Source organism: Schistocerca serialis, chromosome 3, assembly GCF_023864345.2.
Source record: "Schistocerca serialis cubense isolate TAMUIC-IGC-003099 chromosome 3, iqSchSeri2.2, whole genome shotgun sequence".
Taxonomy (NCBI): Eukaryota; Metazoa; Arthropoda; class Insecta; order Orthoptera; family Acrididae; genus Schistocerca; species Schistocerca serialis.
The window spans coordinates 170,808,456-170,880,544 of NC_064640.1; the positions used below are offsets into that span (position 1 = coordinate 170,808,456).

General features: G+C 38.8%; 1 protein-coding gene across 1 annotated transcript; it reads right to left on the bottom strand.

Moving 5' to 3' along the window:
• Positions 1–5,155: 5,155 nt before the first annotated feature.
• Positions 5,156–55,505, bottom strand: LOC126471562 (uncharacterized). Its single transcript, XM_050099791.1, has 4 exons — positions 55,410–55,505; positions 29,822–30,014; positions 5,713–5,855; positions 5,156–5,519 (listed from the first exon to the last, which is right to left on the bottom strand). Exons 1-4 carry the CDS (start codon positions 55,474–55,476, stop codon positions 5,413–5,415), a joined length of 510 nt encoding a protein of 169 aa, XP_049955748.1. The 5' UTR covers positions 55,477–55,505; the 3' UTR covers positions 5,156–5,412.
• Between the last annotated feature and the right edge of the window lie 16,584 nt (positions 55,506–72,089).

The window sequence follows — 72,089 nt, forward strand, 5'->3', positions numbered from 1 at the left end:
GTCTTGGTGATTCTTAACTACTTCCAAAAAGGCTTATAATCATCAAAAGTCTGTGAGAATGTGAAAAATTTTAGATCCTAACAGACCCTAAATCTATATTATCAAAATAATTCTAATATCTGCTACATATTGCAGATGCACTTTCACTGCAATATTTCACACTTCATCATAAAAATCCACAGTACAATTCATACAACTTGTACGGAATGGATTCATGATGAAGAAAATTATGTCTCACTGATGCCCTTTTGCAATTTAATATGCCAGATCACAGGAAACTGGCACCTAATTTTATATGGCAACTACAGATCAGCTCTATTTTTTACAGCAATTCACAAAGCACTACAGTTGCCTAAAAGCTCTCCAAGGTGATTACTTGGAATATAAAAACATACATCTTGAAGCATATAAAAATGTTTGCCTGTGGAATATATATATATATATATATATATATATATATATATATATATATATATATAAAAAGGCAAATCATATTATTATTATTATTATTATTATTACTCCACTGAATTATTTGAGCCACATGCCATGAAAAATCATTCCTTAAATAAATGAGTAAGAATATAATGTTAAGAAATAAAAATTGCACAAGTAGTGACCTCCCATACGGTACAGGATATGAGCAAAATGTGTAGTTCTGAGCTAGTTGTTAGAGAGAAGGTATTAGTATACAACAGTAAAGATTGCTTCAATTACTGGCAATGAATATGTACACTGACTAAGAAAGTCACTTGAGTATTACTGACATACAAAATTTAAAGTATGTTATCACAGTATAATTTTGTTTGTTTGTTTCAATTTACTGTAGCTGACAAAAAGGAAATTCATTAACATGATATTGGAAAATCCTAGTGGAATACAAACAATGGTATGAGCAAAGACATCTACTCATTTGATAGTGTAGCATTAGATATGCACATAACCAAAATCTGTCAAGATTTGGAACCACATAGCTCAAATCATAAACTTGGGTTTTTCTTCCAAGCACACACATGTACTACACAACTACACTATCCCAGCACTGTGCCAGCACCAGAAATGCAACTGTGTGCATATTTGTGTGACATGAAGACTGCAATTTCATCACCTGAGCTGCTACATTCCAGACCTTGGATGTACTGGTAATTAAAGCTCAATACGTTCATTATATCATGAGTAGTTATCTTTACTCATATTTTGTTTAAAAAGGAAATTCAGTTACGTAATTAATACTGCACTGGAAACACTTTCTTGAGCAATAGACGTGTAACAAAAATGATACAAAATTCATTCTCTGAAAAAGGCAAAGCGCTCTGTTTCTTATACTCTGCTTAATTTAACTAGCCCTGTCAACTAACTCACATCTCTACATAGAATACTGTTTACAAATGAGGAAATCGAATACAAATCTTAATACACAATACTGAATGAGGCAACATCCTAATGTTTATCCCCCCCCCCCCCCCACACACACACACACAGACTCAGAAACCATAGAATTAGCAATGAAAATTTTCATTATTAACATTTACTACGTGTTTATAAGAAATACAAGGCAGCAAAGTTTTTTTACACAAAACTAGTAGAGTTCCTGAAAAAAATCAAAAGAAGACTCATACAGAAACAAAAAGAGTAACATCCAACTGTCTTACAGCTTTAGGAAAATCTTACACAAAATTTATTTTACACCACTGATGTATGCAGAAAAGGAAGCATTGAGAAAAATAGGGAATGAGAAACTCTTTCATTTTGCATTGAAATGTCAGAATACACTGAAATTATAACACACACACACACACACACACACACACACACACACACACACACACACACAAGGCTGTTTCTCCTACAAGCTGCCAGGTGACTTCTTCCTGTTATATCAGAAGATATATCATATTCTGTTTTCTATATAGGTACCATCAGACCAAATAAATGTTGCATATTAAGTTTAAGATGAAAGGCCTAGTACTAACAAAAAATGTCAGTTCTCACAATAATGAATAAAAATAAATGTAATTTTTTGTGTCCAGCTAATAGAATGGCTTCAACTCATTTTGTGCAGCACTCAGTTAAACAAATTTATTGACAGTGACAGCAAAACATTGATACTTATTCATTTTTATTCATTATTGTGAGAACTGACATTTTTTGTTAGTACTTGGTCTTTCATCTTCAACTTAATATGCAACATTTATTTGGTCTGATGGTACCTATATAGAAAATAGAATATGAAATATCTTCTGATATAACAGAAAGAAGTCACCTGGCAGCTTGTAGGAGAAACAGCTAGTGGCAGCCGAGTGTGTTGCATGATAGTATTTTCACACTATACCCACACAGCAAATTTATTCATCGCTCAACATACTGCTTATTCTCTCATTTCTCCTCAGCGTCAACAAAATCCATTAACAGAAAATCTAAATGTACTAATCTGGGGATGCTCTGTCAATGAAGCATATAAAATTATGAGTAATGTTTTACGTGTAACAAAAATCGGAATGATAGTTTCCATTGAGGTAATGCACAGGCACATTGTGCTTTATTATTCTTTTTCCCCCACAGCAACTCCACCCACACAAAAGCAATGATATTGAAAATAATTTTAGAATCAGCAGGGAAAAAAAAACATCTGATGACATTTCAGATGGAAATACAGTACAGCAGTATGGAAATTGGGGGGGGGGGGGGGGGAGGAGCAGGTGAATTTCATTAACAGTACTCCATCAAATCATACCTACTTTCTCACTGTCCTGTTTTAACAATACACATAAACGTAAATAATTAAAAATTCTACTAAATCCTCTAATTATACAGGGATGAGGCTGCTTTCTCCCGTGTGTGTAGAGTTAATTCAAACAAATGCATCTAACTATAATGGAAATCAACCGGACCATAATATGGAAAAATTATTGAACTTAAGACACCTAAATAATAAGTGGATAGTACAACTATCTTTACAATAGTTGAACTTATCAGTATGATCTAAATAGATACATGTTAATAATTTCTTAAACTATTTGGCCAAGACAGTACTGCATGAGACATTTTGGCTGGATGGCAAATCACAACACACACAAAAAGCCCTCAAATTTAATTAACAACTGTCTTCCGGAATATCGTGTATGCAAACTTATGAGTTTGAGTTAATGTAAAATTATTTTTCTTTCTGCTATTTGGAGGCTGTATCACTGCATTGAATTAACAGGAATATCAAGCTGGTGTATACCTAGTATTTCTAAGCTCCTTCCGGATAAAAATTGAAACTGAAACTGTCAGATGCAAAGTTGTAAGCTATTCTTTTAATTTTTTTATGTTTTAGCTATTCGTCTGATATTTGTTACATCATCACACCCAATTATTGTGGTATTGTGACTAACCATGAACACTGCCTCGTCCTAACTTATCAAAGATATTCTGAGAGTCAATGAGTCTATTTTCATAGTAGAGAACTAGAATATTACTATGAAAAGATTTAACTTCAACATAATCCAACACAAGCTCCACTGTTCCTATCTGTAGATATTTATTCATGGTCCAGATATGGCCGAGGATGACGACGGGAGGGAGGGAGGAGAGTTGAAATTAATTACTTTCCTCTCAGCCAGTCTTCAATTAATCAATTGAACTGATAACAGTTTGTTTCCTTGCAAAATCTTTCTTTATGGATAGTTTGTTGCCACACATGAAAACCCTGAAATAATAAGTTCCAGATGTCTAGCTCTGTTCTGATATGGGAGTATCAAACACAAATGGAGATACACACATAAAGAAATAATAAATCAAAGTAGGTCAGTTGCTCTTGGAGAATTTACATCTATACTTCCATCAACGACAAAGATAACTGACGCTTGTGAAGATAAGAACTGTGATGCAACTACGTCCTTTTATCATTTTTTAAAATATAATATATGGCACAGAGGTCTTTCTTGTCAGTACTCATGCATTATTTTGTTCGGTCTACTTTCTGTCAACTTCACCAACAGAATTAATTATCATAAAGCTCCAAAATGGTAACCGTTATGTACAAGAGGAAGAAACAAAACATATAGCATGGCTAGAAGTAAGATTGTGGTGATGATGCTAAATTATTATTATTATTATACTATCTGTTGTTATAGCCCACAGCATAAAAGCTTGCAGCAAGAGAGAATATAGTTATTCCAGAAACTAACAATTTCTTCCATCAAACAAACTAATCCTGTGAATGTGCGTATCTGACCGAAAGTTTCCTAGAAAGCAAATTTTAACTAAATGTACAGAAGTGGTCTGTTATAATTGTGGACTGGACTTTTTATGGCTGAGCAGAGAAATTACAGTCTTAGCATTCTGATAAATTTGAAGACACTTCAGTTAAGAAGCTCTTAGTGATGGCATAAAATATAAGGCACTAGACACCAAAGGCTGTGTCAGAGCAGCCTTATCCAAAATACTACTTAGCAATATACATTCACTAAAAACAGTGCTAATTCCAGTATCTAGTACAACCACATGAGAACAACTGTCAAGTTAATTTCATACATTTAACAAACAACCAAGTGAAAATTTTCATACCACGTAGACTCACAATGAAGTTTCTAGACATACGTAGAAGCTAATTGCAATAGCTTATTTACAAAATGTAGTTTTGACTTTTCAGTACATCATCAGTTAAAGAAATTACACTACCCTAATTACTAATTCACAAGACTGAAAACATCTGTTTCTGTACAACATTTCCCATTCTCTTCACCCACTGCTTCTTTTCCAGTTTCATGTGGTTGCTGAAAATTTACACGCTTCCCTTACACAACAATGTGAAATTTTTCTGTTCAAGTTGAACAATAAGATCTATAGGACAGAGGTCAAAACTGCTACATTAACATAATTTTGCTGATAGAAGAAATGGCACACAATGAGCATGGTACACAAACCAAGAGCTACCAAACTTCAAACTGTCTGTGCGGTCCTACTATAAGCAATCAGTCTACCACTCACAGAAACAGAATTCACATATACATGTCACTGACATTTGTGGACATTATCCAGTGTGTGTTCAGCATGCCACACCCATCTAATGCTCAAGCATAATTATACCATTACAGTATTTCTTGTAAGGTGTCTAGAATAGAATTGCTTCCTAAAATTATACCACTTTAAAACACACAAAAATAATGCCACTGCTGCCAAAGTTGTACATAGTTATAAATTAGTTATAAATGCTATTATACAGACTATGCAGTGTTTTTTGATTTTTCTTTGGTTCAGAAGTGAATCTCTCTCATGCATTCAAATTACTATAATATCATTGTGGTCATTTGCAAGGGCCTGTAAGTATCTTACAGGCAACTTCTGTGCAACACCAAGACAAAAAAAGAATAAAAATAAAAAAATCTGCATATTACCAACTAGGAACTTTAAAACATTAATCACTGAGATCTAGACATTTTCAAATTGTTTGATGTTTACAGCATTTGGTGTATAGTGATGCTGATTGCTTTTTTCTTCTGGAGGCATTATTCCATTTGCTACATCATCATCTTTGGCTGCAAAGACAGAAGGAGAAAGGTTAATTATAGCAAGGAAACCAAATTGGAAATAACTGTGATTTTATAAACACCACAATATGTCACTCTGAATTAAAACTTAATACATAAGAAACAATACTGCCAAATCCCAAAAGGAATTAATCACAACATAAAGTAAATGTTAATTTTGAAGCAGTAACCAAAAACACACCATATGCTATACTGGTGCCATGTGTGTAGTTGATGCGACAGGCATTGTAGAGAGGGCACCGGCTCCAGAAGCAGCAGACAATAGTACCCACAGTCAGGAGTAGGCAGGAGGATATGACAGCAACACCAACAACCTTCACAAGCCTGTGGCACCAGCAACAGTTTAATCAGACAATTCAATTGACAATAAATACCAACTAACAATGAGTGTCGATGCAGAAAAGTACAGGGGGAGACGGAAAGAAAGTGGAAGAAGCAAAGTCAGTGGCAGAAGAAATAGGAAATGTGAGAGGTGTGTTACGAGAAAAAGTGGGACGGGGGGTAGGGGGGGGAGAGGGACGAGGAGACGGGGTGGGGGGTGGGGGGGGAGAGGGACGAGGAGACGAGGAGGGGGGGAGCGGGACGAGGAGAGGGGGGGGAGCGACGAGGAGAGGGGGGAGCGACGAGGAGAGGGGGGGAGCGACGAGGAGAGGGGGGGAGCGACGAGGAGAGGGTGGGAGCGACGAGGAGAGGGGGGGGAGCGACGAGGAGAGGGGGGGAGCGACGAGGAGAGGGGGGGGAGTGACGAGGAGAGGGGGGGGGAGTGACGAGGAGGGAGCAAGCTGTGAAAATTGTGACTTGGTGTGGGAGGCCTCAAGGCTGGTTGAGAGAGAGTCACAGGGAGAAATGGGAGGGAAGGGTATGGCGGCCTAACTAGAGAAGGGACCATTGTTGAATGGGTTTGGCAGTAAGGAAGTGTTGAAGTCACAAAACATGTATGGCAGTAAGGTGGGGCTGAAGCAGTGAGGGGTGTCCAGCAGTGTACCCCTACGGAACCTTGGAGTAGTTTCACAAGAGTGGAGGGTGAGACAGGTTTGTGCAAGTGGGCATTAGGTGTGAAGCAGGTTTTTGCGAGGGGAGGGTTGAGAGTGGGCTGGGGCAAGTGGTGGTGGTGGGGGGGGGGGGGGGACAGGCTAGTTCAAGTGGTCGGGGTGAAGAAGAAGGCTTGTGAGAGTAGTGGGGTGGGAGAGTTATGGTAGCGGGTGTGGGAGAGAGTTAGTAGGGTGGCGGGTGTGGGGGAGAGTTAGGGTGGTGGGAGTGAGGGAGAGTTAGGGTGGTGGGAGAGATGGATAGAAGTGGTTAGGGACAAATGGATTGGTTGAAGGTTGGATTGGTTGAAGGTGGCAGGGGCATATTGGTTGGAAATGGGATACACAGTTAGTTGGAAGTGTAAAGGTTTGACTACATGTGGCAAGTGCATGTTGGTTGAAAGTGGGGTTAGCTGGTTGGAGGTGGGAGTAGGTGGATATGAGGAGTGACACGAAAGTGGAGGGATAGCGCATTAGTGTGGAGGAAGGGTTAAAGAAAGCGGGTGACTGGAGTAAGTGGGGTACGGCAAGTAATGCTCTGGAGAAACGAGGAAAGACACATGGCTGTGGCAAGTTTGAAGAAACAGAAAGAAACTACAAGGTACATATGCAGACTGAAAAGACAATGGGAGGGGAATTGCCTTGAATAGACGGAGAGAAAAGGGGAGGCTGGGTGGGTGACTTGGGTACAGCAGGGAGTGTGTAGACAAATATGAAAGATATAATGTATGGTAATGTTAGCAAAGGTATCCCTGCTAGAAGGCAGTACTAAACCACTTGAAACATGAAAGCTAATTTCAATGTTTATCCAGGTGTCATTCAATTATGGCATGCACTAATTAAGAGTGTTAAAAATTGCCTTCAGGACCACACTATGGTTCAAGTGTAAAGAGGAGGCAAGAAAATATGGCGAATTTTACTCAAAGTAAATACTACAAGTTGTTGTGAGTAAGGAATAGATGAACACCAAGTTAGTTGCTCACTCTTGGCTCCATTTCGTGCCTCTCTTCCCCAGGTGACCTACACTCCAGTATAGGTACTTTCCTCTGTTCTGCAACAACTGGTGGAAACGATAATTTGTTTCGAAAGGCTAGGAGCAACATTGGCAGATACCTGGTGTTGTTATGAGATTGAGCATGCATATGTTTCTGTACTTAATAAGAAGCTGCTTTTTATATATTAAAAAGTAATATTTATTCATGTCTGTCTTATGTCAAAGGCAAAATTTACATAAAATTGACATTACATGGCAAATCTCCGAAACATCAGGTGCCTTTCTGCTGGTGGTTTTAACTATACTTCAAATTTTGTCTTTGTGGTGAGTGTGTGGAATCACCCCAAGTAAAAATTTCTCTTGAGGTAGTCACATGGTGTTTGGTGTGATATGAAATAACCCTTTGATTTTCATTGCTAACAAAATGTTATTTAATATGTAAATAAGTGTCCAACTAATAGAGCAGCCTCTTACTGAACTAATGGGATATTCAATTTAAGAATATTTATTGACACTGTTGGAAATACTGACATTCTTCGTGTTTTGCTGTTACTGTGAATAAATATCTTTTACATGACCACCACATCAGACCAGTTGGACAAAAATTACACTTAAGCATCATTTTGTTTTTCATGAGAACTGAAATAGGTTTCACTGACACTTGGTGCTCCACGAAATATTCCTTGGGTAACCTGTTTTTACGCTGGCTCTAACTAAACACTACTACAAAAATTAACTGAAGATATCTTCCAAAATATTTGAAAAATACCTACTGCATAAGCAATTTTAGTGTAATTTCTTTGAAAGTCGGTGTGTTTTAGCGGACAAAAGTTTATTAGTATTAACAAACAATTTAAATGGCAAGAAAGAAGTGAACTCAGGAAGTGTCCAAAGGAGCCATCATAAGCCTTAGTGTTGCAGTTTGTATCTTACTGATGGGTGAGAAAATAATTAAGACTGGAATAAAGCAATACAGGCATGCAGAACACAAAAACAAACTTCGCAGGACATATGAACAGAAGGTAAGGATCCCAGTGATATATAGATTAGTCATTTCCAGTAAACACACACACAGTTTCTCATGTAAATATTACACAAAGTTTAGCTGATGTAGTTAATAAACATATTTAGCTTACTGTGTTTAACATAAATACATTAATACAATATAAAAACACTGAAATAAGTGAAGCAGTTGAATGTTCCCAAGAATGAGAGAGAGACAGAGAGAGAGAGAGAGAGAGAGAGAGAGAGAGAGAGAGCTTACAATTACACTCAACTGTGGCTTCTAATTGCTGACAAGTTTTACCTATTAACTTCTTGAAGGTTTTTTCACATCACTAATTGAATGCCATTTTTCTTATGCAAATTAATTTACCCCTGGGAATCAGATACATAAATACCAAAAGTGGAACTATTATATTGTTGATTACATTATACACCAATAATCTTTTAAAATGTTGTCTGGATTGTATGCTCTTGGATTTGCAGGGCCAAGAAGCATTATTCAAGTCAGATTTCCACATCTGGCCTTTGTAATTTTAATATGTATGTTGCTATGGCAGTGTCCCATGATATCAGTGTGTCTTAGATTCTTGAGCAAAATAAATCATTAACACACAGTTGTTAGTTCATTCCTTCAGATGTTAATCAGTAACAGTTGCTTTTGTACCATCAGCAGTGTCACAAATGCTTTTGCCAGTAACAATAATAGTGTGAACATATCCAGTATCTTTGATGATATACAGGTCATGATTCGATTTAGCTCTACTGATTTCGGTGTACTAACTGTGTGGCTTCCCCAGACACAGAGCTAATAAAACCAAGATTTCATTTAATACTCCAAAAATAAGTTATTAACTTTGGTTCACTGTTGAAATGATAGCAGCCTGACTTCCAGTACCAGTGAAAATACAAGGGAATGAAAAAAATGAGAATTTTCCTTTGAGAACAATTAAATTACGTATTTCATATTTCACATAAACTTTACAGAACTGCACCACCACCATCAAAACAGCATCCAGTGAACCTAAAGCACTTGTCTGAACATTTCACCCAATGAGAGAGGAAGTTTCTGTAGTTATGCAAAGATATGCCACTGCCCAATGTCATTTTCATTTCATCTCTTTTTTTCAATATTCTCAAAATAATTCATTTTTAAGCCTCTTTTCAGTCTGGGAATCAGGATAACATCTAAGGGTGTTGTGTTTTTAATGAAGTAGTTATGTTTTGTGATGGGAGTAAATTACAATTTACAGCAATGCATTGCAGCGTCATCTGTTAAAATGTTGGATAGACTGAAAAAGTAGGAACTGTGGGCTTTGTTGGATAACCTATAAACTATTTTAATATTTCTGTGATTTTGTGCCTTTGTGTATGTGAAATAACAGTATCAAAAATGGTAGACGGATGTGTTAATTTGTTGAACAGGGCAAAAGTAGTCAAGAAATTAGAGCAGATAATGGGCATGCAGTACATGAAATAGGTAACAATAATGAAACCTCAAATTCAATTACAATGGAGAACATAAATCCAAATTCCAGTGTTCTGACTCCAGATGCTATAATGAATACTTCTATAAACATTTATAGTAATTATCTAATTCTTTAGTACTTATAACAAGTGAACAATAAATTAGGTAACACCACCAGCGGATTGAACAGTAACCTAGAAGCAAACACCTGTTAATTAAAGGAAATGGAGAATGCATTATGGAGTGGAGGCAACAGTCTGCTAGTTTAAAAGTGAGTTTCAAGAACCAGTGGATGTAAAGCATTCTCACTTTACCCTAGAGATTAAGGAACAATGTACGCAGATAAAATCTGCATTAATTGAGGTTCAATCCTAACTAAACTTGCAGCAACAAGAAGTTTATTAAACACAGAGCAACAAGGGGTTATCAGATTCCTGAAATAAATTAAAAATTACGGGATACCTTTCATAACAGACAAAAGTCATGTAAAGAAAATGAAAATGCAGTTGCTAAATTAGTTTCTGATTTATGACAACATTGTTCTGATCTGGAAAGTAGACAACATTGTTCTGATCTGGAAAGTACAGTTAAAGTGCTGGATCTAATCGTAAGGGCCAGACAAAATTGTAAAACTGATACTGACTGAAGCCTGATAGGTGAAGAGGTGTGAGGGAGCTATACCAGAAATCACTATTCAAATATCATAATCGACAATGTTACCAGCAATCGGCAACTTAAAGAGTTTGATCTGAATGAGCATCTTCATTCAGTCTCATTTTGTTAATCAATTTAAAGCTGCTTATTCGTGTCTTCCCACTGAGGCAGATAAGATTGATATTTGTCTGTGACATGTGTGCTTGTGCCCACACATGGTGAAAACTGTGTTGCTGAAAGATACTACTTTTTGTCGACTTTGAAACAGCATTGGTCTAGGGGAAAACAATGGAGTATTAAGGAGAAATTATTTGTGCTCAGCAATGACAATTTAAGTGAAGGTTCCATGGAACATTTTCTTTAGAAATATTGGGAGAATAATATGTACTTGGATGACCCTATAAATGTTGTGGATTTAACTGTAATCTTAAAGCGTCTTCCTTGGAATGTCTGGGAAAGTCTAGCATCAAGGATATTTAACACCTTTGATGAATTATTACAAGCTATTACCCATTTGGAAGCATTAGACAGTGAGAGAAGAGGTTGTGGTACTTTACACAATGTATATGCTAATCGGAACCCTCATTATCCACATCCAGAGGCCACAAGACCAAGTAATACCAACCAGCTAAAGTGGCATAATAAAATTAACTGCCACTGACATGAAGACATAATGTTTATACAAGAGATTATTGGCAAATGCATGCTGATAGGAGGGAAACTGAAGTGCCATTTGGTAGCCATTCAAATGAAGATCACAGCATCTTGGACAGACTTGCATTAAACAAAATAGGTTTTGGAACAGGCCCATTCAAAAACAGGGAACAAAGTAACAGGTCATTTTATGCTATTCAAACAATGAAATATGAACATAGAGATGACATTAGAGAAGATATGCTGTGTCAAAATACAGCAGTCAGTGATGAAATACTTCTACCAAATGTTGAAGTTAATGTCTGTGGCAAGAAGGTTTCAATTTTAATGACATTGGGAATAAAACAACAGCTACATTGAGAACTCTTTTCAGACAACTTAGAGACATAACCAAAATACCAGTTTTCCTTGTGAACAGTGTACTTATTGTAACTACTAGTGGGAATTGAAAACCACTATACTGGAACAAACACACTGCCAATTCCAAATGCCTGCTGAATTTTTTGAGGTGAGTGCTTAAAACTTTGGAGATCGCCCACTTAGAAGAATGTCAGGCCTAAAAAACTGGCAATTTATGCCATTATTTAAAGTGTTACTGGCACATATGTAATTATGTATAAAGATAGTTAATCCATACCTGGAACGAGAATTTCAAATTTTTGCCAGTTATCACTATCAATGCCGGCAAGATACCAAATGTGACATAAATGGCCTTTTATTTTGATTGCACTGAGGTAGAAGCTTAAATGTTTTACACCAGCAAGTGATCACACATTAGTAAAGGACATAAATTTCAAGTTGATACATCGACCTGTTCCTACGAAAAAGGGATCTTAACGGTCAGACAGACAAACAACAAAGTGATCATACGAGGATTTTGTTTTCACTGACTGAGGTATGAAACCCTAAAGAGACCAAGCTACAAGATTTAGTTTTCATATTTACTTTAGTTCTTTAATAGATTACAAATTTCAAAATAATGATGACAGAAAGTACAGTTATCCTTCAAAAAAGCATAGTGTGAGGTGAGTTATTGAGCAATTTCTTCCTCTCGAGTTTACAAAATTCCTATATCACTCTACAAAAGTGACATATTTGTAACAGAATTATGGCAAACTGTGAAACCTAATGAACACATGCACCAATTACACCAACTTGATCACATATTGACTCAACTCAGCCATTCATCACAGCAGTTATGTTCGCTACGATTTCTTTCAAAATAATTCTAGAAAATTGAAAACAGAAAGCAGCAGCTGCCAAGGAACATGTTGCAATATGTCCATTCATTGTTCCCATATGAAGAGAGTCCAGTCTTCAAGTGACAGGTTGTTTGCACACCGAGAAAATTGTGACCTGAGCAATATACTCGGGCACCATCTTTTTAATACAGTACTGTGGCCAGAGCTATGCTTGGGCTTGGTCTCCAATGTGTTGCTTATATATTATTTGAATGTAGATTATTATGAGCAATCAATGGTTGAGAAACTGTGTAAAATAGATTTTGGAGTTTAATAGCACCTAGTATAGCACATTGGTGCATTAGTTGTGTTAGATGTATTAGTATGTGGTGCTATAGAAGAATACTGAAGATTACATGGGTAGATCGCATAACTAATAGGGAGGTATTGAATAGAATTGGGGAGAAGAGGAGTTTGTGGCACAACTTGACTAGAAGAAGGGATCGGTTGGTAGGACATGTTCTGAGGCATCAAGGGATCACCAGTTTAGTATTGGAGGGCGGTGTGGAGGGTAAAAATCGTAGAGGGAGAGCAAGAAATGAATACACTAAGCACATTCAGAAGGTTGTAGGTTGCAGTAGGTACTGAGAGATGAAGAAGCTTGCACAGGACAGAGTAGCATGGGGAGCTGCATCAAACCAGTCTTAGGACTGAAGACGACGACGACGACGACGACAACAACAACAACAGATTTATTAGTAACTAGCAAGCCTGGGAATGCTTCGCAACTGCTAAATACGGGGTGAGTAAAGACGGACTTTTACAACTTTGTAATGATATAGAAATTTATTGAGATAACTTACAGAATTGGTAGATGTGTCATTTTGTAGCAAATAACCTCAAGTTTCACATAAAAGTGTTAAGTTGGTTTAATGTGAATACCATTTGTGATGTGGCAAACATCCCACCAGTAATCAATTTCTTTGCTCAGTCATTGCAGAAAATCAGGCATAACTTGTGCAATGGTAGAATTGATTTGATTTTTCAGGACAGCTAAACTGTTTAGTAGGGGAGGAACATACACATGGTCTTTAATGAAACCCCTGAGAAAGAATTCCATTGTTGTCATGTCTAGGAAGTGAGGTGGCCAAGCGATTGGCCCTTCACAATCAATCCACCAACCTGGGAAGCAATTATCAAGGAAACCTTGAACTTCTGTGAGGAAATGAGGCGGTGCACCAACTTGCTGGTAGTAAACCATCCCATCTCTGTTATCATCATTGTTCCGTGAAATAAAAAGAATTTCAAGCATATACAGATACACAATACCAATGACAGTTTTCACCATGAAGAAATGAGGGCCGTACACTTTCAGTTTGCTAACGGCACAAAACACATTAACTTTGGGGCTGTGCCGGCCGCGGTGGTCTCGCGGTTCTAGGCGCGCAGTCCGGAACCGCGCGACTGCTACGGTTGCAGGTTCGAATCCTGCCTCGGGCATGGATGTGTGTGATGTCCTTAGGTTAGTTAGGTTTAAGTAGTTCTAAGTTCTAGGGGACTGATGACCACAGCTGTTAAGTCCCATAGTGCTCAGAGCCATTTGAACCATTTTGAACTTTGGGGCTGTCATGATTGTGTTCCAGGGTTGCACGTGGGTTTTCATTGCCCCACATTCTGCAGCTATGGGTGTTCACCATGCCCTTATCGACCTCTATCCAATGAAACATTTCCGCACAGAATTCCCCATGAGCAAACTGATCTGCATCACTAATGTGTTGTGCCATTGTGAATCTGTATGGTTACAAGTGTAAACATCTACGAGTACTCACCAAACAGTCTTTTGTGGAATGCAAGTCTCGTGAGATGCACATCGCATTGATTTTTGTGGACTGAAGGTGATTTATCATGTGGCAATGAACAACCCATCTCAACAAAGTTCTTGTACCAAGAGGAAATTGTAGGCCTGCTTGGATGTTCTTTAGCATATTGAGTGCAAAATTTATGCCAAACAGTTGTTGCAGAGTTCATTTCATGAAACCAAAACAAAAAGTGAGCATGCTCTGCACCAGTGAAAGTAGCGATTTTAACTGTGCACTTCGCTGGCACTCCTGGTGGTGGAATGGGGTACTGATGCAGTACGTGAATCAAACTTGAGGGTGTTTGCAACAAAATGACATCTACTGATTCTGTAAGTTATCTCAATAAATTTGTATTATCATCCCAAAGTTTAAAAGTCCTTTTTGACTCATCCTATATATGGAGGAATTGGATATACATTCCAAACTCCCCCCCCCCCCCCTTCTACTCCATCTCCTCCTCCCCCTCCAACCTGTGCTCATATTCTCCTTCCCCCTTCTGTCTGCCCATCTCCTGATCCTAATAGGAGCTAGTGGTACTTACCCTTACAGTATTTCTTTCCAGATCGTAACTAATATGTGTACCAAATTTCGTTGAAATCATTCCAGGGTTTAGGATGACGTTTTCACATCCATGGCTTTGTCTGAATGCGCACATGCCAAATATATTTCACATATATTTAACATATTTCACACTCATTTATACACATATCTCTAGCAAATTTTGCCCAGCAGTTTCATTTTGATGCAGCTCAACGTTTATGACAATGTATCTACTGAACTGTGTGTTGCACAAAGATATAATTTTGCTGGCACATCCAGTGCTATACATGAATACTGTCCGAAAAATGTATAACAAATACAGTTAGCAGTAAAGAAGTAATAAATTAATATTTCATGCTTCACGCCCAAGTAAATTGGTCGAAACTTTTGAGATCTTTGGTAACAACATTAAACAACTACTTGGCTTTATATAGTAGTAGTAGTAGTAGGAGGAGGAGGAGGAGGAGGAGGAGTAGGAGTAGTTGGGTCTTCAGTCCAAAGATTTGTCTGATGCAGCTCTCCATGCTGCTCTAGCCTGTGCAAGTGGCTTCATTTCTGAATAACTAGTGCAATCTACAGCCTTCTCTATCTGCTTACAGTCGTCATCTCTTGGCCTCATCTATGATTTTTACCTCCCACACTTCCCTTCAATACTAGATTAGTGATCCCTTGATGTCTCAGAATGCGTCTTACCAGCCAACCCCTCCTTTTAGTCAAGTTATCCGACAAATTTCTTGTCTCCCCAATTCTATTCAGTACCATATCATTAGATACGTGATATACCCATCTAATCTTCAGCATTCTTCTCTAGTGCCACATTTCAAAAGCTCTTCTTGTCTGAACTGTTTATCATCCATGTTTCACTTCTGCACATGGGTACACTCCATAAAAATACTTTCAGAAATGACTTCCTAACACTCAAATCTGTATTTGATGTAAACAAATTTCTATTCTTCAGAAATGTTTTTCTTTCCATTGCCAGTTTACATTTTATATCCTCTCTACTTTGGGCATCATCAGTTACTTTGCTGCCTGAACAGCATAACTCATCTACTCCTTTAAGTGTCTTATTTCATAATCAAATTGCCTCAGCGTCACCTGATTTAATTCGACTACATTCCATTATCCTTGTCTTGATTTTGTAGGTGTTCATCTTACACCTTCCTTTCAAGTCGCTACCCATTCTGTTCAACTGCTCTTCCAAGTCTTTTGCTGTCTCTGACACAACTACGTCATCAGCAAACCTCAAGATTTTTATCTCTTCTCCCTGAACTTTAATTCCAACTCCAAATATTTCTTTGGTTTCCTTTACAGCTTGCTCAGTGTACAGACTGAATAATGTAGGGGATTGGCTACAACCCCGTTTCACTTCCTCTCAACCACTGTTTCCCTTTAATGCTCCTCAACATAACTGCTGTCTGGTTTCTACACAAGTTGTCAATAGCCCTTTGCTCCCTGTATTTTACCCCTGCCACCTCCTGAATTTCAAAGAGAGTATTCCAGTCAACATTGTCAAAAGCTTTCTCTCAGTCTACAAATGCTATAAATGCAGGTTTGCCTTTCCTTGATCTATGTTGTAAGATAAGTCGTAGGGTCAGTACTGCCTCGCACGTTCCTACATCTCTCAGAAATCAAAACTGCTTTTCCCCGAGGTCAGCTTCCACCAGTTTTTCCACTCTTCTGTAAAGAATTCATGTTAGTATTTTGTAACAATGACTTATTAAACTGATAGTTCTGCAATTTTCACACCTGTCAGCAACAGGTTTCTTTGAAATTGCAATTATTAGATGTTTCTTGAAGTCTGAGGATATTTGGTCTGTCTCATACATCTTGCAAACCATATGGAAAGACCTTAACTTTTCCCGGCGAATTGAATGTTCAAATAACTTACGGGTTTGCTGCCGGGTGATGTCGTCGACCACCGCTGATATTTAGACAGGAGCACACCCTGCCATTCTCAAGGCACAACTGCAAGGAGGAAGCAATGTGCAAGGGAATTTAATACCTCCATTCACAGAGGAGAAACAAGGAAGATACCAAACACAGAACAAGTACCCGCAGAGTCAACACACAATCAAATATAACCAACATCAGAAATATCGATAGTGACTATTAATCAACAGGTGAGGTAGCACTAATTCTGTCCCTCTGTTTTTTGATGAGAGACAGATCCGGATTCCAAGCAGCATTTAAACAAAATCCACCAACTCTGTTTATAAGGTTGCTTGATAGTTTGATTTCGACAGCTTCCTTAATAACACTATCCCAATAGTTGGGCGTGCAAGCCAGAATCCCCGTGTTGTATTCCACAGGATGACCGGTGTCAAGGCAATGTTCTGCAATAGCGGATTTGCTCGGCTGTTGTAAGCGTGTGTGACGCTTATGTTCAATACACTGGTCTTCCACAGTCCTGATTGTCTGACCAATATACGACATGCCACAACTGCAAGGGAATACGATAGACACCAGCCTTACGCAAACCAAGATCATCTTTTACGAACGCCAACAGGGCCATAATCTTAGAAGGTGGTCAAACAACATATTTCACATCATATTTTGGCAAAATACAGCCAATCCTATTGGAAATGCTTCCTGCGTAAGGCAAAAGGGCTATAGACTTAGGTGCCATGTCGTTGCTATTGTCACTCACCTGTTGCACAGAAGGCTGATAGCGCATCACACGTTTGATCTGGCTCTCAATATAACCATTCTGACGAAAGGTGTCTTCGAGATGTGAACTCTACAGGTTTCTTACGTTGATTGGAGGGATTGCGTTTGAATGACTCTGATATTTTAGTCAGTTTTGATGTGGTTTCTCTTTTCACTCGCATTCCTCTCTGATTTGTTGCAACTAATTGAGGTTAAGTTTGGTGTCGAGTTAACAAATTCATTTTAACATGTGTTGACTTCCACTTACTTTTTATCCAATGGTCAGTACTATGAACAGACTGATGGAGTTGCAATGGGAAACCCGTTGTCACCTAGTGTGGCCAATTTGTTTATGGATGACTTTGAGGAACGTGCATTGGAGTCAGCGACCTTGAAACCTGCATGTTTTTTCAGATATGTAGACGATACTTTTGTTGTTTGGCCTCATGGTAGTGAGAATTTAAACCGGGTTTTGGAACACCTGAATTCAATCCACCCGAATATTCAGGTCACTATGAGGATGGAAAACAATGGATGCCTTCCCTCCCTCGATGTGTTGGTCAGATAGAAGACATGGTACACTGGGACATTCTGTTAATAGGAAGCCTACTCACACTGACTTGTATCTGTGAGCTGATAGTTGTCACCATCCAGCTCAGTGTGAAGGAGTACTTCGTACCTTGGTTCACAGGGCCCACATTATTCAGACCCTGAAAGTTTGGCAGCTGAGCTATCACATCTCAAAGTCACCTTTCATCAGAATGGTTATAGTGAGAGGCAGATCAATCGTGCATTGCGCTATCAGCCTTCTGTGCAACATGTGAGTGATGATAGCAACGAAGTGGCACCCAAGTCTACAGCCCTTTTGCCTTACGCAGGAAGTATTTCCAATAGGAATGGCCATATTGTGGTTTTCAACCACCTTTTAAGATTATGGCCCTGTTGGCGTCCATAAAAGATGATCTTGGTTTGCGTAAGGCTGGTGTCTATCTTATTCCTTGCCGTTGTGGCATGTTATTTATTGGTCAGACAATCAGGACTGTGGAAGACCAGTGTATTGAACATAAGCGTCACACATGCTTACAACAGCCGAGCAAATCCGCTACTGCAGAACATTGCCTTGACACCGGTCAACCTATGGAATACAACACGGGGATTCTGGCTTGCACGCCCAGCTATTGGGATAGTGTTATTAAGGAAGCTGTTGAAATCAAACTATCAAGCAACCTTATAAACAGAGATGGTGGATTTTGTTTAAATGCTGCTTGGAATCCGGATCTGTCTCTCATCAAAAAACAGAGGGACAGAATTAGTGCTACCTCACCTGTTGATTAATAGTCACTATCGATATTTCTGATGTTGGTTATCTTTGGCTGTGTGTTGACTTTGTGGTTACTTGTTCTGTGTTTAGTATCTTCCTTGTGTCTCCTCTGTGAATGGAGGTATTAAATTCCCTTGCACATTGCTTCCTCCTAGCAGTTGTGCCTTGAGAATGGCAGGGTGTGCTCCTGTCTAAATACCGGCGGTGGTCGATGACGTCACCCAGCAGCAAACCCGTAAGTTATCTGAACATATGGAAAGTTTTGTCATAACTGGCGCTCCCAAGACAGAATGTCATCTATTCCTGGGAGCTTGTTTTGACTTGGGTCTTTCAGTGTTGTGTCAAATTCTTCTCGCAGTATCATATCTCCCATCCCATTTTCATCTGTGTCTTCCATTTCTATAATATTCCCTTCAAGTTCATCTCCCTTGTATAGACTGTCTATATACTCCTTTCACCTTTCAGCTTTCCCTGCTTTTCTTAGTACTGGTTTTCCATCTCAGCTCTTGATATTCATACTGCTGCTTCTCTTTTCTCCAAAAACTCTAATTTTTCTGTACACAGTATCTATCTTTCCTCTGGTGAAGTATGCTTCTAAATCATTACATGTGTCCTCTGGCCATACCTGTTTAGCCATTTTGCATTTCCTGTCAATCTCATTTTTTAGATGTTTGTATTCCCTTTCGCCAACTTCACTTGCTGCATTTTTGTGTTTGCTTCTTTTCTCAATTAAATTCAATATGCCCTGTGTTATCCAAGGATTTCTGCTTGGTCTTGTCTTTTTTTATCTATTCGATTCTCTGCTGTTTTCACTATTTTATCTCTAAAAGTTACCTATCCATCTTTTACTGTATTCCTTTCCCCTGTTCTAGTCAACCCTTGCCCAATGCTCCCTCAAGCTCTCAACAAGCTCTGGTCCTTTCAAATTATCCAGGTCCCATCTCATTAATTTCCTATCTTTTTGCAATTTCTTCAGCTTTAATCTACAGTTCATAAGCAATAAATTGTGGTCAGACTCTACATCTACCCCTGGAAAAGTCTTAAAATTTAATATCTGGTTCTGAAATCGCTGTCTTACCATTATATAACCAGTATGAAATCTGGTTCTCCAGGTCTCTTCCACATACATATCACAATTCTTAAAGTGTCAGCGATGATTAAATTATGCCCTGTGCAAAATTCTACTAATTGGTTTCCTCTTTCATTCCTTTCCCCCAGTCAATATTCACCTACTATTTTTGTTTCTTTTTGTTTTCCTACTATTGAATTCCAGTCTCTTATCACAAATTTTTGTCTCCCTTAACTATCTGCATAATTTTTTTTCTCTCTTCATCCATTTCTTCAATCTCTTCATCATCCATGGAGCTAGCTGGCATATAAACTAGTACTACAGTGGTAGGTGTGGGCTTAGTGTATCTTGGCTGTGATGAGTTCACTATGCAGTTCATAGTAGCTTACCCACATTCCCATTTTCTTATTCACTATTAAACATACTTCTGAATTACCTCTATTTGACTTTATAATCCTGTATTCGCCTCACCAGATGTCCTGTTCCTCTTGCATCTGAACTTCACTAATTCCCACTGTAACTTGAACCTATCCATTTCCCTTCTTAAATTTTCTGACCTGCCTGCCTGATTAAGGGATCTTAAATTCCATGCTCCAATCCACAGAATGCCAGTTTTGCTTCTCCTGATATCATCTTCCCGAGTAGTCCCCCCTGGAGGTTCGAGTGAGGGGACTATTTTACCTGCGGAATATTTTACCCAGGAAGATGCCATCATCAGTTAACCATATAGTACAGCTGCATGCCCTCAGGAAAAATTATGGAGTAGTTTTCCCCTTCCTTTCAGCCGTTCTCAGTACCAGCATGGTAATGTCATTTTGGATGGTGTTACAATGCCAGATCAGTCAATCATCCGGACTGTTGCCCCTGCAACTATTGAAAAGGCTGCTGCCCCTCTTCAGGAACCATATATTTGTCTGGCCCCTCAATAGATACTCCTCTGTCGTGGTTGCACGTATGGTGTGGCTATCTTTATCACTGAGACATGAAAGCCACCCCACCGATGGCAAGGTCCATGCTTTTGGGGGAGAGAGTACAGTCAATAATGATGCTGCTGCTACCACTATATGTCTCATTAAGGAGGAAGTTGACATCTTGAAGCGTTGGTCATTCTACCGAATATCAGTGTCATCCACACACAATACTTTGACGTGACTCGTTACCTTCATCAGGCTCTATCCGAGATGGCTCATCAGGTGGTTCAAATGGCTCTGAGCACTATGGGACTCAACTGCTGAGGTCATTAGTCCCCTAGAACTTAGAACTAGTTAAACCTAACTAACCTAAGGACATCACAAACATCCATGCCCGAGGCAGGATTCGAACCTGCGACCGTAGCGGTTTTGCGGTTCCAGACTGCAGCGCCTTTAACCGCACGGCCACTTCGGCCGGCCTCATCAGGTGGAACAGGTTGAATATTTAAACCAGGTGGTTATAGTTAAACTTATGGTATTTCAAGTGCTGCACGACACTGAAACATCATAGGTATGTTCATTAATTGGTGCTCTTGTGCAGCATCCTGAAAAAACATAATAATTCCACTTCCTGCCACCAGATGAAAATATGGCACTCTAAGCGGTCATAGTGTGGTGCGGGTGCAGGGAAAGGTGAGGAATGATCAAACATGTGATAATGGTCATTGTGGCTTATTTATTATGATACAGTCACAAGTTACATGTATTCAGTATGGCCTCCCAACTCATCAACATGCTGCATCCATAACACACCATGGTCGACAGTTGTTCACAGCATAGTAATCAGAATGATATGTCATTGTATGCTCTCCTTCAAGATCAGGAAGAGTCTGGATACATCCCTGACAGACACAATCTTTCAGAAACCGCCACAACCAGAAGTCACATGGGTTTAGGACATGCAGTCATTACCGAAGGCTGCTTGAAGTAAATCTTTCACCTGGCAATTGACATGTGGTGTCATCCAATCTTGTGTGAAAATAGTGGTGTGGACACAGTTGCATCCTTGCAAGCTTGAATAAGTGTTACAGAAGTATGTCCTTATAACATGCAGATGTCACTGTACATCCAACAGGCCTGTGAGCTGTCAGCCGCTAGAAGAAAAACTGACAAAGGATGAAAGAGTTTGCAAATCCACACCAAACAGTCACATACGTTGAGTGCAGTGGATGTTCCTAAACAACATATGGTGGGAGAACACCACGTGATAGTTCTGTGCATTCACAACACTACGCAGAGTAAAAAATGCTTTGCCTGTCCAAAGAAAATTCCCTTGTCACATGTCATACATTTCCATGAGTGCCAAAAACCAAAGGGCATAATCACAGCACTGGAGCCTATCTTGGGCCTTTATCCATTGACTTTTCTGTATCTTGTAGGAATACCAGCATGTGCTGCAAAATCATTTGAAAAGTTGACAAGGGAAGAAACAATTCCTGTGACACAGCTTGAGCACTGGCTGCAGAATCTGAAGCATGTGTGGCATGGCTGGATATAGCTACAGCAACTTCATCAACAACTGCCATGGGAATGGGCTGTCTTCCTCTCCCTGCTGCACTGCCTGTTGCTCTAAATTTCTTTGTCATATTATTTAGCCCATTTATTGACTTCGGGCCTCTTTGCCACTTTTTCTGTCAGCAATACTCTTGCAGTGCAGTGCTGCTATTGCTGCTGTTCTGATAAAATAACTTTACCAACACTGTACAGTCTTTCTTCTCCATAGCAACTGAATTTCACACAGAAAACTTCAATCTTTTTAACCCTTTACACCAACCTTCACTTCCAAAAAGAAATCAACACCTTTCACCAAGTGACAAACAGCATACTGATGTCAAAACAAGAAACATTCCACATTCTGACTGCTTACAGTGCCATATTTTTCCACCTGGTGATAGAAAGTGAACTTTTTTTTTTTCAGCATACTCCGTGAATGCATTTATTAATGAACATACCTCCAGTGTTTCAGTGCCCTGCGATGTACACATTCCTCACTGTAGCAGCCAGAACACTGTCCATTTAATTATAAGCACCTGATACCCGCTGCTTCCCCCCCCCCCCCCCCCTCCATGCCTCCATGGTCAGGTCTAGGCACACCATCTGCAGTCCATTCCCACTAGTAATGTCTTGAAATTTTCTGTCTTCAGTAAGGTGTACCTGGCCTCAAGCTGGATTTCTGGTTTTGGTCCGGTGCACCTGACAGTGATCTGGTGTATCCTGTTCGCTGTTTGGGATTCATTCCTCATGTCCAAATTCTCAGATTATCTTTTTGTTGAGTTCTGCTATTGCAACCATTGTGTTTCAGCAACTCCAATGCAGTATCCCAGACTTTGCTGAGTTGGTAGCCCATGCCATTATTAGTGAAGCTTTTGCCACCTTTACCACTAATGACACTCTTAAAACATTGTTCTAGCATCTGGGGGTCTGTGGCACAACCCTTGTTTCTTCATGGACCATGGTATGATTAAGTTCCAGTCAATGCTCAGCAATGGCTGATTTAGTTGCCTTTCTCAGCCGAGTGTGCAGCTGATGTCTTTGGCATCTGACATCCACTGCTCTAGTTGTTTGGCCAATTTACGACACACCACATTGGCACGGTGTATTATAAATTCTTGGTTTTCATAAACCAAGGTCATCACCCACATTTCCCAGTAGTCCTCTTATTTTGGTAGGACAGGACACACACATGATGGTATGCTTCTTGAGAATCCTGTTGATCTTGACACAAACAGATCATGCAGTAAGCCACAGTCTTTGCTCCACCTTGCTCTTCTTCTCTGTCACATGACAGAATTGTTGGTTGAAAGGCCTTATGAATCTGTTTGACCATGTATCCATTTTTGCAGAAGCATAAGCATAGGTCCTCTATTTCTGGTGCTAAACTGTCTTAGTCTGATGAGATATGTGCCCTGTGGACCAATGTCTTTAGAAATCCATTCTTCTGCACTAGATGACAGCTACTAACTTGTGGATACAAATCAGCGAGTGCTGGTTTGTGATACGCGCTGTGACCAAACAATAGGTAATGACCCATCTGCTCTCTTTTTGACCAATACATCCAGAAATGGCAGCTGACTAATATTTGGGTGGTATGAGTTACGATGTTCCAAAAACTCACTAATACTCTCCCTACCATGAGGACAGATCACAAAGATATCACCTACACACCTAGAGAAGCCTGTGGGTTTGTATATAGCCATCTATTATGCTTCTTCCTTATATTTCTCCATGAACGGTTCGGCAGCCCCTGGAGATGGGGCTGACCAATGTCACTCTTGTCTGTCCATAATATTGGCCCCTATACAGAATATAAGTTTGTCATGAATATATCCCCGAAGAGTTCCATTTGAGCATCATCAAATTTCTTTGCAATCAGTTCCAGTGAGCCTTCCAATGGAACTTTGGTAAACAGGGAGATCACATCAAAACTGACCATTGTATCAGATTCCATGATATATACTTGCTCGAGATGTTGCACAAAGTCCTCTGAGTTGTGGATGTGATGAATACACTTCCCCATATAAGGGCACAGCAGTTTCTTCAAATAATAAATTTGTGCGTAAGGTCATAGCATTTTTCGATAAGTTTAATAAACACAATACACACACATTACAGAGACGCTTTCAGACAGTCATTCTTCCCGCGAACCATACGCGACTGGAACAGGAAAGGGAGGTAATGACAGTGGCACGTAAAGTGCCCTCCGCCACACACCGTTGGGTGGCTTGCGGAGCATCAATGTAGATGTAGATGTAGATGTAGATGTAGACCTTAGCCATCAATAATATATTATCCTTCACTATTTGCAACAGTCTGCCAAAGCTGGGCTAACTTTTCGATACCGTGACAGTACGACTCACGTGATTTTGAGATGAAGAACACGTCAAGCCACGACTGGAGTGCATTTACATCTGAAGAGGAAGCTGTTCTATAGCAAGAAGATGTGTAGGGGTTATTACAATGAACTTGGTGCACTGATAGGGTGCAAAAATTTTGAGACTGAAAACCTTGAAATGTGTGTGAATGTATCACGTTAAAATTTCTGCTCCCTTGATGATATATAGGAATGAGTAAATGTGTAGTTTTACGATGTTGCTCTGGCATTCATTCATGTAATTTGATGTTATTCTGTGAACTCATCTTTCATTTACATATTTTATATGTCTGTCTCCATTTAGTTTTGTGCACATTTTGCTTGAGGTGTTTGTTGGGCTATGGGTGGCATCGGGGCACGTGCAGAGAGACCTCGGCACCAACCACAGCTCCCAGGAATACGCCGGACAGAAGATACCACGAATCCTAACGAACAATGCAGAAGGCTGATGAGAACATCGGGCTTTGATGTATATTTTAGGCAGTCTCTTAGCTGACGTCTCTGGATGGACCTATTATGATAGCATTGCAGGAGAAATCATACACTGTGTGACAGTTTGAAAATAAAATAATTTGTTAATGAGAACTCCATTCTAATGGGTTAAGTAGAATGGGTAAATAACTGTTTTGTATGGTGTACTACAGTCCGAGAACTGTACGAGAGTACTGCACAATTGTCACAATCACTGTCGCTGTTTAACACAGTATCACTAACAAATTTGTGTGGCAGCCTTACAGCCTGATACAGCTATCCTCCCTTGTAGTGGTCATATGTGGTTGACCAGAACCTTGATGATTAGTATGCCTGCGCTCACGTTCCCATACAGTCCAACTGTCGCACTTCAATGCCTCAAAAATCTGTATATTGCACGATTTGACTAGCTGGCCAAATTCACAATGAGGCACCTTTCAAATGCTGCCAGGTGTCAATAATGTTGTCTCACAAGTGGCATCTCCATGTCCTTCACAGTGATCACTCAGTATCTAACACTTTTCACATCCCTTATATACCCTACTAGGCCTGGTAACAACACTAAACATGGACAACAATGAATTACAATTCTGATCATTTACACACCCACCAACGGTGTATACATGTGCGAAGTTACACTGACATCTGGCCATTCCTCTGGGACTTCACTTTTGTTGTCAGCACTGTGTGTGTGTGTGTGGGGGGGGGGGGGGTGTTTCTTGAATGAGTGAGTGCTGTAGTTTGTTTTCAATTACTTCATTTTATGAACTACAAATCATATGATGCAGTTTATAATCACCAGGATGCCACTTTTAAAATTCTCTGATGTGGCCTACATAATGTCTATAAACTGACAACACAAATAGTTCCGAAAGCCCTTGTTTGGGCTAAGAACATCTTCCAGAAGTGCGCTACTACCCCAATTACATCATATAAGAAAACAGAGTAAAAGTAAGCAATAACAACAACCTTTTACACTGGAAAGTAATTATGGAGGGTATTCCAATGTGAAAGCAGAATTCAGTTTCTGTATAAAATTCTCAATGTGAAGCTTTCAAGATAGATTCTCATTTATAATGAGTACCATGAACTTAAAACATTAAGCTCAATTTGTGAGCTACCAATGGTGGGTGTAGAAAGACTACATTGACCACCACAGTTTGTTTCTGACCACTTGTATGGACCTGAAACTTCCTAGCATATTAGAAGTGTGTGGAACTGGGGTTCAAACATGGGGGCCCTTTGCCTATTGGGGGCAAGTGCTCTACCATATGAACTATCCAAAGAAGACTCTCAAACCTGCATGAACAGCTTTATTTCCACCTGAAGTGCTTGTACCTTCCAAACTTCACCAAAGTTCTCCTACCTAACTCGTGGGATTAACGCTTCTGAAAGAAATGTTCTGCACAGAAATGGTTTAGCTACAGCTTAGAGGATTGTTTCCAGAATAAATTTTCACTCTGCAATGGAGTGTGTGCCGATTTGAAATTTTGCTAGTGACTGATTGCTTTTCTCTATTTTTGTTTCTTCTCACAACTTCCTTTGGGAACCATCAGTTTTTTAAATAGAGGCTCTATTACATAAGCACTTGGACATGCAGATAATATTTCGCCTCACAGGCCATCTGTTTAGATGTTTGTCTTTGGGACAAACAGTTATTAGTGTCAACAAAAATTATGTAAAGAGCATCAGTGGCTGCAGGACTTCATCCAACTTTTTGGCTTCAGAGTATGAGAGAGATATATATGTCATCTTTAACGTCTACATTTTCTCTTCCCTAGTGAACATTGGAAAATGCCTGTGCCAAAGATGTCTCAGAATAATTGAAGCACAACTCTGGGAATGAGCAAATGGCTGCAGTTTGTGAACGAGTTGCCCTTTTAACCACAATTAAATAGCCATCACAAACTATAGCAGTATGATGAAATCTCTGACAAACTATGGTGGACTTGGGATGTAAGGGTGGGCTTTGCATAAACATAGCTGTGCACATTATCATGCCACTTCCGGGATTTGGGAAGGTGTGCTGGCTCCAGATCAAATCAGCCCAGTGGATTAGCTATGAGGGATAGTGTGCCAGCCAGCTTGGATGCTATTTTTAAGCAGTTCCCCATATCCAACACGGTGAATATTGGGCTGGTACCAACATCCTGCCTCAGTTACAGGATTTGCACATATTCTGAAAACTGTTTCATAGTTTCACATGGGTTAACACTACACGAAGACAGATGAGACACACAAATACCGTCCTCGGGAGGAGTGACAACAGGAAAGTCATCTAGCCACTATCTACCACTATCATTGCCAGATCCAGATTAACATGTTGACCCCATATACTGGGAACTAATAGCATGTAGCATCCCCCAAGATTCCATCACAGTGCCCTTACTTTTCTGTTTGCAGATGATACAAATGTTGCAATAAATAGTAAATCATGTATAGCCTAAGAAAGGTCGGATAATGAAATTTTGATGGACATTAATAAATGGTTCTAGCCAATTATCTGTCATTAAACCTTGAAAAAACATACTATATGCAGTTCAGAACTTGTAAACGGTTTACTGCCAGTATGTGCTTAAAATATAATGACAAGCAGAGATAAGAAGTTGACAGGGTTAAATTCTTGGGATTACAGCTTGATAATAAATTTAACTGGGAGGAGCATACCACAGAACTGCAGAACTACCTAAACAAATCTCTAATTGCTATGCAAATGTTATCAGATGAAAGTGATACAAAAATAAAGAGGCTGGTGTATTATGCTTACTTTCAATCCATAATGTCATATGAGATTATTTTATGGGGTACGTTATTAAGCTAAGCTAAAGTACTCCTCGCCAAAAACGTGCAACATTAATTATTTATGGTGTGAACTCAAGAATGTCCAGCAGAGGGTTGTTTAAAGAACTGTGACGCTAACTACTGCTTCCAAATACATTTATTTATTAATGAAATTTGTCATTAAAATATATCATTTTTCAAACCAACAGCTCAGTTCATGTAATCATTACTAGAAATAAGAATAACTTTCACAAAGATTTAAAGTCAGTCACTTTGGTTCAGCAAAGTGTCCACTACTCAGAAGAAGTGCATATTTTCCATAATATGCCAGCAGCCATAAAAAGTTTAACTAATAATTAAGTTCAGTTTGAGAAGAGCCTAAAGGATTTATTGGTGGCCAACTCCTCCTACTCCTTTGATGAATTTCTGAGCAGAACCAACTGATACATGTGTGTTAATAACAACATCACACGATGTGAATATTGGATACAATCTGTCTTCTTTACAAATTTACGCAGTAATGTGATCACTGTAAGTAAGTACTGTAAAATGTTTTTATTTTATTTATTTATTGTTTTAAATAGATGATATGGGTCTACAAGAGTAAGAATTATCATATGCACCTAAGTGTAATGAATATTTATTATTTGGTGACAAGTTTTATATCCTTTTACATGGAAATATGCTTTTTTTTACCGATTCCACATCGACAAGAGAAATTTCATTTTGGGATCTGTGGAAGGTACAATAGCATATCTGTTCTTATTTTGTAAATATTTTTGGTGTATTCTTGTTTTCTTCCATGTCACACATCCCAGAGGATCTCATTATGGATCAATTGGATCGAAAAGTACATCTAATGTAATCTACTGGTAAGACCAGGAAAAAGAAGAAGATATCCACCTTTTGTGTATAATGGTAAAACCAGGCTATTACTTGTTAAAATGAAAATCATAATTTGCTCAAATATGCCACTCACTCTTTTCATAGTACTGTATACTTCAGAATCTCCCAGTACACAAATCTGAAAGAACATTTAAATAACTTGCAGACATCTTATTCCTGACTAGACAACACATCCAAAATTGTAATCTTAACAAATTACGTTTTTCTACTAAAAATAAAAAAATAAAAAACACAAGGACACTATCCAATGGTTTTGCTATGATTTCTGAGCCTGTCTGTCACCCAACACTTCAACTATATGGTGCATGTTTACTTCTCACCATTACTCTTTTCACTGTTTATTAACATTAAATCAAGTGTGGTTCTTTTTTTCCCCGAATGTGGCATGACCTTATGAGTTTCACTCTATACTTTTACATACTATTCTTGTTCCCAACCAGCTTTCAGAAGATCACAATATTATGAGGGAAAAAAATCATTGCACTATATTTTCAATTTCATGAATCTGCTCTCAGCCACTCTTTGCAAAATGTTGATACTGATAGCAATGAATACACCATCAATTTTGAAAAGCACAGATATAATAAATAATCCACACCAAGCATGTTTTAGTCAGAGCCTTTTCATTTCTTCAAGACCATCATGGGCAAAGATGAAATAATGAATCTGGAAATGAAGATGACCAGTGCCGTACTATGGCAATTTACACACACACACACACACACACACACACACACACACACACACACACACACACACAACTACTACTACTACTACTACTACTACTACTACTACTACCACCACCACCACCACCACCACCACCACCACCACCACCACCACCACATAGAAATATTAGCATATCATTACTCACTGATCATCCATTGAGGCTGCTGACTGGACAGGGCAGCACTGATAACGTGAATCCCAACAGCACTCTGTATAATGACTAGGGTCACCTGGACCAGGGCACGTCAGAAGCCCTTCTTTCCGTCTCAGGGAAGCACTTGTTCCATTTGTGTTTTCCAGGCTCAGTTCGTCCCCATTTAGCCAACACTGAGCACTGGCTGAAAGTAAACATACATATCAACATTACAGCACAACTCAAATCAACATGACTGCAAACATATAAAGCCACACTCCAACATCAGATTCATAGCAAACATTTCAACAGGGCTAAACTCTGTAATATTCTTACTATTCATAGAGCACATTAAATTACTTGTTACTGAATAATCAAATATACTGTCAAACATATACAACTTATGTTTTCATATGGCTGTAGTGCCTTCCAGTATTACTGATTTAAAAAAAGACAATTCAGATACCAAACCTTAAGTGTGTGTCACAAAATTTAGAAATGTTTTGACAAAGAAAACAATATACTATCGTTAAAAAAATTCTGCACGTGGTGACTGGACATTCACAAAGGTAATCAAATCAATGTATAAAAGAGTAAGCTGTTCTCTAATTGCATTAATAAATCAATCTTTCAAACAAAATCTTATCCCAGATGTATAAAATTATGCAGAAATGAAGTCACTCGTTAAAAAAAATAGTCTTATCAATAGTGTCTGAGAGAGCAGCTGCTATTCAGACACAAAATTTTACTGAAACACATGAGATTATTTTGAACTATCAGTTTGATTTAGAGCAAAGAAAAAATACTATTTATATGTCATAAATTAGTTTACTGATAAGTACTTCACTAAACAATAACAACTTCTGTCACTCCACAATGGCCTTTAATTCAATAAACCACACTTGCTAATTCACTAACTAGAGAAACATGCAACTGAGGGCAGTGCCCTACAGTGGCTTATGTCATACCTACATTATGGAAGGCAGAGGTTAATTATATCCTACCAAAATATCCTCCAGAATGAAGAATAACACCAGGAGTGCCTGAATACTCTATTTTCAGTCTGTGTTTATTGATTTTCATACAAAATGAACTCGCACAACCAAAGCATAAACACTAAACAAATGAAGCCTTGTGCATCAGAGCTCTCCAGACAAACAAGGTGAAGATAACAGTTTGTTACATATTGTAAGTGATTTCCCTAAACATTTAATTGATTGCCAACAACAAAATTCTGCAGAAGATTGTGGTTCAAGGATAAGTAGGAAACAATGGTACACAATTGAAATAAATGGGTGCAGTGACTTAATATGTATGAATAACTTCTCAAGTATATAAACTGTTACAGTGACATATGCACCAGATGCAAATAGCAAACAATCAAACGAAATGAACAGATCAGTGTCACAATCTAAATAGCTCTAACAATGTTGAAAAGTCCTCAGACAAAAACTCTGCAAAAAAATGCGGAGGCACCTTTTCAAGAAGTACACAGGAAATGGAGAAGAAATGTATATTTTGGTAATGAAGCAAAAACCTCTGTGAGTACTAAGGGAAAAATATATTGACACTTTGGCTGAAGACCATAAGCATTCACTACTATGCACCTAAAAGGATGCAGGCTCACTACCCTATAATTCTGTTGTATCTGCAAGTGACAAATCAAAAGGTAGCACAACAACAATAGTTGGTAGAGCAGACAAACAAGGAATGCTGTATGTGGAAAAAGGACATGGCTACATGTGAGCACAGTCAAAAGTGGCACAACTCCTGAAATTTTTACTAACTTCCTGCGTAAGACCTTCCCTAGCCATTAGCCATAACTTTATAGCTGGAAATCTTGAAACAAAGGGGCTTAATATCAGTTTCAAAATTATGATGACTTTAAGCTTAGAGATAAAATAATGGATAGCACTATATGGCCTAAAACTATCGTGATAAAGCATTTTTTTTTTAAATTTATTCTGGAGACTGGGCAATATTCCTGTGAAATAAGCTCTTTTGTGACAGACACCAAGAGTACCTGACTTTAAAGAGATCACATAATGCTCAGAATCTCTCTCGCATTGTTATACGCAGTGCCAATGTACAATACCTTACAAAAAATTGTGTGTCATCATTCTGTATAGAAGAAATGAAGCCAGAAGCACTGTGTGTATGTGAACTTCAGTTTTCAGTGAAAGAACCTGAGTACTACAACTGTATTGAATACTCAGATTTGGTAACTGCATGGTACAGAACAACTGCTTTCTTTGATAGTATATATATACAGAAAATTCAGTGTTAAAGAAACTGACTTAAAAAGCTTCTGTGTGGACCTTCGATTAGAAGAGCTGGCTGCTTTGACGTTATTAGATCTTAATATAATTACTGTCTCAGTACACCATTCTCCAAATGGCAACTATGAAAATTTTCTCATCCAAATGGAATCTTGCCTGAGCTACTTACTCAAAAACTGAAATAAAAAACTGCATTGTGTGATGATTTCAATATACATTTTGGTAAAGAGTACTAAGGAGAGAGACTTTATGAACATAATATTGAGTTATGAACTATCTGTAGCAAACCATTTACCAACCACAGGTGCTGTTTGCCTTGAAACTGTGATCACAAACCTAAATACTTGGGATTATGAGATGACTGCAGTTGACCCAATGATCTCTGACCACAGAGCACTGGTCCAGGAAATTTTATATAAAAAGACCTAGTAATCAACCAAATGTCTCCTGGCATTATAATTATTTACTCACAAAAAGGTTCATAAATGTGGAAACATTAACTGCTTTTCAGACAGCACTATCTGCAGTAGTGTGGTAGCCTGGATTACAGGAGATGAAAGCAACTGATGCATTTGAAGAGTTCTTCCACACCATTAAAACCAAATTTGATTTTATAAAGCCACAGAAGGCCAAAAAATTTCCTGTGAACATGTCCACAACACAGATAAAATGTGGAGGAAGAAAAAACATGGTATACCAGTGAACTGAACGAATTAAAATGCATTGTACTACTTTACACTGAGGTGACAAAAGTCATGGGACAGTGATCTGCATGTATACATATAGTGGTAGCATTGTATACAGCGAGTATAAAAGGGCAGAGCATTGGCGAAGCTGTCATTTGTACTCAAGTAATTCAAGATTATAGCCACACTAGAGGAATTAAGAGAATCTGAACGTGGAATGGTAGTTGGAGCTAGACACATGAGACATCTCATTTCAGAAATCGCTAGGGAATTCAGTATTCTGAGATTCACAGTGTCAAGAGTGTACCGAAAATGCCAAATTTTAGGCATTAATTCTCACCACAGACAATGAAGTGGCCAACGGCCTTCACTTGATGACCGGGAACAGCGGCTTTTTCATAAAATTGCCAGTGATAGATAGACTGTGTGAAATACCACAGAAATCAATTTGGGACACATAACAGATGTATCCAGAAGGATAGTGCAACAAAATTTGGTGTTTATGGGCTATGGCACCAGCTGATTAATTGGAGTGTCACTCCTATCAGCATGACATTGCCTGTAGTGCCTCTCCTGGGCTCATAACTATTGGTTGGACCCTACACAACACGAAAACCATGGCCTCATCAGATGAGTCCCAATTTCAATTGGTAAGATGGTAGAGTTCAAATGTGGTGCAGATCCTACAAAGTCATGGACCCAAGTTGTCAATGAGGCATTGTGCAAGCTGGTTGTGGCACCATAATGGTGTGGGATGCGTTTACATGGAATGGACTCGGTCTTCTGGTTCAATTGAACTGATCACTGACTGGAAATGGTTATGTTCAATTGCATGAAACCATTTGCAGCCGTTCATGGATTTCATGTTCCCAAACATGTCACTGGGCCACAACTGTTTGCAATTGGTTTGAAGACCATTATGGACAATTCAAGTGAATTATTTGTGCACCAAGACTGCCAGACATGCAACCCACTGAACATTTATGAGACGTAATTGAGGTCAGTTTGTGCACAAATTCCTGCACTGGCAGCACTTTCACAATTGTGGACTGTTCTAGAGGCATCATGGCTCAACATTTCTGCAGGAGACTTCCAATGACTCGTAGAGTCCAAGCCACATCGAGTTGCTACACTGTGATGGGCAAAAGGAGGTATCCCGTGACTTTTCACCTGAGTGTACATGATCCCTCCAAAACAGCAACAGATCCCAGTGCAAGGGAAATATTTTACAGCAAATATTTAAAAGTAAAAATACTTATAGAAAGGATGTAGAAGATGCCAAAAAGAAAAGCAATGATACGTTCAGCGCAGGAGCTCACAACTCATGCAAGGCAGCCTGGGACCTGATCAATGAAAACATGGAAAAAAACATCCACCACTCCCTTAAGCTTGTGTAGTCCAGATGATTTCAACAATTATTTTACTGACATCGTGAGAAACACTAAGTGCAATCCGTGGACTTCCTGTAAGGAATGACAAAAGGTGCACCATGATGAGATAGAGGAAATTTAAAAAAATTAAATAATAAATATTGTCGCAGAAGAGGCTGAGTAGCGCAGTCGCCGTGGTGTGGTGGTTGTGATGCTGGGCTGTTGCATGGAGGGTCACGAGTTCAAAACTCACCTGGAGTGTAAAATTTTAATTTATATATTCGATTTGAGTAAATTCTATAAGTATCCACAAATGTCAAGAATCATTGTACTGGAATGTTCTGCAACTGTATATATACTGTATGTGTTCTGGCCGGAGGCAGTTCACTTCGTGATCTTGTATGTGCAAGTACTGAATAAACCTTCATTAAGTGAAGTTGGTGTTTGTCATTCATCTAATTATACATTGACATTGTTGTAAAATCTTACAAGCATTCTGACATTTTTATGTCCACTAATGTTCTTAAGAAAATTATTTATTTTATTACTGAATCTTTAATTATGGTAATTATTAAGTGCATCTATGGCAGGTGGATTTCCAGACTTTCTGAAACTTGCATGGGCAGTACAGTTTACAAAAAGGGTGACCCAAGAATGGTAGCAAGCTTCAAACAATCTTAATTTCAACCTCTGCTGAAGTCCTTGAGACTGCAATGAAAGAGCAAATCTCAAATTACTTAGAAATTAATTAACTGTTCTCAGTTGCACAGCATGGTTTCTGGAACTGTAAATCTACAACAGTAGCACTAGATCTGGTTACTTGGATAAAGCACAGTTTTGAAGAAAAAGGATCTTTAGAACTGACCCTTGTGACCTTAGTAAGGTGTTTGACTGCAGTCCTCATAATGTCCTCCTAAATAAGCTTAATGAGTATGCAGTTGGAGGCAATGTTCTGGCAACCCTCAAATCTTATCTAGAATACAGAATATCATGTAAGTCCAAGGAGCACTACCATGTGAACAGAAGTTGGAATACAGTGTGCCACAGGGAGCAGTAATGGGTCCCATCCTGTTCCTAGTTTTTGTAAATGATTTATGCTCTCATGGTCAGTTCTTACAGTTCGCAAATGATAACTCTGTACTCAAAAAGCATCAAAGCCAGCAAGGCTCATTATGAGGCAGATACCTTGTTTAATGTGACAAAAGGATGGTTTGTAATAAACAAAATGAAAACCAATGAAGGAAAAAATGCAAGAATTGATATGCAGCCTCAATGACAAAAAATACCTAAACTGCGTAGGGGTTGTGAAACTTCTGGGGTTCATGGTGGATAGCAAACTCTTGGTAAGAACACAATGCACATGGGAGTGACAAATTGTCACCAGGCATTTACGTCCTGGGAAAATTGAAACATGTGATAACTGATCAGTATTTCCTAATACTTTGTTATTAACTGTTTCACAGCCGTATCGGCTAGGGCCTGTTACTATGGGACCACTCTACCTACAGGCCAAAAAAAAACGGAAGAAGACAACGATCACAACATCGAGTAGGAGATAGGAGAAAAGAACACTGCAGGCCATTAACAAAATTGGGAATAATGACCGTTTATAATCATTATGTATTTTTTAGCTTCCTTCAAGTTAAGAAAAATCTAAACTCCTTCAGCCAGAGGCATGAGTTACATAACCACAATTCCCACAACAAAGAGAGCATAAACGTACTATCCTGCTGAGTGTACAAAACAAGAGACAGTTTTGCAAAATATTACCTCGAGAATGTTTGGATAACTACCCACGGAAGTGCAGACTCTGCCACTGGAGAGGTTCAAGGACAAAATTTCAAGAGACTTAAAAACTATGTCTGCTCTACTTCATCCAGAAATTTTTTCATTGTGAAGAAAGTGAATGACTTTACTGAACTTTCTCTAAAACTAATGAATATGTCAGAACTCAAATGTCAATAGTAGATTAAATGTATCTATACTAAAATGCATAATGTTTTAAATTTTTTGTATTGTTACATGTCATTTGTACTGTAGTATATATGTTTTGTAATTTTTGACACAGTCTATCCAGCCATGGTTGGCAAACTACACAGACTTATAATAATCATGACACAGAAAAAAATCCTGACAGCATCATTAATACACTTGATGGCTCAGAAACATGGTTTCAGCTAAGCAGCCCTACACAAACTCTGAACATCCTAAAAGCACACATGGTGGGATTCAGGAGCAAACAATCAAAATGCCAGGACATAAAAATAAACCACAAAAGTAAGGACACAGTGGATGTGGAATCTGTCAATTTTCTAGGACTACACATATATACATATTTAAACCGGAATAAACATACTGAGTACCTACCAAGTAATTTATGTAGCTTTACATTGCTATGCTAATATTGTCTGGTGTCACTGAGATGTACACACACAAAACTGCATGCTGTAGCTATTTTAAATCAGCAATCCTGAATGACAGTTTTTGGAGGAAGTTCTGGTAATGAATCTTATATACTGATGTTAGAGAACCAAGTTATCAGAAACATGTACTGCACATGTCAGTGAACCATGTCATCCACTGCTTGGGAATTTAACAATCCCCTCCCTATACATGGTAACTTAAGTCATGTGCCATAGGACAAATACGGTGAAACAAAACTCCACCAACAAACTTTCAGAGGTAGTAGTATGGCCTCAAAACAAGTAAAAAAGGGCTCGGAAGTGCATGCCTTAAGAGTTATGAGCACTTCAGTAGACGAGATGTTTTTCACAGTAGCGAAGATAAACTAGTGCTCATAGCTTGTGAGGTATGCATTTTAGTCTATGTTAGACTTTTTGTTGTTGTTTTGGTCCACACTACCATCCCTGAAAGTTTTTAGGTGGAGTTCTGGTACACCTTATTTGTCTACTGGAACATGAGTTTTGAATCCCCATGTATGTTTCATTGAGATAATAATCTTTCTATACAGCAAACCACAATTATTCATAGAAAATCAGATTCATCATTTATATAACATATGGAATAAAGATAACTGCATGATTACATTCAACAATTAATATTATAAGCTCAGATTCTCCAATATATGCAATGAAAATCTTCAACATGCTATAAGTGAACAACATTCTGAATATGAAGCTAGGTCTACTGAAGAAAAATCTACATGATACTCAAATACAGAAATGTTATTACTAGGTGAAAGAGTTCATGAAGGATGAGCAGATAAACTGAGCAGGATGCCACTGATCATTAGGATTATTTCATAAATACAACTTCATTCTGGGGAGAAACATTAACTTTACAATGCTGCTCCAGCTAACTAGCTATGTAAGTGACTTGTGTTACTAATTTTTGACATGTGTCTTGTAAATTAATCTGATGAATAATAAGCACATGTTATGAGATGAGTAAACCACAACTCAATAATTGGTTGAAGGTACATAGAAGATGTTGAGGATTCAACGATTTGTATCTCATAATCTAGAACAAACCACACAAAAGAGCTAAAAGAGAGCCACATCTCAGTTTGCTCATTTTCATAATGCACAGTTTTAAGGACTTCAGCTCGTCTTGTGGAATGTGGATTACTGTATTTGTTGACAGTAAGCAACAAAGAAGACCTTTGTATTTTACAACTAGTTCTCCTCACCTGTAATGTGCATGTGGGGACTGTATTTCCAGTGCATTCTACATTTTCACAATCCAATTGGCTTAACATACCATTCTTAATCACTTTCTAGCCCTCACTCTCTATGCTGCAGCCATTTTCCACCCAGGTCCTCATTTCAGCTATCATTTAAACTAATTTTTTCCCTCCAGTCCCTCATTTTGACAGTATTACATGTATTAATTCATTGTTTGACAATGCCACTGAGAGTAATCTGTCACCCCTCCCCCCCCCTCTACTGTCTTCTGAAACTTTCCTACTCCTCCTCGCAGCAAACAGATTATCTGTGAAAGCTACAATTAGCATTTTCTTCTTGAAGTGTGTATACTGGCAGTACTAGGAATTTTGCCTCCTGAAGGTAAATCCTGTAAACCTATTTGCTCTCCTTGTAATTTTAACACTTTTCTCAATTAAAGTTTCTATTTGATACATAGGATATATTTCATAACTATAATACTATGGCCGCTACATAACATCACATAATACCTTCTTATACACACATGTGAGAACAAACAACTTTATTTCTCTTTCTCGTAAAACATAAAAGTGAATAATCAGCAATGGAGCATTCTAACTCCATAGATAAAATGCAAAGAATAAGTAGTATTCAAATAATTAACGTCTTTGCTGCCAACTGCTGTACTGTGCATAACTGTTTATTTATTTTGTCAATCTTCCTCTCCCACATAGCCCCCTTCCAGTACAGTAGAGCTCCAGGTGTGTGTGGAAACTTTTATCAGACTTTTAGAGCCACCCTTGAACAAATCACTGGTTGTGTGTGTCTTGTTCCTCCGATGCCGTATCTTCCACCAGATTCAGTTTAATTGGTTTCCTGGAAGATGCTTGTGCCTGTTGTAGCACCGTATTTCACTGTAAGTCTTGTATGTCTTCCTGCTTTAAGTCTTTTGGCAGTAAGTGAGCACGCTTCACTCGATTGACTGACACAGTAACAGTACAGTTTATGATGAATCTGGAGCTCCACTGTGTGTGCATTATGTTGCAGTACTTTATATGGTGCTGCAACAGGGCTCTTACTGAATCAGTTTGTAACATCACACGCAAACACTTGCTTAAGTTTCCGCACACAAATGACAGAATGTCGCAATGCCGCTGTAAGTGTTCTGTGCCCCTGTTCTAAGATTCTGTAACTTTCTTGATGATAACTTCTTGTACAATCATGTTGGAATCCACAAATGTTCACCAGTTCAAGAAATAATTAGGATTCAAACTGACGACCCTGGTCAGTTGTGACATGCACTGGTGTCCGAATCTTGCTACCCATGTCGCCAAGAAACTTCCAATGACTGTCTCTGCTGATATGTCTAGAATCAGTACAGTTTCTGCCCAGCTCTTAAATCTGTTAATTGCTGTTAGCATACAACAGTAACCTTCATACATCGGCAGTGGGCCAATGATGTCGAAGTGCACATGTTCAAAACAACCAGATGGTTCATCATAATGTCCCACTGGTTTCTTCACATGATGTCCCATCTTACACTGATGACATGCAGGGCATGCCTGTGTCTACCTTCGACAATCTAGCCTCACTCCAGGCCAAAAGAAGTGTTATATCAGCAACACGATACTTGCTCGTGTACCTGGATGAGCCAAATTATGTATACTTTCAAATATCTCTGACTGTAAACAGTCAGGCACAAATGGTCAAGGTCTTCCTTGTGAGGTACCACACCACATTTTAATGGCCTCACCTCCCGGACATTTTTCCTGAGGTCTCAACCCTTTCGATGTGCTCTGCTGAAAAACCAGAAGTTTTAAGTCTTCTCTTTGCCCTCTCACCAATCTTGTGTAATCCACAGAATAGTCTACTATGATATTCTCCACTCCTTTTAAATCCTCAAGTTTCTGTGAGAAAAACTAACTGCTGTCAGTGTCCAGCAGACCCTTGCAACGCTGCTCCAATGGCTACCTGACTTGCATTGACTATTACAGTTAGTCTCGCATCTCTCTCAGAATGAGCCAGTAAAGCAGCTTGCTTCTGACTTGTCTATATCTGTTCAAAGGCTTGCTGCATGCAGGGTGTCCAGTCTATATTCTGATGTTTATTAGGTATTAGGACCTGTCAGCACCTCTGTGAGCTGTGCTTGCAAAGCAGCTGCTCTTGGCAGACACTGATGCTAAAATTTTACAACACCTAAGAACTAAAGTAATTCTTGCAGATCCAATGGCTGAGATATTTGTTGTATATGTTCCACTTTCTCTTCCAATGGGCGGATGCCGCCTGCTGAAACTGCGAGACCCAGGTACGTCATGTGGTTTTCTTGCAAGTTGCACTTATTTTTATTAAGTACTATCCAGTACCAACATAGTCTATCAAAAACTGATAAGGTGCACCTCATGGAGACTTTGTGTCACTGAAAATACGAGTATATTGTGAAGATAGGCAAAGGTGTAGTGTAACCCTCGTAACACCTCATGAATGAAATGATGCCACGTTTGAGCCACATTTTTAAGGCCAAATGGTACATGTAAAAATTCGAAGAGGCCAAAAGGTGTAATGACAGCAGTCTTCGGTATGTCAATGTCTGCAGTGGTATCTGATGGTATGCCTTTTGACAATCTATGACACTGAAATATTTTACTCTCACCCATACATTCATAAAATCACAAATATTAGGCACTGGATACCAAACAGGTATCATGTAGGCATTCAGTTCCCTGCACAAGGCCTCCAACTTCTGATTTTTTTTTTCAACTAGATGTTAAGGTGAGGACCATGCACTATCAGATCTTTATATTACTCCTTTTTCTAACATATATTCAAACATGGCATTTGCGTCTGCCAACCTACCTGGTGCCAATCTTCTCGGTATAAAAGAGACTGGAGCGCCTGGCACTGTGTTTATGTGTTGAACCGTATTATGTGCCACTGTGGTTGGTGTCTGTGCTGTCAGGTCCATATGCTGGTCTACCTCTATCACTTGTGCCGAATCACCTCCTCTTTCTCTGAATTTTCCTACAAGCCCAGTTACCATTTCTTCTCCTTTCTCACGTGAAGCCAACTGAATATCAAGGGTGATGATGTATGGGTACAGAAAATCTGTACCCTAATATTGGTTCCAGCATTGCAGCTATTACAAATGTCCAACGACAAGTATTAGGGAAACCTAAATTCACATCCTTGCTGCAATTGCCATGTGTTGTTATAGACTGTTTATTTGCTGCCACGAGGTGAACTAACAAACTGCCTTTGACTAACATATCTCTCTCTACTGGCAACATACGAATGTTAGACTCAGTGTTTACGAGATAACAACAAAGTCTTCACATCTCATACATAGAGTCGTCATGACAAAGACAAAAAGAAAGTGTCTGCCCTTACAGTCTCCATGCTACTGACACGGCACGTGCAATTGAATGGTAGAATACACTTAAAGGCTCATTCAGCGAACTGTTTATGACACCCATATAGTAGTTCAGGTTTTTTCAGTCCACTGTTTCCTAAGTGCACTGAAGGATATTATGAACCAGCGGTCTTCCAAGTGTCAATTTGTCTCTGAAGCCCATCTCATTGTTTCTTTAATTTCTGAAATTGTGCAGCTGTATCCACCTGCTAACCCTTGTGAATTGTCACTGCCTGATATGCTTCCGATTTCACTACTGCTTCTGCAAGGATCAGTCTACTTGCTGTCTCCATTATTGTACAAACTCTGTCAGCCAACTGGAGAATAGTGGTCATGTCGCACGCATTCTTCATGTTGACCACTGCTCTTACTGGCATGGGAAGCTGTGATGCCCAAACATACTGGGCTGTAGCACCCGAAAATTCTGCCTCCATCACTATTCCCCATAACTGCCGCCAAAATTCTGTGAGGGATCTGTCACCTCGCCACTTGCCGCGTAATACATTGTATATCCGTTGATCTAACAGTTACTAAGCCTGTTTATCAAAATCTTCTTTAGACTCTTATGCTACTGTGTTGCTGGCAAATGCTTAATTTCATATTCTACTAATGCCACTGCTCTAGTGTCCAGACCGTTGACTGCTATCACAAACTTTTCTTGGTTGTTTGTTACTTTATTATGAATGAATGCCAACTCTAACATCGAAAATCAGAATTCCAATTTATCGGACAGGAACTGAGGCATGTGCACCTCCATATGCCCTTCTAGATGAATCAGCACTTCTTGTAGTTTCGTCAACTGTGGAGCCTGTCATGTGAAAATCATTAATTTGTCCAGGAGAAATGTTTCCATGCTACACTATTTCATTCTACAAGTCTTCTATCTGAGTGAGCAACATACTCTGTAGCTGCACTAAATGTATCATAAGACTTCTGCCATCTGTTGTATGCATTGGAGAATTTGTGTCGCCTCGCTTGTTTGTTTCTTGCTGTGCAAGTTCTTCTGAGTCTTGGGTCACCATTTTATGGCTGCTACATATCATCATGTTAAATAATAACTTCTTATACACACATTTGAGAATATACAACTTTATTTCTTTTTCTCGTAAAACATAAAAGCAAATAATCAACAATGGAATATTCTAACTCCATAGAAACAAAGGCAAAGAATAAACAGTACTCAAATTATTAATGCCAACTGCTGCACTATGTGTAACTGTTTGTTTATTTTGTGTATCTTCCCACTCCCACAATACCTTGAATAACTGCATATTTAATAAATGAATACAAAATAAATAACATTAACAGTAGAAACTTCTAAGCAGATTAAAACTGTGCACTGAACAAGAACTCAAACCTGGGTCCTTTGCCTTTCAGGCAAGTGCTCTTCTGTCTGAGCTGTCCAAAATGACTCATGACCTGCTCCCACAGCTCTACTTGTGAATGTTAACAGCTGATTAATATTTGATAACATACCCATAAAATATTTTGTAAACACTATAATGATGAATGGAAACACTAAGTGAGCATTCTAGAACCTGCAAAACTTTAGTAGAAGTGACTCGCACCAAAAATGCTGTGCAATTTAAATCTCACTGTGGCAAGAAAAGCAAGTCTGTGATATCTTATGTTCTAAGGTTTGCCATTTACAAATGCACCTGAGTACAAGTTGTTGAAACAGGAATACACTACTAAATTCAATCTTGTGTAAGAGTCTGACTAAAATGGTCTAACATATTAATGGGTATGTACTCACTGTTATCAGAAAATGGATGCAGTAACTAATACATAGTTAACTTTAAATATATGCTGTCCAGTCACATTAATGTGTGTCAATGCGAGCAGCTATCAAAAGCCTGAATAGTCACCTTTTGCAGTGTGGATTGCTGTGAAACGAGCAGGAAGAGTCAATTAGGATCTGAAAAGTACAGACAGAGATGTGGAACCACATCTACACTGGTGCCGTGGCCAGCTGTGCTAGTTTCTTGGTTGAGGATCTATGGTGCATTCAGTCCATTCAAGATGATTCTACACATTTTCATTTGGGTTTAAACTCGAAGTCTGGAGGCCACGGGAGTAGGGCAATTTCATCATGTTGCTCTTCAAACCATGCATGTACACTGCGAACTGTGTAACACGTTGCATTGTCCTACAGGTAGAGGCCATCGTGCTCAGGAAAAACAAACTGGATGTAGAGGTGGGCGTGGTCCCCAAGGATAGACGCATACTTGTGCTGATGCACTGTGCCTTCCAGAATGAAGAGGTAACCAAGGGAATACCACAAAAATATTCCTCAGATCATAACATTCCCTCCTCTGGCGTGGACTCTTTCGACGACTGTTGCAGGGTGTTTGCTTTCAAGCATTTCACACTGTACATGCCAACAGCCGACTGTCCGATGGAGTATAAAATGTGATTCATCCCATAAGGCCACCTGTCACCACTCAATGGACATGCAGTTGCAGTTACTGGCATGCAAATCCCAGCCTTCATTGTCAAATAGCAGTCAGCTTGGGTGGCCCACATGTAGCAACGTTCGCTGAGGAGACACTGTTGATAGCCCCTTGGTTCACCTGGGTGGTCAGCTGCTCAACAGTTGCATGTTTCTTTGCCTGTAGACATCTACACATCCATCATTTACCCCTGTCATCTATGACCCATGGTACGACATACTTGCCTCAGTGCCTGTTTTGGATAGTTCCATTTTGCCATGCATGGTATACTTTAATCACATGGCATGCGAATGGTTGACAAACTTACCCATTTTGGAAATGTTTCCACCTTAGGCCTGAAAGCCATGTTCATGCTGTTTTGGATGCCAGATAAATCGCTCTGTTTCCACAGTATGGAAACAACTGCACTGCTTCCTGTGTCTCCTTTACACGTTTTATCTACCTTCCACTGCTAGTGCTGCCACCTGCCGCCTACAAGTGGTTATTGCACATTTATTTCGAACATAGGCAGTTGTCACATTAATGTGACTGGACTGTGTATAAGTAATTATAACAGTGTTATTAACATCCTTGTACCTTTTGTCATTTACTACTACAGAAAAACTGTGTAGATGTGATTCACACATTAAAAGTCATGAAAACGGCCTCCAACAAACAACAAAGTTACGTCAACATGTTACATACATTTATCCAATTAAATCTATGTCGTATTGTCCTGCCTCGCATTTACAGAAGTACAGTATGTTATGTTAGATAATTTTCTATTTGTGGGTAAGCAAAGCTACAGAAAAAAATCTTAATAGTCATAATTCACTTGGTGCTTCCTGAGATAGATCATGGAAAGCTTAAATAAACAATTACTTGTAAGCTGTGATTCCTATGTAGCTAAAGTTCACACAGTTTGGTGCCACTGTTAACAGGTTAGTGAAAAAGGAGGCAGGGATATCAGTCATTATTAAAGCTCATGAAAAGAAAGATGACAGGAAATATCTAAATATTACCATCCAATTTACTTTTTCTAAATATTTTAAGAGGGTAAGGTACACTTAACAACTCTCATATTAAATCACAGTTTTGTTAAGTTGCAGACAGGCACAACTAAAAGACACTTACAGCTTCTGGCCACAGTCTTCATCAGCAAAAGAAAATCACACACCATTCAGACATGCAAACAAGCACATCTCATGCACATATGACTGCCAACTAGGGTAGCTTGGGCCAGAATGCAACTGTCATGTGGGATGCAAGCAGCAATCTGAAGGGTCACAGGGAAGGGATAGTAGTGTCTGGGTGGTGGGAGAGATGAACACTGTCTGGTGGAGTGTGCAGGGACTAGAATGCCAACACGTGCAGTGCCAAGAGGCTAGGGGCAGGGAGGAGTGAAAAGGGAGAGGAGTGGGGAAAGATGGGTGGGTGCACTAGCAGAGGGTGGCATTCAAAGAGAGTGGGAGACGAGAATGGGGAGGAGTTGATAGGACAGAGGGGGTGGAAACTATTGGCTGGAGGGTTTGGGGACAGTGTGTTACTGTAGGTTGAGGTGGGGAAAACTACAAGAGCGGAAAATGTGTTGTCAGGATAACTCCCATCTGCACAGTTCAGAAAAGTTGGTGGTGTAGGGGAGGATTCAGATGGCTTGGGTAGTGAAGAAGCCATTGAAATCAAGAATGTTATGTTCAGCTGCATGTTGTACCATCGGGTGGTCTACTTTGCTCTTGGCCACAGTTTCATGGTGGCCATTCATCCTCGTGGACAGCTGCACACACTGCCAGCAGCGTTAATCTTGTCCACCACCCGTACCCTCCCTGGCCCACCACACTGCTTCTTGCCTTCCACGTGATAGTTGCTTTCTGGCCCGAACTGCCAGAGTTGGTGGTTGTGTTAGAATTGTGTGTGTTTTCTTGTGTGTATGAAGGGTGTTTCTCTTTTGCTGAAGAATGCTGTGGCCAAAAGCTTTATGTATGTGTCTTAATTGTGACTGTCTGGAACTTAACATGTCTTCTTTACAGTAAGCAGCGATCTATGTGTTCCTACACTGTTGATATTCCTACCTGAATTTTTCATTGTTTGATCTGAATAACATTTAATTTAAAAAAAAATGCAAACTGTAGTGATGAAAATTTTTGTTGTTGCTGTTAGTGGGAAAAAAAAAGTTGTGACAGTGGAGAAATCACAGAGGCATTTCCACAACACTCAATTTTGGGCCCTATCCTATCATTTCCTGTATGTGTGAATGACCTTCCACTTATCACACATCAAAAAGAGCTCATGTTTACTGCACAGGGCACACATGTTAGAATTCATCAGAGAAATTGTTAGCCAACAAAATACATTATTGTTCATGTTTTCCAAAGAACTAATAAGTAAGTAGTGTATCTGCAAATGAACTCTCTCTTTAATTAAGAGAAATATAGTTCTGTACAACAAATCGAACAGTAATTTCATGGTAAAAAAGAAGTCAACAAACATGGTACAATGTTCCAAATTTTTGAACTGAATATGTGGTTGAGCTTCTACAATAGCAGAGTTCAGCAGATACAAAAACCACTAACCACCCTTAAAATTAAAAAGAAATCATTGGATTCTGCAATTCTGATTGACTGCAATGAATGCTGATGAACTGTCAACATTGACAATGTTTTCTTTGGTATAGCTCAAAGCAAGAAAATAGACGTTTACCCAGTAACAAATGCTTTCTCTGATCAAGATGGACAGTTAGGATAAATAACAGTGCCTTACAGTTTGGATACTGGATAATGGAATGTAGTCGAATTAAGTCGGGTGATGCTGAGGGAATTAGATTAGGAAATGAGACACTTAAAGTAGTAAAGGAGTTCTGCTATTTGGGGAGCAAAATAACTGATGATGGTCAAAGTAGAGAGGATATAAAATGTAGACTGGCAATGGCAAGGAAAGCGTTTCTGAAGAAGAGAAATTTGTTAACATCAAGTATAGGTTTAAGTGTCAGGAAGTCGTTTCTGAAAGTATTTGTATGGAGTGTAGCCATGTATGGAAGTGAAACATGGACGATAAATAATTTAGACAAGAAGAGAATAGAAGCTTTTGAAATGTGGTGCTACAGAAGAATGCTGAAGATTAGATGGGTAGATCAAATAACTAACGGGGAGGTATTGAATAGGATTGGGTAAGAGAAGTTTGTGGCACAACTTGACTAGAAGGGATCGGTTGGTAGGACAAGTTCTGAGGCATCAAGGGATCACAAATTTAGTATTGGAGGGCAACGTGGAGGGTAAAAATCGTAGAGGGAGACCGAGAGATGAATACACTAAGCAGATTCAGAAGGATGTAGGTTGCAGTAGGTACTGGGAGATGAAGAAGCTTGTACAGGATAGAGTAGCATGGAGATCTGCATCAAACCAGCCTCAGGACTGAAGACCACCACAACAACAACAACAACAACAACAACAACAACAACAACTCCTCAGTGAAAATCTGAATAATTAATGATTCCATGACAAATGTTTTTAAGAATAGTTTACAAGAGATGACATACGATGAATGAACCACTTGCTAACATAAAACTTAATCCATTCGATGATAAATTCATATTATTTGAAAATAGCTTCGCGCATGAGCTAACCTGAAAGGGCATTAAATAGCCATATAAAAAAAACATGGATCACTAGAGGGATTAAAATATCTTGTGTAAAGAAATGGGAAAAAAACAAGTAGGGGTCTGCAGTAGTTGCACATTACAAAAACTACTCAAAATTGCTAAGAAAGATTACTGGAAAATCTTAGAACACACACAATGTCAGAAATCAGTAATTCTGACAACAGTGTTAAGGCTATATCAAATGCAGTGAAACGAGAGACAGGACAACTAGCCACAGAACAAGATAACGTTACTATGAACTGAATGGAAGGGCTATAGATGACAAGTGAAAGGTAGGAAATGAATTTAATGATCATTTCTCAAATATAATAGAAAGCACAGGGACAAAAAGTTCATGAGAAAAATCACTGCAGTACACTGAAAAACTAACTCTCATAAAGTACAACCATATGAACATATCACTGATGTCTCTTCTTGAAATCACGAAACTTAAACATTCTCTCAAAAATAAAAGCTCATCTCGTTTTGACGGTGTTTCCAATACAGTATTAAAGATTTGTTCCCATATAATTAGCCTGGTCTTATCCAAAATATGGAATGCATCACTAATTTTCCAGACAAACTGAAATATGCCATTGTTAAACCTATCTTTAAGACATGTGACGAGAGAGATGTCAACAACTAGCAACCTGTTTCACTGTTGTCATCATTTCTCAAATTTTTTTAGAGTGGTGATGTATTCTACAATAATATCTCACATTAGCAAGAATGATATCCTCAGTAATCACCATTTGTGTTTCAGAAGGGCTGCTCTACTGAGAATGACACTGATATGTTCACTCACCAATTTTACAAGCATTAAATAATAAAATAGTGCCAACTGGTATTCTCTGTGACCTATCTAAGGCACTTGACAGTGTGAATCACAGTATTCTCCTAGATAAATTGAAGCTTTATGGGACTGGTGGTATACTCAGCCAATAGATGTTATATCTAAAGAAAAGAATGCACAAACTTATACTTAGTAATCCAGTCAATAAAGTTTGGGGACATAATTCTGACTGGGGAGAAATCATGTATCGAGTTCCCAATGCTCAGGCTGAGGACCACTATTGCTCATCATATAGTGAAATGATCTTCCGTCTAATATTCAACAAGCAGACTTAGTTCTTTTTGGAGATGTCACTAGAATTGTAATGTCACATATAGAAAAAGAAGAAATGGTAAATAAAGTTCTTAAAAGTATCACTGACTGGTTGTCTGCAAATGCCCCCCCCCCCCCCCCCAATTTTAAAAAGACACAACATATTCAATTCTGTACATCTATGGGTACTACACCAACGATAAGTGTAACACATGGTGAGGAAACAATAAATAGGGTTAAAACTTCAAAATCCTTAGGCATCCATACTGACGAGAATTTAAATTGGAGAAAGCACATTTTGAAACTCTTACAACAATTTACCTCAGCCACATTTGCACTTAGAATCATTGCAAATCTTTGAGAGAGACAAATCAGTGGTTGACATATTTTGCATATTTCCATTCAATAATGTCCTATGGAATACTGTTCTGGGTAACTAATCTTTACAAAAGACCCACAAAAATGCGCTGCAGGAATAAAATGTCGCGCTCACACACAAGCAGCTTGTAGACATCTGTCTAAGGAGTTGGGCATTCTGACTAGTGCTTCAGAGTATATTTACTTCCTCCCTCACAAAGTTTGTTGTAAATAACCCACTACACTTTAAAAGCAACAATTATGGACAGAATTATAATACCAGAAGGAAAAATGACATTCATTACTCCACATTAAGATTGTCTTTAGCATAAAAAGGTGTGCACAATGCTGCAACAAAAACTTTTGACCACTTACTCAGCGATATAAAATGTCTGACATACAGCAAATTAAAATTTGAAAACAAACTGAGAAAGTTTCTCCTTGACAACTCCTACTATTCTGTAGAAGGCTTTCTGTTACTGTAATGTGCAGAAGGTAGAAATTACTACCTCAAATCTTAGAATTGTTCAGAATATAACCATACGTACAAATTAATTTGCAATGTGAATGTAAAATAACTCATTTCACATCATTATGATCTATCGTACAAAATGATCCATGGAACACGTAACTAACTAACATCAGCACACAAGACAAGACCTGACAACATGGTAAGGGCACTTTAGTCCAGACTGTCTAACACTTTTTCTATGGCTTGTTAATCAAGTCCACATTCAATGGGATTAAAAATGCTCAAAATTAGCTTGCACATATCTTGCTGCTACTCTCTGTGCACCCTCAAATTCTGAAATTGGATATGATTTGGCATGGGAGCCACACACAGTGACAAAATTAGAGGGAGACCCAACCAAGGAACAGTACTGCTCTTCCTTTTACTTTCATGAGCAGCTGTTTGGAAAATGGCACAGTTTACCTTAACACACATTTATATGTATATCCCAATACAGTCTTACTATCATATGACACACCCAGGTACTTAAACCTAGTTGACTCTGCAAGCAGTTCTCGATTCTGATCAAAATCTCTCTCGAATTGTCCGAAGAAGAAGATTACTGGCTATTTCTTTTTAACATTGATACTCATCTCACCATCACCCTCCCAGTTCTGTTGTAGCAAGCTCTTTCTGCACGTATTTTTCTATCTGCTGATTGCCGATTCCTACAATCAAACACACTAATACTGAGTGGTTATAATTAAAGTGCAGCTACTCATGGAGGTTCAGTGTGAGCTGTACTTATCGTATGGCAGTGAAACTTGGTAGATACGGTAAAGTGTTAATACAGAAACGATTTACGACGGAAAAAATTAGTTTCAATTTTGGCCATCAGCTGCAAATTTGGTGCTGTACACTGTTTTTATAATGATATGACATCCACACTATTGTTTGAGAAGCTATAACGTGAGTGAACAGAATTGCCACCAAGAAGAGAGACTGTGCATTGTTAGTGAAACTGTTTTTGTGCACCAAGAGAGTATTGCCAACTGAAAAGTTTGTGAAGAGCCCCAAAGTCATTAAATGGTTTAAAGATGATGATAACAAAATTCAAAAACCTAGGCGAGAGTGGTGTGGCACCTGGACGACGTCCCATCCCAGTGGAAGTTACTAACAAATTTACTGTTGCTATAACTGAATATGCAATAAGCACACCAGGAATTGCTAATGCTCATGTTCATGAAGTGTCACGAGAACTGTCCATCCCACAGTAAACAGTATGGAATGTTTTGCAGTCTATTTTGCACCAGTACCTGTACAAGATCCAGATCCTGTAGCATCTGAAACCTCATGACCCACAGCAACATCCTGAACTTGCTCTTTGGTTTCTGGCAGGGATCGAAGTTGGTAACATGTGACCAAGTGATATTTCATGGAGTGGGGAGGCATATTTTACACTACAGAGTGCAATGGAAACACAGGCCTGTCGCATTTAGAGGTACTGTTAAAGCCCGTGTTGTGCACAAAGAGCTGTTGTACGCGCTGTGTGTGACTGTATGAAGTCTCTCATACAATGGGTGCAATAGCTCTCACAAGCATCTTTTTCTCAGTTCATTCTTCTTTGAAGAGAATACACCCAGAGGGTCTGTCAGGTGTACCATGACTACTGCATGTTATTGAGACCTCTTTTAACAGCATGTGATTCATGTTTTGGAAGAGCGCAACTATGTGGAAACCAATGTTTTCATGTAAGACGGGACAACACCTAATGTCACAAGCCTATGGGAAGATCTGCTTAATGAAACCTTCCATCTCCTGATCTGAATCCATGTGATTTTATGGACACAGCATCTTGTTGATGTCACTGGTGCTCATACTGAACAAATTGTTTTGGCAGCTGTTAATAATAAAATCAACATTATGTGTTTCTCACTTGTTTGACCTTTTCTGGCCGTGTCCGGTTCCTAATTCATTACATATGGAACCATTTCTGTACATCTTTCTTGCATTCTCAGAGCCAAATTTGCACTCTGTGGACACACACACACACACACACACACACACACACACACACACACACACACACACACACACACACAAATAGTTGACCCAGTGCACATGCATATAGCACCTCTAACGCTATTTCCACTTTCTCTGGAATTTGTTCCTGTCAGTCACCTCCATTTTCTGCCCTATATGAAGGCCTCTACCCTGTGCCAAAATGGCACTTTCCATACGGAAGATAAAATTTATAAAAAATTTCCCACAATCAAATACTAAGTTCAACACCTTGGAAAAGTCTTTTAAGTCACATTTACAGCATCACTTCTTTTACTCTAGTGAGGAATATTTAAATGCAAGGCATGAAACATATTGTACAGATATTTAAATGTATGAAGTGAATTACTTGTAATTTTAATTACGTATTCCACCCATCTACTTTGATCCATGAAGTAAGGGTGTTGTGGTGTGTGACGTCATTACAGCACGGAGTTTGAGTTGGTTCTGTCTGTAGATGTCATCTAGTTGTGTTTGATGGCGCCCTCTCGACATTTGTTGCTGGTAAGTAATTTTTTTTTTTTTTTGGGTCTACGTTGTAATGGTTTGTGTACTGAATGTGTTTTAATTTATGTAGGGATGTTTGACTTTTTAATTTTTGAGGTGGTGGTGTTTTCGTATCAATAGTTATGATTGACCTATATAGGTCAAGGGAAATGACAGATTCCAATTTTTGTAGTTTTATATGTAGGTATTGGTGTTTTGGTATCGTCAGCTGAGGTCAAGGGAAATGTCTGATTCCAATTTCCATAGTTTTTGCTGTAGGTGTTGGTGTTTTCGTATCATCAGCTGCAGTTGACCTATGTAGGTCAAGGGAAGTGTCCGATTCCTGTAGATTTTGTAATTTTTTGTTCATCATTTTATGTGTTTTGGGTCCATGGTGTGTGTTTTTTTACTGCTATATTTAGCTTGCCCCCTCCCTAAAACCCCCAATTTCCTGCGGCTGCCCTATCAGTTTGATTGTATTTTTGGAGGGAGATGTTACTGTCTTATTTATACGTATTCTAGTGTTTGTTGCCATAGTGCCATCATAGGCGCCATATTGGAGATGCTTAGAATAACCATCTCCACCATATTGATGTCATGGGTCAAAGCAGACGGGTGGAATCTGACACTTCCGTAATACTAGAATCACTTTCATTTCTATACATCTAAAATTACTTGTCCAATATCTTACGCATAAGCTGCTTTTGAAGCTAACAGGGTACAAAACAGTAAAACAGAAAGTTCAATGTGTGGGAGTATTAATAAAAAATTAGGTCGGAAAATATTGTTTAAGTAAAATAACAATAATTCCAAACTCAAACTTCAATCAAATTTATTTGAAGGAATTATTAAACTGCAGCAGTAAAGCATGCAAATGGGCACGAAAGAGTAGTGTTGGAACCAGAGTTTCCTTTGTATGGCAAAGTGGACAGATGGTTTGAGTCACACTAGATTAAACAGGGATTCCCTGATAAGTCACCAAATACCCAGCGGATGGGAGATTTATAGGAAATCTACATTACATGCTAGCAAAAGATGAGATTTGAAAATGTGAGAAGTTAGATGATCATGTTTGGTTTGTGGGGCACTCAACTGCATGGTTATCAGCGCTTGTACAAATTCCCAACTGTTGCTCAGTCCAATCTCACCACTTTCATGAATGATGTGAGAAGTTAGAAGTGACAAGACATGGTTCAAGATTTTGAAGTGATGTGCAGTTGAGTAAGTAAGTTTTCTTTCTTTGTGTTCTGTGTGTGTGTGTGTGTGTGTGTAAATTCTTTTATTAAGTAGAAGCAGTTGTTATTCAGACATTCTTTTAATTTGTTTTTAAATACTGGTTGGCTATCAGACTTTTAATACTATTTGGTGACCAAAGATTTTTTGTGGCAGCATAATTCACCCCTTTTGGTGAACCCAGAATAATGGAGATCATTCTTTCTTCTAGTGTTGTACCTAAGCAATTTGCTATTATTTTTGAATTAGGGTGGGTTATTACCTGATTACATGCTTTTGTGCAATAAATGCCTTTCCTCTTAATGACGAATTACCCCAAAATATGACACCATATGAAAGCAGTGAATAGGCACAGTAGGCTAATTTACCGATACATCTATCACCAAAATTTGCATTAACAATAATAGCATAAGTAGCTGAACCCAAATTCTTCAACAGATCATCAATGTGTTTTCTCAAATTCAATTTCTTATGAATGTAGTCACTCTGAAATTTCGAATATTCTGCCTTAGCATCAAACTTCTCTTCAACATCTATATTTATCAACAGTGTTACGCCGTTAACTGTGCACGACTGTACATACTGTTTTTTCTCAAAATTTAGAGAGTCCATTTGCACACAACCACTTAATTTTCTCAAAGACATCATTAGAACTTCCTCAGCTAATTCTTGGTTGTTTGATGTGATTACTATACTTGTACCACCGGCAAAAAGAACTAGCTTTGCATCTTCATGAATACAGAGCAGCAAGTCAGTAATATACATTAAGAACAATAAAGGGCCCATGACTAAACCCTATGGGATACAACTACATCTACACCTACATACATACTCCGCAATCCACCATATGGTGCGTGGTGGAGGGTACCTCCTACCACAACTAGCATCTTCTCTCCCTGTTCAACTCTTGATACCTTCCCAGTTAGAGAACTATGCTGATTTTTGCAGGCTATCTGTACTGATAATTTCAACCCTCTGCATTCTTCCATTTAAATATGGCTTAAACCATTTGTGCACTGTCCCACTCATATAAAATACTTAAGCTTATCAAGAAGGATTTGATGATTCACACAGTAAAAAGCCTCCAGAGATCACAAAAGTGGTAAAACAGAGGCATTTTCCATCAAACAGGAATAGGCAGAGTGAAGTCTGTGGTTTCAAAACAAACCTTTGAGTTGATGACTGTTAAGCACAAACCAATAAAGCAAACAACATATGTTTTTGAAATTACACACTGATGTTATTGATGAAATTAAACTGCATAGCAAATAGTTTCAGCAATAAAAGTAACTGGCATCTTTGGGAACACACAATTAATTAAATATATTGTGAACATTTTAATTCACTTATGGTTTTAGGCAATTCATCTCCTCAGTAAAAGTAGTTAGAACCACGTTTGAGTTGAACCATAGGTGCTCATTAAAAGAATCATTAACAACTGCTTCACAGCATTTGTGTGCCCTATCAGCACTATAAGTCTACACACAAGTGAGGATTACAGTGACATTACTTTATGTAAAATTATCCACTGTGGAAAGTCTATATTGTATTCAACACAATCGATTTTTATCCAGGTTGCAGTGAGATACTCTCACTCAATCACTCCAATAAAACTACATATCTACTGAAAAGAAATAGTTCGCAAACTACGAAAATATGTTCCTAACGAGTTACTCTGTTCATTAAGAGCACACAAGACAATCCTATTGATTATGTTACCTGACTGATGATTATCGAATGGTACGTCATAAAACAATTCCATACCGGATCTCTAAATAATTCAGCAGCACCAATAAAACCACTTTATATTCCCTGCCTGACATCACGTTACTTTAACTTAGCGCCCTTAGCCAGTGCTTACCCAGACATCAGATACCTCAGAAATCATCAAAGTAACTGTACGTAGGAAATTTACAAGGTTGCCAAAATAATGGAAAACACCACCTTTGAATAGTTGTACTGATGCTGTAACACTACGTCCGACGGTTTACTCATGAAACAACGATGAATCTTTGTAGTAACACTGTTTAACAGTATTCCACGATTGAGATAGTACTAAATCCCGACGATAATTAAGGACTAACTCGGAAACTGCCCAAATCACATGAAACAATTTATTCACTTATCAGTGACGAGTCTTTCCAACCAGGTTTCCACTGAGCAAATGTATTAAAAATCGATTACTTCGTTGTGTAACCCACCGGTTACATATTTTTAAGCATAGAATATTAATAGCAACCAAATATAAAACCACGCGGAGAATTTCTGGAGATGTAAAAACGCTTTCCGCTGTAGTTAACAGTTCTGTATGTACGCAGGAGGAAAGAAAAACAGTTAAGTTCAGATGTTCGTTGTTGGTACTTAATTTCTGCCACCTAACTTGAGAACCTACAATACTAAACAAGCCTTTAAATGGATTGTAAAATGAGCACTTACACCTAAAATAAACTTATCTTAGGAAGTGAAATTCTACTTACAGGTTCCCCGTACAAACAAAGATGTTATACATTGGAAAACAATAAACCAATGTCTATACGATTTCATTTTCTGCCACACCCGCCGTTGACAAGCTGCTCTCTGTCATAACAATAACTCAACCAAAGATATCTACAAAACATTTCGCTTCGTACACGAAGACAATCTCTGGTTGGTGAAACAAGGAACGGGAAACTAAGAATTGTGAATTGTGATTTATTAATCTCATAACGTACATAATACAAATCATTTGATTCAGGTACAGGAGGCATGTCAAAATTCCAGTAAAAGTTCACCATAAATACAGAAGAGCTGATGTTAACGAACAGCACCCTAACAATATTAATACAATTTTGTTATATGCACATACAATAAAATCTAACACTTAATTACCTGTTGCTCAAATTACCATTTCATCCTCTAGGAATTCTTCTATTGAATAGAAGCATCACTTCCACAGAATCCAATATACCCTCGTTTTAAAATTTCTGGCTTCATATTAAATATGTTTTTGTCCCTTAACTTGTTATACATTATCATCAGCGTATACTGTGGAGTCCGTGCATATAATTTCAACTAGTGTGTGGGTATCATAAAATTATTTATAATTCTCGTGTTATATGTGTGGTTAAAATGATTCTCCTCAAATAATTTTTGTTTGCTGTGTAGGAATATTATAATTTCATGAATGTATATGAAGGGAACAGTTAGAATTTGTAGTTTCCGAAATAATGGGTGACAAGACTCTGTTTCCTGTGCAGTACACATGTACCTGACAATTTTCTTTTGCAATGTCCAGTATTCGAGATACACTACTTGAAGTTCGCCAGAAAATCACACCATATCAAATAACAGATTAAAAATAACTATGATTAGCAATTTTTCTTGTACTCAAGTCAGTGTAATTTGCTATTATTTGTATTGAAAATGCGAAACTGTAGAGTTTATTTGATAGAAAGTCAATATGCGTATTCCAGCTTAAGTCCTTGTTCACATTTAGTCCCAGGAATTTGACTGTGTCAACTTCTTTCATAAGTTGATTTTATGTTATATTTTAAGTTCCACACTTACACTCTCTTACTTCATCCTTGCGCTCGCTTATCTGGTCGCGTATGCCGTGCTCACTCTACAGCAGCTAGTGCGCAAGTACGGGATAACGCTGCGCCGACAGTGAGCTGAAATTTTCTAAGTCCGTGATAAGTTCCACACAGTGACTGACTAAGTTATCATTTGACGCAGTGTTCTGGAACAGTGCAGCTTTGTTCGTGATGCTTAGTCGTTACTATAGACGTTATATGCGTCGGCCTACTGTTTACAAAGTTACTGATATTGTGTCAAAACTACATCGTCTTAAGTTGGAGCACAAGTTATTTTGCAGGGATCGTCGTAGTTTGTAGGTTGTGTTTTGAACTTTACTGCGATTAAAAGTGGTGATGAGCAGCGTCGCAATGTTTGGATAACTGCTGTTGTACTGCATTGTTCTGATGCTAAAAAGGTTCCCAGTCTTGAGAGTTTCAACAGTCGTGATGTGATTGTGTATCGGACATTTCTGACTGGAGAGGTGTTTAACAAACATATGGATCATATATAGTATGCCTTTGGTTTTGACGACTAGGAATCGTCATAAGATAAATGTGTTGAGGGAGTTTCTGTTTGCTTTAAACGTGATTTAGACTGTAAAGAGAGCTCAAGGGCGCGCTGTTTACAAACATTACGTAACATACTGTAACATCCTCCAAGTCCAATGCTCACAGAATGTACAACACGAATTTGCCACCCACACCACCCTCAACAGAACCACATTAATACATTTGTGAACAGGTACACTATGTCATCAGGATACTGTACTGAGTACCATGGTACCCAGAGAACCCAGGGGTCCAGAGGAGCTACAAAAGAAAGCAAATCATTTCTCTGCTTTCAGCAAGATCAGTGCATTGTTTTATTAGTCTTTATCATTCAGTTACAGTAATAAAATGTTACATCACCAATAATCTTAAATCACCTTTAAACTAATAACACTCTGGTATGGTTTCCCATAATGGTATGCTACAATGAATTTTCGTAGATCAGGCTCTGAACGCGCTTTGCAGTGGAAGAGATACATAAACAGGCTAAATAGCAATCTAAACTGATGGAAGATACTGTCAAAATATCCTTGATTTATAGATCATAATACACAATAAGAAGCACAGTTTTCCTCTTAGACAAATCGATCACCAAACAAGCAATAATTGTTAACAATTAGCATAAATAACATATTTTTAATACTTTTAAATGAAGCTTTTGTGCAGATTTCTCCCCATTGGTCATTGTTTCAACAAATTATGGGCTGCTGTACGCATATCTTATTACCACCAAATAATTTTCCCTTTTGAACATAACATTTACTGTTAACCCAGTATTAACTTACAAACATTCGTATATATACAAACTCTTCCAAATTGTAGATGATAAACTACTAAATTTGCCCTTAAAATTGTGTATACTCTGTACAGAAATTCGAACATATGTATCAAACCAACAGAAATCACAATCTGTCAATCTCCATAAACAATTATGCCACTTTACACCCTACTTCCACATATGCATTTTGTAGGCCTCCTTACTCCTCTTTATTTCTTATCATTCTGCCAGTTTTTCATCCAGCTACAATCATTAACATGCACCAAAACAATTATCATCTAACACATGAAACAGTTAATAATTTTATGTGCAATCTTATGGATATTATGTTTATAGATATTGAAACGGCTCATTTATTGCCTCTTGGGTAATTGTAGCCCGTAAATTGGGCATCTGGTGTTCGCCACAGAATATCCTTTTGAATTTTATTCTTCCTTTTCTGCCCTCTTATTCGAATTTTAACCATTTCTTTCTAGAATTTATTACCATTTTGTACTTCACCCAAAAAATCTGTGCACAACACAGTATCTTTCTCCAAACGTTTCACAATAAATCAGCTCATTGTAAACTCAAATCCTATCAACATTTCTTCCATTATAGGCTTAGTTAACCCACCTGTTCCAGCTTTAATTTTTACTTCAGCGACTGGAAACATTAATAATTTCTTGTTCTTATGTCTATTTACAAAATTTTCTGAGTTGGCTAATACATTACTCCCACACTCGAGAAGTGCACATATTTTCTTGTCATGAACATCAGTATCTATGATTAGCTGTAAGTTTTTAATTTCTCCTGTCCCCAAATATTCCGCTCTTAACCAGTTGTTCTCAGCATCCCTTCCCTTCCTTCTGTATTTAATGCACATATGCACTTATGCTAAATCAGTGTCATCGTTTCCATCAAATAATTTATCAAATGTTTCCTTAGAACCCATTTCATTTTAACTCCCCTCACTACCCTAATGTTTCACATGCACACAGTTAAGGTAATAACATCTTTAACATCTTGCAGTATGACTCACAATTATTAACAGAATAATCACTCTCCTCCTTGATGTGCAATTCAGTATTAACATCAGCTCCTAAAATGAAGGGTTCCCCAGAGACCATTACTAATTTTGGGACCCACTTGCTGGGATTGCATTGTGATCAGGTGGTCAAGCATAGTGTGAGGGTGAGAGTTTCAGTTCACTCCCAGAGGCATCAGTGATACAGCACTATTTGTGATAACTTTTTTTTGCAGTGTCTACAAAGGTATAAGTATCTTCAGAACTGCAGTCAGTGGCTGGATCCGAGTGCCCATGCACCGAAGGAGTGCTGATGCCTCATCAGTGAGTTGTAACATTGCTGCTGCCAGTCAGTGACATTGTCATGTACTGTGCTTAATGAAATAGTGGAGTGAGGAAGGACCGCTTAACTAGATGTTTTGCGGTGACCTAGTACAGTTCCCACTTCAGTACTCTCAAAGGCAGCCTATTGAGCACTAAGATGGAGACTGACGACTGTGGTCCAGGATGTTGTCATGAAGACTAGGCCCTGGACAATAAGCATGAATCGAAGAAGACTGCAGTAAATGCTCATCACTTGACTAGGTGGCTGTTTGAATGCACCTCATCTGGCCAGTGTGAAAATGTAGGTCATACATGATGACCCAGTAGTGGAGGAGGTCTCTTCGCTCACCAGTCTTCTAATGCTAGATGACTCAGTTGGCAACATTAGCAGACCACGACTGTGGTGTGCATCAGATTGCCTGTCTCTTGCGGTTGAAGTCAGAAAGCAAGTAGCACGTTGGCCACGTCAATCAGCTTGTCATGGTTTCACTGAAACTTACTAAACTGACTATCATCGAGACTTGTGGTGATGATGCACTATTCCTCTAAAGCGTTTAACTCTACTCACATAGACAACAGACGTTTTATTCAGAAACTGCTCTTTAATGTTTACTGGCAGTCATTTCGATGATCTGATAAAGACGCTAATTCTTAGTCAAGAATTTTTCCGTCTTTACCTTAGGCATGTAGAGATTGATGACTAATACTCACTGACCTTCTCGATATTGCGGTAATTTAGCACGTTGTGTGAATTGTTCCTGTCGCTCCAAAGCTTTAGTATCGGTTCACTTTACTTTCTATCATACCTCCTGTACTTTTTAGCAATTTTATTAACCGATTTACAGTCTGGTCCTAATATAGGAATCGTAACATCAAAGGAGAATAGCATTTATCTACCATACACTGTATCCGAAAGTGAGAGACTTGTACCAGTATGCGCTTTAGAGGTATATGTGCAAACTATGTATTGAAAATATGTATCCTATTCTATATGTTGTTGTTAACATAATAACCCAACATTTTAGAGATTGTCCTATACATTTATTCTATTCTGCCATTAGTCTGTGGATGGACTGAGCTTGTTCGAAATTTCCAAATATGAAGTATATGTCATAAATATTTTATCATGTCTCATACAAAATTTGTGACGGGATCCATAACTAAGTTATCAAGTACCACAAATTTAAGTATCCAGTTGTTATTAAAGCCTGGGCTGCTGTAGTAGTCAAGTGATCAGGCACAGCTCCACTGCAAAGAACCTTGAAAAATGATCTACAATTATCAGTACACATTTAGTTCCAGTGGGTGGCCTATTAAAAGTTCCAAAAGTATCAGGTCCAGTGATTTGAAAGGCTTTAAACTCCTCTGGCACTCTTTGCAAAGGGATATTTTGATGAATGAGATCAGCTCCTTGTGCACAAGGCATACAGTCCTTTACATATTTCTCAACATCACATTTCCTCATTCATCACCAAAATTTCTCTGCTACACGATCTGTCTGTTGCTCAGCGCCCTCTATGACGTGACAACATATGGTCATGTTCTTCCTGCAGCACTTCCTCCGTGAAAGCCGTCAGAACCCCTATGGATGATCTGCATTTTTCCATTCTGTTGAACAAGCCCTCATGTGTCACAAACTGTGATTGTGACCTGAATGCCTGACAATCTTTGTCAGTCGCTTGTGCTCTCTGCCACTCCATTAAACTTTTGTCTACTACGTTTAGCACAACAACTTTCCTCCTTAGTGTACCCAAACTTGCCTGCTTTTTACCCAGTTTGTACGCTACTTCACAATCAAACTCACTAATTTTTTTCAAAGAAAATTCCGCGCTGGCTGTATGAATGATATTTATTAAATCTGCGACCGATTTCACACCACTTATTGGTGCATCCTCAGACAATCTGTACAAAAAAATAATATAATAAGAGCACATACAAACTATTCGATCCTCCAATTCTGAGTTGTAAATTAAACATTTAAATAGCCAGTTTTTTTGAATGAAACAAGGAAGTATTCACATACTCTATTTATAACATAGTAACGTTGAACATTGCCTTGTAGCCAATCCCCAGCATTCATGTCCAATATACCGTCATCTGGTGAAAGCGGTAGTTAAAATTTAAAAGCCTTTTTTAAAAATTATTTAAATAATGGGAGCGGCAATGACCTAGAAAATAAAAACAAAATAAAAATAAAACACGAACAGAGCGGAACATTAGTGCCGGCCGGAGTGGCCGAGCGGTTCTAGGCGCTACAGTCTGGAACCGCGCGACCGCTACGGTCGTAGGTTCGAATCCTGCCTCGGGCATGGATGTGTGTGATGTCCTTAGGTTAGTTAGGATTAAGTAGTTCTAAATTCTAGGGGACTGATGACCTCAGAAGTTAAGTCCCATACTGCTCAGAGCCATTTTTTTGAACATTAGCATGAACAAATAGCAGAATTAGGGCCATGTAAACATATCAGAACATACCGTGCAAGTTGAGAGGAGCCGTGTGGCAGTGGACACGGCTTGACTGGCTGGCCACAACCCGGAAAGAGTTCACGCAGTGGCGCAAGAATCGCCAGAGGCCGGATGACATGTACAAGGTGTGAAGAGTGGAGGGTGCTGAACATTTGATAAACAATTCCGTATATCTATTTTTTAAAAAAAAGTTTAATACCATACTAGGTGGCCAATCTAAAAATGGGCAGTTAGTTAAAACCATAAGAATAATACATGTGGTGATTCTGAATGCATAAGGCCCGGAGTAAGCATAAAAATGTATTGGACAGACCCTACTAACAAGTAAGCTATAGGGGTAAGGCTACCTGTTTAAGTAATCAAAATTTTCTAAAAGACCCTTGTGTCTCAGATCAGTCTGGGTATTAAGTGAGGAGCGAGGGGATTTCTTCAGAAGTCTGAAGATTTCAGCCTCTTTGGAAACATTAAGGGTGTTGCCCTTACTTTCCAAATGTAACACCAGCATGTTATTCTGGATACCGGTGATATGGTGACCCGTTTCCCGTAAATGCGCACCTACCGCCGATTTTGAGCCTGGGTCGCTGCTGTGCTCCTTAAAGCGGGTCTCCAAACGTCTTCCTGTCTGGCCTATGTACTCCGCATCACAATCATCACAGGCGATACTATATACCCTTGATGACTCGAAACTATTCCGTGTTGCAGCCTCTTTGTGCCTGAACTTTGGTCCATTTTATTTAGGAATATAAATGGCCAGATTTATTCACTTAGAACTTAAGCATTTGCCAATTCTGCTTGAAATGTTACCATAGAAAGGTATCCTGTGGAATTTACGCCCAATAGCTAATCTGCTATTTGCCGGCTGTAGGGAAGTGAAATTTCCAGGTGTGAGTGGGGTGTGAGCAGTGTTATGTTTTATGTTTATCTTCCGTAATAACCCCTGTTAATATTTCCAACAAAATCCACGTTGTATCTATTGGAAAAGTTGATGAGCTGTATTACTTTAAATTCCCGATCCCTGGATTCTTGAGATAATGGGACCATATGCATCCTGTGTAGTAAAGCCTTTTTGAATTGCAAAGGGTGATTAGATGATCTATGTATCACGATGTCAGAAGTTGTGGGCTTTCTGAAAATATCAAAATTAACCGAGTTCCCATTGATTTTGACCAATAGACCTAAGAAGGGAAGGGTGCCATTAATGCTCTGTTCTATAGTAAATTGGATCCTCTCGTGTATTTTGTTTAGTTCACCTAGGAAAGCGTTTCAATCCTAGAAAGAACCGTTATATAGCAAAATTATGTCAGCCACATATCTAGCCCAAAAAATTATCCTTTCAGAGTACCTGGTTAAGTCAACCATCATATTATGCTCAAAAAAGTCATAAAAACGTTGGCAAGGCAATAAGACAGTGAAGATCCATTGCCAAGCCCTGTTTTTGGATGTATGTGCTATCCCCAAATTTAAAATTGTTATAACCTAATACCAATTTGAGAAGCTGCAATACCTCTTCTACGTCTTCTAATGGTCTGCCACTATTTTTCTTTAAATTTTCACTAATTGTTTCGTGGAGCTGATCGATTGGGATGCTTTCATGCATATTTTTTACATCAAATGAAACCAGGGAAGTACCCTTTGGGATTGTCAAGGCTAAAAGTTTGCTAATCAATTCCTCTCTATTTGAGTTATTGAAATTTACCAGATGCTTGAAATTCCTATTCAAATATTCAGCCGAATGTTTCTCAAGTTGAACACCTGGGCTATTCCTGGAGTTAATGATGGGTCAGATAGGCAAACCTTCCCTATGGAGTTTTATTACACCATGAAGTCTAGGAGCCGATGGGGTCAACGGAATAAATGACTTCTTATTAAAAAGTCTGAGAAAGATACTTGTGTTCCTAGTTAGCTTTTTAATATTCACTATGTATTTAGCAGTTAGGTCATACTTACTTTTCTCGATGTGGTTGGTGTCAATAAAATGCTCGACCTTTTCATCTTACTGTTCCTCCGAATTAACTACGACCGATTTAGACTTATTCGCTTGCACTATAATCGCACCATTATCCTGTAGCTTTTCACTGATCCTACGTACTTTAATATTCTCCTCCGAGCCTATAAGTGAACTATGACTAGGATTACCTAAGCTACTATTTTGGTTACCTCTGTAGCCACTTCATTACGCTGAGCCGTCGTCATCAGTTTTCCATCCAAAGCAGAAACTGTATGGGAGACCAACCGATCCAGTTGCTGCTGCGATATTTTGTGTGATGTATTATAGGATAAACCCTTATCCAATAAGCGTTTCTCTTTCCCATCGAAGACAATGTCGGTTAATTTACACGTCTTTGGAAAAAATTTAGAATCGCACTCAGTAACTGGAGGAACCGCTTGCTTCAAATTTTGAAGCTTCTGCAATTTTTTATCCTGATTTAAAGTGAGACTTTGTTTAAACGAATCCAGGTACGCATTGATATAATCTGAAACCCATTGGAATTGTTGTCCCTTTAACATGCCAGCTAAACATAGATGAGCCATATATAGCTCCTTATTTACGGAGGCTTTTTTAGTATACAAGGAACGAATCTCATTGCCCAAGCAAATTAACATAATATTTCTTAAGTACACTACTGGCCATTAAAATTGCTACACCAAGAAGAAATGCAGATGATAAACGGGTATTCATTGGACAAATATATTATACTAGATCTGACATGTGATTACATTTTCACGCAATTTGGGTGCATAGATCCTGAGAAATCAGTACCCAGAACAACCACCTCTGGCCATAATAACGGCCTTGATACTTCTGGGCATGGAGTAAAACAGAGCTTGGATGGCGTGTACAGGTACAGCTGCCCATGCAGCTTCAACACGATACCACAGTTCATCAAGAGTAGTGACTGGCGAATTGTGACAAGCCAGTTGCTCGGCCACCACTGACCAGACGTTTTCAATTGGTGAGAGATCTGGAGAATGCGCTGGCCAGGGCAGCAGTCGAACATTTTTTGTATCCAGAAAGGCCCGTACAGGACCTGCAACATGCGGTCGTGCATTATCCTGCTGAAATGTAGGGTTTTGCAGGGATCAAATGAAGGGTAGAGGTAGAGCCACGGGTCATAACACATCTGAAATGTAACGTTCATTGTTCAAAGTGCCGTCAATGCGAACAAGAGGTGACTGAGACGTGTAACTAATGGCACCCCATACCATCACGCCGGGTGATACGCCAGTATGGCGATGACGAATACACGCTTCCAATGTGCGTTCACCGCGATGCCGCCAAACACGGATGCACATGCTGTAAACAGAACCTGGAATCATGACGTTTTGCCATTCGTGCACCCAGGTTCGTCGTTGAGTACACCATCGCAGGCGCTCCTGTCTGTGATGCAGCGTCAAGGGTAACCGCAGCCATGGTCTCTGAGCTGATAGTCCATGCTGCTGCAAACGTCGTCGAACTGTTCGTGCAGATGGATGTTGTCTTGCAAACGTCCTCATCTGGTGACTCAGGGATCGAGACGTGGCTACACGAACCGTTACACCCATGCGGATAAGATGCCTGTCATCATGACTACAAGTGATACGAGGCCGTTGGGATCCAGCACGGCGTTCCGTCTTACCCTCCTGAACCCACCGATTCCACATTCTGCTAACAGTCATTGGATCTCGACCAACGCGAGCAGCAATGTCGCGATACGATAAACCGCAATCGCTATAGGCTACAATCCGACCTTTATCAAAGTCGGAAACGTGATGGTACACATTTATCCTCCTTACACGGGGCACCACAACAACGTTTCACGAGGCAACACCGGTCAACTGATGTTTGTGTATGAGAAATCGGTTGGAAACTTTCCTCATGTCAGCACGTTGTAGGTGTCGCCACCGGCGCCAACCTTGTGTGAATTCTCTGAAAAGCTAATCATTTGCATATCACAGCGTCTTCTTCCTGTCGGTGAAATTTCTCGTCTGTAGCACGTCATCTTCGTGGTGTAGCAATTTTAACGGCCAGTAGTATATTTTCCAGTGCCATGAGCATTTTTTCGAAACAAACACCAGACATAATTTGGAATAACCTTTGCTGTTAAACACTGTCTGTTAAATTGGATATTGGCACATATGCTAACCATACACTTCCTTAAATTAAAAAATCTAAAAAATGCCCGCTTAGCTGTGCTAGGCAGTCTGTAGCATGCTGTTTTGTAGGGCGGGCAACCACAGCCAAACTTCGCCATTTTTTCAAAAAAGAAATCCGCACTGGCTGTGTGAATGATTTTTATTAAATCTGCTACCTGTTTCACATCACTAATCGGTGCATCCTCAAGCAATCTGTACAAAAAATAATATAATAAGAGCTCATAAAACTATTCGCTCCTCCAATTCTGAGTTGCAAATTAAACTATTCTTATGGTTTTAACTAATTCCCCGTTTTTTAGATTGGCCACCTAGTATGGTTTTAGACTTGTTAAAAAAATAGATATAAGGAACTGCTTATCAAATGTTCAGCACCCCCCACTCTTCACACCTTGTACACGTCATATGGCCTCTGGCGATTCTCACGCCACTGCATGAGCGCTTTCTGGCTTGCCGCCAGTCAGTCAGGCCGTGTCCACTGCCGTGCGGCTCCTCTCAACTCGCACGGTATGTTCTGATATGTTTACATGGCCCTAATTCCGCTATTTGTTCATGCTAATGTTCCGCTCTTCGTCGATCTTGTTTTATTTTTATTTTCTAGGTCATTGCCGCTCTCTTCATCTAAATAATTTTTAAAAAAGACTTTTAAATTTTAACTACTGCTTTCACCAGATGACGGTATATTGGGCGTGAATGGTGGGGAGTGGCTACAGGGCAATATTCATCATTACTATGTTATAAATAGCATATGTGAGTGCTTTCTTGTTTTATTAAAAAAAACTGGCCATTTAAAAGTTTAATTTACAACTCAAAACTGGAGGATCAAATAGTCTGTATGAGCTCTTATTATATTACTTTTTGTACAGATTGCCTGAGGATGCACCGATAAGTGGTGCAAAACCAGTCGCAGATTTAATAAAAATCATTCATACAGCCAGTGCGGAATTTTCTTTGAAAAAGTGTCGAAGTTTGGCTGTGGTTGCCCGCCCTACAAAACAACATGTTACAAACTCACTAAGTCTTAACCTACTCAGTGGGTCTTTCAGATCCAACAAGCATTTTAACGAAGTGTGATCCATGACGGCCTTAAGATTCCATCCATTTCAACAACAACAAAAGTATGTTATTCCATATATGGCTGCCAACATCTCCTTTCCTGTACTGGAGTGGTTATTCTCCAATTTGTTCAATTGCTTTGATGCATTTGCTACCCGATGTTTTAACCTTTTTATGTTCTTGTACAATATACAACCAACCACCATTTGGTCGAGTCACAGGAGAGGATAAATCCCTTCCTGAAATCTGAAAGACTAGTACTGGATCAGAAACAAAAGTTGCCTTCAACATCTCAACCGCTGCTTGACATTCTGCTGACCACTGGAATTTCGCACCCTTCCTTAACAACCGATTGAAGGGTTCGGTGATCTGTGCAAATTTCTTTAAGAATTACCAATAATAAAGCCATAAACCCAGGAATGACTGTAGTTGCTTTGTTGTTTGCAGCACTGTGGAGTTCTGGATTGCCACTGTTAGATGAGGATTGGTTTGAACAAGTCGCACGCCCCAGGTTATTTATCTGCATCTGCGCAAAATGACATTTGTTTTCGCTAAACACCTGATATTCAGACCGTAGCTTGCTGAATACATTTTCTAAGCATTTCACATGCTCTGGCATGTGATGATGTCGTTCAAATATACCATGCAAGTTTTCGGATTTAACCCATTTAGAAATCCATCTACTAACATTTGGAATGTGGCTGTGCGTTTTTCAGCCCAAACAGCATCTTTTTATACTGGTAATATACCCACAGATCTGTGAATTCCATCTTTGGTCTATCCTCTGGGATTACCTCCAGGGGGTGATACCTGCTTCTCAGATACATTGTAGTAAAGTACTGGCACTGTCCTAAGTTATCTAATGTTTGCATAATATTGTTGTTCTTGTTGTTGTCTTCAGTCCTGAGACTGGTTTGGTTCAGCTCTCCATGCTACTCTATCCTGTGCAAGCTTCTTCATCTCCCAGGACCTAATGCAACCTACATCTTTCTGAATCTGCTTGGTGTATTCATCTCTTGGTCTCCCTCTACGATTTTTACAGTCCACGCTGCCCTCCAATGCTAAATTTGTGATCCCTTGATGCCTCAGAACATGTCCTACCAACCGGTCCCTTCTTCTTATCAAGTTGTGCGACAAACTCCTCTTTTCCCCAATTCTGTTCAATACCTCCTCATTAGTTATGTGATCTACCCATCTAATCTTCAGCATTCTTCTGTAGCACCACATTTCAAAAGCTTCTATTCTCTTCTCGTCTAAACTATTTATCGTCCATGTTTCACTTCCATACATGGCTACACTCCATACAAATACTTTCAGAAATGACTTCCTGACACTTAAATCTATACTCGATGTTAACAAATTTCTCTTCTTCAGAAACGCTTTCCTTGCCATTGCCAGTCCACATTTTATATCCTCTCTACTTCGACCATCATCAGTTATTTTTCTCCCCAAATAGCAAAACTCCTTTACCACTTTAAGTGTCTCATTTCCTAATCTAATTCCCTCAGCATCACCTGACTTAATGTGACTACATTCCATTATCTTTGTTTTACTTTTGTTGATGTTCATCTTATATCCTCCTTTCAAGACACTGTCCATTCCATTCAACTGCTCTTCCAAGTCTCTCACAGAATTACAATGTCATCGGCGAACCTAAACGTTTTTATTTCTTCTCCATGGATTTTAATACCTACTCCGAATTTTTCTTTTGTTTCCTTTACTGCTTGCTCAATATACAGATTGAATAACATCAGGGACAGGCTACAACCCTGTCTCACTCCCTTCCCAACCACTGCTTCCCTTTCATGCCCCTCGACTCTTATAACTGCCATATGGTTTCTGTACAAATTGTAAACAGCCTTTCGCTCCCTGTATTTTACCCCTGCCATCTTTAGAATTTGAAAGAGAGTATTCCAGTTATCATTGTCGAAAGCTTTCTCTAAGTCTACAAATGCTAGAAACGTAGGTTTGCCTTTCCTTAATCTAGCTTCTAAGATAAGTCGTAGGGCCAGAATTGCCTCACGTGTTCCAACATTTCTGCGGAATCCAAACTGATCTTCCCCGAGGTCAGCTTCTACCATTTTTTCCATTCGTCTGTAAAGAATTTGCGTTAGTATTTTGCAGCTGTGACTTATTAAACTGATAGTTCGGTAATTTTCACATCTGTCAACAGCTGCTTTCTTTGGGATTGGAATTATTATATTCTTCTTGAAGTCTGAGGGTATTTAGCCTGTCTCATACAGCCGGCCGCGGTGGTCTCGCGGTTCTAGGCGGTCAGTCCGGAACCGCGCGACCGCTACGGTCGCAGGTTCGAATTCTGCCTCGGGTATGGATGTGTGTGATGTCCTTAGGTTAGTTAGGTTTAAGTACTTCTAAGTTCTAGGTGACTGATGACCACAGATGTTAAGTCCCATAGTGCTCAGAGTCATTTGAACCATTTTTTTTGTGTCATGCATCTTGCTCACCAGATGGTAGAGTTTTGTCAGGACTGGCTCTCCCACGGCCGTCAGTTGTTCTAATGGAATCTTGTCTACTCCGGGGGCCTTGTTTCGACTCAGGTCTTTCAGTGCTCTGTCAAACTCTTCATGCAGTATCGTATCTCCCATTTCCTCTTCATCTACATCCTCTTCCATTTCCATTATATTGTCCTCAAGCACATCGCCCTTGAATAGACCCTCTATATACTCCTTCCACCTTTCTGCTTTCCCTTCTTTGCTTAGAACCGGGTTTCCATCTGAGCTCTTGATATTCATACAAGTGGTTCTCTTTTCTCCAAAGGTCTCTTTAATTTTCCTGTAGGCAGTATCTATCTTACCCCTAGTGAGATAAGCCTGTACATCCTTACATTTGTCCTCTATGCATCCCTGCTTAGCCATTTTGCACTTCCTGTCGATCTCATTTTTGAGACGTTTGTATTCCTTTTTGCCTGCTTCATTTACTGCATTTTTATGTTTTCTCCTTTCATAAATTAAATTCAATATTTCTTCTGTTACCCAAGGATTTCTACTAGCCCTTGTCTTTTTACCTACTTGATCCTCTGCTGCCTTCACTACTTCATCCCTCAGAGCAACCCATTCTTCTTCTACTGTATTTCTTTCCCCCATTCCTGTCAATTGTTCCCTTATGCTCTCCCTGGAACTGTACAACCTCTGGTTCTTTCAGTTTATCCAGGTCCCATCTCCTTAAATTCCCACCTTTTTGCAGTTTCTTCAGTTTTAATCTACAGTTCATAACCAATAGATTGTGGTCAGAGTCCACATCTGCCCCTGGAAATGTCTTACAATTTAAAACCTGGTTCCTAAATCTCTGTCTTACCATTATATAATCTATCTGATATCTTCTAGTATCTCCAGGATTCTTCCATGTATACAATCTTCTTTTATGATTCTTGAACCAAGTGTTAGCTGTGATTAAGTTATGCTCTGTGCAAAATTCTACCAAACGGTTTCCTCTTTCATTTCTCTCCCCCAATCCATATTTATCCTCTATGTTTCCCTCTCTCCCTTTTCCTACTCTCGAATTCCAGTCACCCATGACTATTAAATAATATTAGGGATCAGATATATACCTGTCGCAGTCTTTGCATTCAGGTGGCAGTCATAACAACAGGATCTGTACTTCCCAGAGGGTTGCCAGATTTTGTGCAATAAGTAAAGGACTGATGACTTGCTATTTAATTATAACAATATTTTCATAACAAAAATACACATATATACTGTATCACACAAAAACTGTGTAGTTTCTCCATATATTGATTAGGATGCACAAAATATTAATAATACAGACATACATATCTAAAGAACACAAAAATTACATATTTATCATTTACAGGGGCTAGTTACTCAGATTTGGGTTGATTATAACTGTATTTCACTGAACATATGTCACTGTTTACTAAAGAATATGCTTCTTCGAAAATTTAAAAAATTTTGACTAGGGTATACTTTCATAGTTTACTGTTACCTGGAGTTCTGCCTTGACTAAATCTTTTGAGCAGTTGTTCTTCATGAACGAAAAGATTCACTCCAAGAAGGCGTTGGAGCCAAGGATACTGCACCCAAGTCCTACCACTTTGGAAATATTTGGTACACCTTGCTCAGGTACTGAAGAAAAGAAGTTAAGTCAGTTCACACCGTAATCACCATCTTTGCTTACACTGCTGCTAAGGTAATCTTGATGCCTGCTGAACCCCTCACATAAGTCATCTATGATGAAAAAGTTCCTTTTTAAAATATTTGAATACAATCCCTTCCTAAAGAGAAAAAGCTGCAAGGGATGCATAGAGGATGTCATCTGTCATATTGTACTTTTCTTTTGTAGGTACTGAGGCATACTGCTATAAAAGCTGTTAAAGTCTTCAGTTACCTCCTTCTATAATGGCACAGACAATCGATTTAAGAGTTGCTTTACTTTGCTACCAACAACATTGTCTTTCCTTCTCTGCTGGATTTTAGAACTGAGATGTATCATTTGTTTATAAGCTTCGAGTATTCTTAATTCAGATCTTTCTAGTGTCTTAGCTACTATTTGGAGCCATTGACCAATATTACTTAAGAAATTAAAGTAGATTTCAGATTACCTCCTTCATCTATCTCATCTTTCATGAAAATGTTAAGCAGTTATTGTGGACAGTCAGGAATACTATTGACATAACTTTTAATTGCTTCCCAGGTCTGAAGCTGTCTAGATATGGCTGGTGTTAATGAGAGTCGCTTAGTTGGAACATGACTCAAAATTTCACTCAACTCCAAATCCATAATGATTTTAATTCTTCTCTTCTTTTGTCTGAGTAAGAGAAGTGATGGTATATCATTAAGGCTACATTTTCTACATGCAAACTTAATTGGATTATGTATGATATGATTAGAAAAATCAGCTTTCAGTAAGTTAGGTTTTCAATTTCTCAGCAACTGATATATAGAATGTCTTTTCCAAAGTTTGTACTAACATTGTCTGCATAGTAAGAAGACACATGATTTGCATCCAAATCGTGTTTTTCTCTCTTTAAAGGGTCGAAGTACTGGACGCAAACTGGAAACGTTTTTAGATCGCTTTTGTTGGATGCATTGGTTGCCAACCTAAAAAAATGTTTATCTTTCCTGGACACCTTAAAGCAAACACAAAACCCTTAACACTTTTAAGAGCAAGAACGTTCTTCACAATCACTTCTGATTTAGTTCATCTACATGTAAGTTTGGAAGCAACTGCAAAAACAATAAAAGTATGGGACAAGTTTGTTTCCACAGTCCAGACTTGAATAACTTTCTGCATGATCCACTAAACCAGGTTCATGTGG

What these genes read in the sequence shown, in the direction of transcription:
- LOC126471562 (XM_050099791.1), bottom strand. Translation starts at nt 55,476, where the DNA reads ATGAAATCGTATAGACATTGGTTTATTGTTTTCCAATGTATAACATCT. An exon ending in GCAGCCTCAATGGATGATCA is followed by an intron (nt 5,856 to 29,821) that starts GTGAGTAATGAT and finishes CTGGTGCCACAG; the next exon opens with GCTTGTGAAGGTTGTTGGTG. An exon ending in TGGCACCAGTATAGCATATG is followed by an intron (nt 5,520 to 5,712) that starts GTGTGTTTTTGG and finishes CTGTCTTTGCAG; the next exon opens with CCAAAGATGATGATGTAGCA.